At 38.3% G+C, this 72,089-nt stretch overlaps 1 protein-coding gene across 1 annotated transcript; it reads left to right on the top strand.

The window, feature by feature from the left end:
• Positions 1 to 18,794: 18,794 nt before the first annotated feature.
• LOC149156133 (protein SCAR2-like) lies at positions 18,795 to 50,488 on the top strand. The gene is made up of 3 exons (XM_089444654.1): positions 18,795 to 18,911; positions 49,759 to 50,220; positions 50,316 to 50,488. Exons 1-2 carry the CDS (start codon positions 18,795 to 18,797, stop codon positions 50,212 to 50,214), a joined length of 573 nt encoding a protein of 190 aa, XP_089300780.1. The 3' UTR covers positions 50,215 to 50,220; positions 50,316 to 50,488.
• Positions 50,489 to 72,089: the final 21,601 nt, after the last annotated feature.

Raw genomic sequence — 72,089 nt, 5'->3', positions numbered from 1 at the left:
GGGAGTGTCTAGGGGTTTAATGGTAAAAAACTCAGTGAGACCTAGGGTTTGGTTATCTAAGAGGTTAGGATGGTTCCTCGGAGTCCTGTTGCTAGTGTGGAAGGTTTGTATGGTGTGTTTCCATCAATTCCACTTCCTTAAGTTGACTTAGGAGGTTGAATCATATCATAGTAACTTCTCGTCGCATGTTTACCCTGATTGGTTAGTTACTTGGTTAGATGTGGGAGGAGGGTGTTACAGAGTGGTATAAGAGTATGGTTCGCCCCTCATACTAGATGGGTTGTGTGTTGGTCATGCATTCATGTCAGTTTCATGTGTTTCTTATGTTGTAAGACCATGTGCTTATTGCATTTGTATGGTATGGGTTATGTTTACAGTGAGTTCGCAATGGGAAGATGGTGGTGTTCATGTGGAATGTGTCATCATGAGTGTATGGTTGATTATGCATTATTTATGCACGCTATTATTCACATGTGGTCAAGTGTACAATATGTGTAGTTGATATGGTCATGCATTGATGACTAGAATCTAGCTAGAATTATGGTTATATGCTTATGTTTTATAGTGTATATGTTGTCATGATTATGTTATACATGTATTACATTGACTTTTTGATCATGAATACAAGGTGTCCTTCCAAAATTATGCTAAGGTACGTTGGTTTATTATGATTTGGTTTAGCTGACTTGATATACCTTGTAGGAATAATATCAAAGATGATTAGCAAGATGGTAGACTACAGTTCCCAAGACTCTCCATGTGGATTAGATGAGCAACGCGGTGTTGGAAACTCTTATGATTTGGCAGACACACTGAGAAGCTTAAAGGAAGAAATAAGGAGTTGTAAGGAAGACAATAACAGAATCATACAGGCACAAGAGAAACAAGAAGAGGTAAATGCAGTGATACTTCAGAGTTTGTTAGAATTTCAATGACAGGGACCCCTTAGGATCATCCATGGGAAGGATGACATAAATAATGGGGCATATGGTAGTAGGTCACATGGTGAGTACAGGTCATATAGAGATGACATGATCAGAGATGGAAGGTCCTTGGATACTCTAGACAGGAGAGGTGATGAGCGCAGGTGCAATTCTAGTTTTGGTTTCAACATCCATTATGGTCATCTTTGTTATCATCCTTACAGGAGGAGTGATAGGGGATACTTGCCAGATGAATTTAAGAAAGAAAATCCACCTACATTTTATGGAGAGATGAATAAATCACAGAATGTAGAGGCATGGTTTCTTGGTATGAGGAAGTTCTTAAAGTTGCATGATTATTTAGAGAACATGAAAGCCATAATAACTGCATTCAGTCTCAAAAGTAAAGTAGATATTTGGTGGAAATATGTGAAGAATGTTAGAGGTATTCATGAGGAGGACTCGACTTGGAATGAGTTTGAGATACTATTTAATAAGAAGTACCTATCTGAAAGATAATTTGATGACAGTGAAAAATAATTCTATGAGCTCAATATGGGATCAAGGATAGATGAGGAGTACACTAGCAGGTTCTTGGAGCTACTGAGGTATGTGCCTCTAGCTCCTCTAAGACTAAATCAGAAGACTCAAAAATAGATGAAATAACATCTCTTCTTAGAAACCTATCAAATAGGATTTCAAAGATTGAGACCCAACCTAGGACAATACAAAAAATAGTTACAAGACCTCAAAACCAAAATCAAGGTCAATATATGAGAAATCCACCACTACAAATTCTTCAGAGACCTAGCAATGATCAATAGGTTCCTACTCCTCTATTGATAGATGATCAGCAACCTGATGATACTACTATCACAATTACTGAAGATATCAACAGTATGGATTATTCTTCCAATCAAACAGCCATCATTCCTCTCTTACAACAAAATCAGGTTCAAGAAGATTAGGAGGCTTCACAAGTCTCTAAATATCATGCTTTCTCTGAATTTTTAATTGCATAATTAAACAAGAAGTATGATCTTAGGCCTAGGCTTGGTCCTGGGAGACTTGCAAAGGAAACTCCAACAATTGAACCACGTACCAAAACTGTTGAAGCTCAAACAACTCTTATTCAGCCCTTAGATCAGTCAATTGATACTACCCAAACTGGTAAAAACATTTTGACTACATTTAATGTTGAAAAAGAATTAGAGAGGGTTAAGATCCCAATTCCACTGTCAGAACTTTCTAAAAACCCTAGTTACAAAAGCCAAGTCACAAAATGGATACAAAATACCTTGGTTGATGCTGAAGGTGATGTCATAAGTCTGCAAGATGAAAAACCAACAGTAGTTTTTGGTCCTAGTTTAGACATGATAGATGAGATAGTCCCTCCTTTCTACGTAACTCTTAAAACAAATGATTCCATGTTGTATAATTGTATGCTTGGATCAGGAGCATCACACAACCTTATGCCAAAATCTATCATGGACCATTTGAAACTCAACATCACTAAATCCTACCATGACCTATACACCTTTGATTCTAAAAGGGTGCCCTATTTGTGATTGATCAAGGATCTAGTGGTTACCCTTGCCCAAATTCCAGTGAAAAGTGTAGTAATTGACATTGTTGTCACAGTTATCCCTCCCAAATTTGGATTGCTCCTTTCTAGGTCTTGTTGTGCCAAATTAGGAGGAACACTGCAGATGGATATGTCATATGCTACTATTCCTGTTTATGGAGGAGAGCAATTAAGATTATATAGAGAGGTCAGATTTGTACATACTATTAGTAAGACTAACCAACCAAGGAACCATCCAATTTATGCAACATATCAAGACTTTGGTTGTTTTCAACTCACTTCAAACCAATATAAAACTCAAGCTAAAATTGAAGAGGTAGTTGAAAGTCCTGAACCAAACCAAACTGATATTTGGAAACTGTGCTTTGATGGATCTTGCACAAAAGATGGGGCAGGAGTTGGAGTAGTTTTAATATCACCTGAGAAAGAAAATATAATCCAATCATGTAAATTAGATTTTGAAGTTACCAATAATGTTGTTGAATATGAAGCTTTCCTTTTAGGATTGCAATTAGCCAAAAGCTTAAAAGTTCAAAACTTAAGTGTTTTTACTAATTTAGAACTTATTGTTAAGCAAGTAAGAAATGATTGCCAGAGCAAGCACCCTAGACTTAGGTCTTACCGAAATGAAGTATGGGATTCAGTTGAAAACTTCTTTGATGCTTTCAATTTGACTCATATTCCCAGAGATTAGAGTATTCATGCAGATGCCTTAGCTGTCTCTACTAGCTCTTTTAAAATTTCTGATCATACTGATGTACTCTATCAGATACAAGTCAAATATAGGCCATCTATCCCAGATAATCTGAAACATTGGCAAATATTTGAAGATGATGAATAGTTGAAATCATTTTTGCAAGTAATAGATGATTTTTCATTTCTACAAATTGATGAAGATAGAAGTGAAATAAATGAAAATGAAGATGGAAATGATACTTCAGATTTTAAAACCCAGATTGCTAATCATGACATTATTTAATTATCAAATAATTTTATTCCAAAAGAACTCATTCCTTTAAAAAGGTTGTTTGATCAAAATGATGTCCTCCGAAACCCTCAGTCCATTTCTTCAGAAGATGAAATAGAAGAGATTAACATTGGAACTGATGAAAATATCAAAAACATCAAATTATGTGCATCTCTAGACCCTGAGATCAAAGCTCAATATCTTAAGTTACTGCAAAATTATAAGGATGTTTTTGCTTGGACTTATGTTGATCTAAAGACCTATGATACTTCATTAATACAACATAAGATTCCTTTGAAACCAGAAGCAAAACCCTATCAATAGAAGCTTAGAAGGATAAATCCAGCCCTTCTACCAGCTGTAGAAAGGGAGATTAAGAAAATGCTAGATGCTCAAATCATCCTCTCTCTTAGATATTCTAATTGGGTTGCAAATCTAGTTCCTGTTAGAAAGAAAAATGGAGAAATAAGACTCTGTGTGGATTTTAGAAATCTGAATAAAGCATCATTAAAAGATAATTATCCTTTGCAAAAACTGGATCATGTACTTCAAATTGTTTCAGGAGCACAAAGACTTTCTATGCTTGATGGTTTTTCAAGTTATAATCAAGTGAATGTTGATACAACAGACAGAGAAAAGACAGCCTTTACTATGCCCTAGGGTACATTCATGTACGCTAGGATGCCATTTGGCTTAACCAACACTGGAGCAACATTTCAGCAAGCTATGGACATAACCTTTATGGGTTAGGTAAATAAATTTATGGTTATTTATCTTTGACAGGTGTAGAAAATTTGGAATATCATTAAACCCTAAGAAATCCTTGTTTGTTGTCAAAGAAGGAAAACTGTTGGGCCATATTATTTCAAAGGAAGGAGTAGTAATTGATCCCAAACGAGTATTTGCCATTGAATCATTGACCTTACCTAGAAACAAGAAGGAGATTCAAGCTTTTCTAGGCAAGATCAATTTTCTAAGGAGGTTTATTCCAAATTATGTAGAGATTGTAAAAGATATAACTGACATGCTCCGAAAGGACCGTGAAATCAAATGGACTCCCTCTTCTAGGCACGCATTTGAACAAATAAAAAGGGAAATCTCTGAAGCTCCCACCTTGGCCAGCCCTAATTATACTAAGCCATTTAGTATTTTCTCGTTTGCCTCTGAAACAACCTTTGATGTCATTCTGTTACAGAAAAATGAAGATTCCCATGACCAACCCATAGCCTTTTTCAGCAAGGTTATGAGATGTGCTGAGCTTAAGTATGAAATCATTGATAAGCAAGCCTATGCCCTTATTCAAGCCCTGCAGTCATTGAGGATGTATGTCTTACATTCACCTATTACAGCTTATGTCCTTAACAGTGCTGTGAAAATTTTCCTAACCCAACCAGACATTGATGGGAAAAGAGGTAGATGGATCACTCAAATTCTGGAGTTTGATCTAACTATCAAGACTACTAAGCTAGTAAAAGGTCGAGGATTAGCCAAGCTTCTAGCTGCATCCAACTGCAAAGTACTTGGAATCAATTCTGTTTTAGAAATGCAAGGGAAGAATACACAAGAACCTTCTCTCCTTGCACAAGGGAAGAATCCACAAGAACCTTCTATCCATGTAGAAGGGGAGAATCCACAAGAACCTTCCTTTCCTCCTAAAGGGGAGAATCCACAAGAACCTCTACCTTTAGAGCAAATTAGTCATATACACATTGATGAAATATTCTTGTTGTCAAACTGGTATCAAGATATTGTAAATTTCTTGATTCATTTTGAGTGTCCAGCATCATTCTTCAAAACCCAGTGTAAAACCCTTAAGTTCAAATCAGTCAAGTACTACATTATAAATGCAAATTTATACTGGAAAGATCCACTAAATATTTTGTTATTATGTTTAACAGAATCAGAAACTGAAGGAATCATTGATCAGTTTCATACAAGATTTTGTGGGGGACATTATGCTTGGAGAGCAATAGCATACAAGATTATGAGGGGAGGATTTTATTGGCCCACATTGTTCTTACAAGTAGGGGTAAAGGTCAGAGGTTATGTTCCTTGTCAAATGTTTGTTGGTAAACAAAAATTAGCAGCTCCTCCACTTGCTCCATCAATAGTTTCAACGCCTATTTCTCAATGGAGATTATATTTTGTTGGAGAGGTTCACCCCACTTCAAGTAATTAGCATAGATGGATCCTCACTGCAACAGACTACTTTACTAAATGGGTGGAAGCAATTCCATTCAGAAATGTTACTGATTTAGTAGTGAGGAGAATCTCTTGTCTAGATTTGGTTGCCCAACTCAAATTGTCACAAATAATGCAACAACATTTTCTAGTGTTAAATTGATTGACTTTTGCCAAAAATATCAGATTCTATTACATCATTCCACTCCATACTACCCTTAAGGTAATGGCCCTACATAATCATCTAAAAAATCCTGGTAAAGGTAATCAAAAAGACTCTAGTTGATCATAAGAAGAGCCGAGATTCACATTTGATTTATGCAGTATGAGAAAACAGAATTACTCCAAAGAGATCAACTGGCAAATCTCCATTTCAGTTAGTCTATGGGAAAGATGCAATTTTCCCTACCAATTTGGCCTTCCCTATATTAAAATTCTTGCAGGATTCAACAGATGAACCTGATGATTTTTCAAGAAGAATAAATCATATTATTGAACTTAATGAAAACAGAGATGAAGTTCAATACAAATTGATCAGATATCAGAATAAGATGAAGACCCTGTTTGACAGAAGAGCCAGGGAAAGGGACTTTAAGGAAGGTGATCTAGTTCTAAGATGGGATGCCAGGAGAGAAGAGAAAGGAAAGCATGGAAAATTTGACAATCTATGGTTTGGGCCTTTAGCAATTGTTGAAGTCAAGGGTAACAACACTTTTGTGCTGCAAAATCTTGAGGGGCTATATTCCACTTATCCTATAAATGGAAGGTTCTCAAACATTACATTCAATACTGAGAGGTAAATTTATTATAAATACTCCAGTTTTCTTTACTTTTCAAGATGTCAGTGTGATTTTTCTTACAGCAAGGACTCCATAGCCCCGTGGAGAAGGCACATGGATCTGTAGGTTCTCTGCATTCTATAGGAGAAAGCAGTCCCCAATTGGAGCCAATGTTGTAGCGTTTTTTGGTTTTGATAAGATAGAATATTTGAAAAAATGTTAAGTTAGGATATGGACATAACAATAGTGAAAAAAATATATCTTGATGATGATGTCCATATCAAATAAAATGTTAGGTTAGATGTCCTAAAAAATCAAGATAAAAAGAAAATGTTAGGATAGAAAGAAAAGAAAACAAATAAACTCTGAAAGTGAGCAAGTCTAAATGCCACTACTCTTTTTCTTCAAAATAATGGTTGTGTGCAGCTTGTCTTAAATGCTACAACCCATGATAGTCAAACTATTTAATCTTGACTGCTTCATGTTTTAAATTTGATGTTATAGTTAGAGAATAAGGATCTGGCCAAATTGTTTAATCTTGGTAGATCAGTAGTTAGGTAGAGAATAATAAGGTGCTCATCAGTTTAATCTGAGCCCTTGGAGGTTATAAGGGTAGATTTAGATAGTTTGCTTTTGTAAAAATAAGAAGAAAGGAAAAGGGTTTGCTAGCTTAAATGCACCCATTAAGTGAAGAAAAAATGATAGGATAAGCAAAGGGTAAGTAGAAGAAGGTTGCAGAATGTTTGATGGTTCATTGGACAAAGGGTACATTATCATCTTTTACCATATGTTTCTATGTCAATCAGACAATTACACAAAGCAAATGAAGGACTACTTTACTAATTTCATCCCCATTCATTCCTATATTTACTAATTTCCATTTTCCTACCTTCATACATTCATATTCATTCATTTTACACTAAAAACCCCTTTTCCTAAGGTCAAAACCCTTTTTGCCTAGGAAAAGTGAAAATCCCATGTAAATCCCTCTTTACCCAAAAAACCCACAAAAATATGTTTTCCCTTAGTATTGATGCACATATGAAAAGAAAATAACCCACAAAAGCATTATACTTAGTCTATTTTCCCTTTTTCGCTCAAAATTCATATTAACTCTAACCTATAGTATTAAACCCCTAAAATTCCCTTTTCTCGTATATATTAATTCCTTTATTAAAATACCCCGAAAACCATAAGTTTTATAATAAAACAATGTATTTCATAACATATCGCATCGGCAATCGCAAGACTTTCCACATGAATACACTCTCCATGCATTGCGATATACAATTGTGATGGGCCCAGACCCTACGCAATATATAACATAACTCATTGCCATATCGCATCCGCCCCCCATTGCAAATCCCAACTAAACCACACCATCTGTCGTTGTGATCTCCGATTGCGATGCGTGACGGACCCGACACAATATATATCAAACCTCAATATCATTTCACATCAGCACCCATTGCAAGTCCCGCTAAAGCATAAACCCTCTGCCGATGCGATCTCTGATATGCGATGGGAACCCGGACCCGATGCCATTTATCCGCCTGCAGTTCATAAATTTTCAAATCCGCCATATGTGTTTTGCAAAGTTTTTCTTTGTTAAATAATTTTTTATGATTTACACAATGAAATAACTAAACTTCCATTTCACCGCTAATCTGGGTTTTAAGCCATAATAAATCCATTACCACCATATTTAATCGTTCGTACCCTTTATACTTCTCCTTCACTCCACCACCATCCGATCCAATGCGTTCAGATCCAACTTCCCACGACGATTTCGGGTTAGCTCTCTGTACGAGCGTTACCCACCCAAAAAGCGGTATTCCACCGTCATCCATTGCTATGTGTTAGGCTCAAGTTATTTCAAGTGACCCCCTCCTAAAACCGCCCATGCCTTTAAAGTGGTGCGAAGAATCCCAAAACCGCCTCCCGCATAACGACAAAATGGTTACTGTTCACTATTGCGCCATATTTCAAAAGAAAACTGTTTTTCCTGTCTAAACGCCAAAATGACCATTTTGCTCTATTTTTGCCTGTTTTTCACAGTAAACCTTCCATATACCTTTTCGACCAATAAAACCATCATTTGACCTTCTGATACATTCTGGATTCCTTCCAATGTCCTTTCAAGCTCAAAAAGCCATTCATGATCGTCTCTGTCACCTTGTTTTTCTTAATAGTTTCTGTGTTTTGTAGGTAAAGCTTCTGTTCCAGGCTTACAGAAAAAAATCCTGTGTACAGTTGGAAGACAAATACGAAGACCATATCAATTTACTTTACCCTGTAACATGAAATCTAAAGTCATTTACTGTTGAAGAACACAGTAAAAACCTGTATTGTACAGTAAAGGTAAAAAGAAACAGTAAATGTTACACAACAGGGTTAAAGGAGATTTATAGAGTTTAAAGAGTATCAAATGAAAGATCAAACTGAAGGAATCAACCAGCACAAAGGATTCAAACAATAAAGCAGCTTAAAGGGCAAAATATCAACCAACAAAGCCAACATAACCTGAATAAGAGGGACAGCAAGAAGCAGTTCAATAGCTGCCCCTGTCTTCTTGCATGAAGATCCTTTCCTTTCCTAGAATGAATCTCAATCAGTTTTAGGATTTTTTTTAGTTTTATTGTATAAATAACTCTCTTCGCGAGATGTTACAGGTTCGGAGTTCAAGATTCATATTTCATTGCTTGTAAAGTCTTGACTGTTAATTCTACTTTGAACCTAGAAGCCACCTTTGAAGGAAGCTTTTCTAGACACTTGATGTACTCAGTCTTTCTGGAACCTTAATACAAAGCAAAGGATTTTGAATCTAGTTTTACATAGTTTTGTGTTATCCTGTAAGTTTTGCCAGTTATTAATCATTATTTTTTTCTTCATATGCTTATGACTTATAGAGATATCTAGGTAGGAAAAATTGTGTCTCAATTTATTCTTATAAACTCCTGAAGTGATCATCTATTAAGAGAATGGATTAATGAACTGTCTGTTTAGCTAATCCCCTCTAATCAATAAATCATCAACATCTTGTGTAAGCTTAAGTATATTGCCTTGAACTTTTGGAACGTAGTTTAGAAGGTTTTCCAACTTATGATTGTTCTGTTTTACAGTATGGAAACTGCGATAATCATATTTTTTGTTGTCTTCTTCTCACCACTATTTTGACCTATATCATTGTGTAAAGTTTTATAGTAGCCCTGTGTTGAGATATTAATATAACCCAAAGGATTAATTACTTCAATTCTACATCTGTCTTCATTCATTGGTCTTCCAAAATTAAAACCAAAAACCCCAAAACAATTCTTTTAGATGCTCTGGCATTGGTAGCTGACCTACTACTATCTCATAGGTACAATAATATCATAGTTGAAATCAGTATAGAAGAGGAGAATACAAGTTTGTCTTTTGCAGGAGAATTTGAATTTGCAGTATCGTACTTCAGAGCTAGCAGGATGTCATTCTATGGATTGAGACTCGAATATGCCCTTGAGGATAGTTCGAACTATATTTCTTGGAAGGATATGATGGAGGCAGTGTTGGAAGACAACAGGCTTAATGAATTCATAGAAAAAGACATTCCTAAGCTAGTTGATGCTCAGGATCGGGTATAGTGGAGAAAGTGTATGGCAAAGGCGAGAAGGATTATCCCATAAGGAGTTCGAGATCATATTATCTCCAACCTCCATGGTAAGGAAACTACATTTGAAATGTGGAACACCTTGACGGACATGTTTCAAAACACCAGTGACCACACGAAGTTGGCACTGAAGGACAAGCTCAGAAATATCAAGATGGAGATGGGCAACACAATACCGAAGTACTTGATCAATTTCATCCAATGTTGAGATGAGCTTGGAATTGTCCGTGTTATAGTTGTTGCATATGATCTAGTGAGCCTAGAACTTCTAGGACTTCCCAAGCGCCGGCATAGCTACCAGGACTCGGATAATGGGACGAAGAAGCTACCAGAGTGGAGCGGTTGTGGTCCAACTTGGTACAAGAAGAGATTCGATGGAGCACCATAGATGGATCTTCATCCAAGCATGATTATGAGGAGAAATGTGCCTTAGCTAGAAAGGCGAAGAAAGGGAAGGGGACATCATCCCATTCAAAATCAAATTCCAATCATGGTGGCAAGAAGAAGTACATGTCGAAGATCAAATTTTTTCATTGTCTCAAGCTGGGACATTATGCCACAAAGTGTCTGCAAAATAAGGTTGACAAGAAGCCCTTAGGAGGAGTGGAAGGTGAAGCTCTTCCTTCACAATTCGAACTGGATTTCACCTTCACCACTTGCATGGTGACATCGGTGATGGGTAGTGTGTGGTACCTAGATAATGGAGCCTCACTTTGTATGACCAACAATAAAGAGCTCTTCAGTGACTTGGAGGATAAGGACCTTGAGTTTCACATCGAGATGGGAGATGATGGGAGGTATAGCGTGACCAAGGTCGGTATTGTTACCTTTCATAGGGAGTCTGGTTCTCCTCTCTCATTAAAATATGTCATGTATGTTCCGGGTTTGAAGAATAATTTTGTTTTAGTTGGCATGTTGGAGGAACATCGCTATGATGTGATATTTAGCAAGGGAAAGGATTTCCTTTGTCACATAGCCTCAGGAAAAGTGAAGTGAATCAGGGTTCGGGTGAAGAACCTCTTCAAATTAGATGTAGAATAATGTGTTTCTTTGAGCACTAAAGCATAGAAGGTACATATCCAAGACATCGGTGAGTTGTGGCATAGAATATTGGGTCACTTGCACCATGGAGCTTTGAACATCATGCAAAAAATTCCTATAGGACTTCCCAAGGGTACACTAGAGAAGAGAGACACATGCAAAGGGTGTACATTAGGGAAGTACACCAAATATTCCTTTCAAGATAAAGACAGTCGAGTGCAAGCGATCCTTGATTAAGTTCACTCAGATGTGTGTGGACCATTTGCCACAGCACCCATAGCCAAGCAAAAGTATTATGTAATTTTTGTTGATTATTTTTCTCATAAGTGTTGGATTTTCTTCATGCAGAAGAAAGATCAGACATTCGCTAAATTTTTTGAATTTAAAGCACTTGTCTAGAAAGATACTAGCAAGAAAGTTAAAGCTCTCAGAAGCGATAATGGTGGAGAATATGTGTCGAATGAATTTAAGAACTTTTGTGCATCATAAGGCATGTGACGAAAGTTAATGTCACCTCATAACCCACAGCAAAATGGGGTGGTTGAAAGGAAGAACAGAAGTATTATGGGAGCGACACAGAAGATGTTACATGATCAAGGCCTATCGTTGCACTTTTGGGCCGAAGAATGCAACATAATTGTTTATTTACATAATAGAATCCCTGTTGGGCATGGGATCCCCCCAAGGCAATTTTTGGGGCTTAAAGCCCAAATTTTTACTAAGTCTATTGAAAATACTCCGCGAATTGTGGGCGCAGAGCGCGAAGATGGTCAATGAGTCAGAGGGTTGTCCGCCCTCATTTTTGTAATGCAATGTCGGTTTGAGAGATATACCCATGGTCCGCGGACCATGGGATTGTATAAATACAGCAAGGCTCTAAGTGTAAAGATAGATCTATCTAAGAAATTGATGAAGTATTGAGTCGAAGTGTAGAGTTGTGTCTTTGTGTCGTAGAGTAGGAGTAGGTTCTGCAGCTAAGTGCGCAGAGGCCTAGTAGTCCACAGCTGAGTGCGCGGACCCCTGCAGCTATGTGCGTAGGGAAAGTCAAGTCTGTAACTATTGAAAGCATTAATAAAGATAAGTTTTACCATATTTCTATGTATCTTTTCCTGTATTATTGGGTATGAATTGCAAGTTTACTTTTTATTTACTGTGCGAGCTTATATAAATGTGTTGAGTAGGTAAATATAATATAAGGTATTTGTTTACACGAAGATAACTAACTGCTATAGGAAGATAAGTAAGATCCATAGATTGACTTAGGGAAATAGTGTAGATCGTTGCTCTAGCAGCTCGAAAGCCCCACAGCCCCGAGTTAGGGTTGCACGAAGGCAAATATAACAGGGTGCGAAGGCCTCGCAGGCTAGGGAAGGGCCCGAAGTAACCTACGTGAAGGTATTCACAGTTGGAATAAATCAACCCCTCATACATCTCAAGGGTGCGGAAACCTGATTCCATCATCCCCCCATATTGCTTCGGGTGAGACCTCAGTCCGCGCTCCGTGGACTGTTGCTGAAAGGGCTAATAGTACAAGGATTTGTTTGGCTAATTAACTTCGAATCTAGGTCAGGCCCCAACAAGCCAACAAATGGTTCCGTTGTCGGGACGGAATCTGCATAGAGATGTCTGATGTCGTATCATTGGAATCCAACTAAGAAAGAAATTGAAGGTTGGTTGGATAGAACAATTCACGAGTTCGTAGCGCAGGAGAACAGGAATCCATGACTATCAAAAGTGGAGTGGTTAGACTACTACATGTACACAGAAATCCATGAAATTTTCTTCGCATATTTCCCTACTAAGTTGTACGAGTGGATCGTGAAGTTAGCAAATAGCCAAGGAAGGTGCAAGCTCGACAATCCTATTGTGTGGACCCTAGAGTTGGTGCACATATTGGAAGCATCGAAGAGTAAGATCATGCGTGATGTTGATCACTGGCTCGATCGAATTATAGGAGGATTCATTACTTAGTTTGGGATAGATACTTCAGTCAGCTATAGCGAGGAAGAACAAGGCTTCCTCAAAGGACCGTGAGGTAAGTACGTTAGGTATCTAAACACTTGGCTTAAAATTCTACTGTGTGAAAAGCAGATTATGCGAATACATTGATGTTCGGGGCTACGCAAAGTGGGAGAATTTAGAGAAACGAAGGTAGTGCAGAACTAGAAACTAGCCCCTTGATTTCACCTCCACGAGGGGACGAAGAAGAGCTCACGAAGGTCTCACCAAGAAGTGCAATCAATTTGATAAGGCAGAAGATTCCGCACATACCACCCCCACCCACACCACTGCCAGTGTCACCGCCTTCACCCCCATATTTGCACATACCACCTCCGCCACCACCGCGAGTCAATATGGCAAGCGCGATAAAGTTTCTGGTGTTCAAGGGAGTAGGAAACGAAGATCCAGACCAGTTTTGGTTTGTGATAAATGTTGTATGGGAAGCACAGGGAGTCACAGATGACAATATAAAGAAACGCGGCCCTTAACCAGAACACAAGAGTGGTGCAAACTAGATATCAGGTGCGTGGGTGTGGCCAAGGTGGAGGATGACCTGGAAGAGGTCGCAGATAGCTGATATGTTACAATTGCAAAGGGCTAGGACATTATGCCCGTGATTGTATGAATCTAATGTGTCCATGATGTCTATATTGTACCTTGTGTGATCATGAGACGGAGGATTGTCCCACCCTGATCGTGAGGCTGCGTGACAAGGGAGTGCTCCAACCTCCCTTGACTCAGAACCTACAAATGATGAGGTCTGAGCCGCACGAGGAAGACCCTAACATGAACATTGTGCTCCAAAGTGGGATGATGGCAGGCGATGATAAAGGCAAGCAGCCTGAAGATGGTACTTGGGTTCGCAAGGCTCCGACGAAAGAACCAGAGTTTGATTTGGAGTGCGCTAAGGAAACCTTCATGGAAGTTAGGAAGAGCTTCGCTAATGCCTCCACTTCAGGAAGAAAAGACAGTTTGGAGCCAGAAATGGACCCATCAATGCTCACGACGTTCCTAGAAACATGCATGAAGCTACTGCATGACAGCAAGGCTCTAAAGGGATTGCAGGAACTCATAAATAGATGCACTAGGACTGAGCCAAGGGAACCCTGCGTAGTCTGAAAGATTGGAAAGCATGCGACAAGGACAGGAAGAGAAATGAGATTGACCGCGCAGATTGGAGAATATGAGATGGACCAAGTGATTCTAGATTTAGGATCGGACACGAACGTTTTGCCGAAGTAGACATGGGAGCGCATGGGAAGGCCTATGCTGCAATGGTCTCCTATTCAGCTGCGAATGGCGAATAACAAAAGATCATACCTATGGGGAGATTTCAGGGGATCACCGTGGATATTGAAGGAGCAAGCGTGCTGGCAGATTTTGAAGTGATAAAGATTGTTGATGACAGTAATCCCTACCCCACGCTATTAGGAATAGATTGGGCCACTAACATGAACGGGGTGATAAACCTAAAGAAGCACAAGATGATTTTTGAGAAAAAGTCTCTGCGCATAGTCATACCTTTGGACCCTGCAAAAGGATCGCGCTACACAGAGCCAGTGTGCGACTATGAAAGCGACAATGATTTAGACTGCATCTACAAGATAACCGTGTGAGAGCAAGACTGGGTAAATCCCACCGCGGATGGACGAATCTCATGGGAGTGCGAAATCTCCTATACATCGGATTCGAATGAAGAGATAGAGCGATGGCAGAACCGGTTACATGAGGTAACCACATTAAACTGAAACATGATGACAAGAGTGTTGAACTCTGTATCGACAGATGTAAGGGATATGCCTACTTATGATGGGTTAAGTGAGGTAGATGCTTTCTTGAACAAATTTGAAAGGGAGGTGTCGAAACAACAACGTTTCGAGGCCTTGAAATAGGTACTACGCGCTACGCCTGCGAGATGATGGGGCACGCACCAAGGAAGCTTTGAGGACTGGTGTGAATGCAGGAGAATGATTGGAATGTGTTTTGGGAAGCCTCAGATGCGATTAACAGACAAGATTGTTGGATGGAATGATCCCCGTATGCATATGTCTAGGTGGGTACAAGCATATGGTAAAAAACCTAACGGGTGCACATGGACTTCGCGTTCAGGAACACGGTTAATAAGCAAGTGTTGGCAAGGAAATTGCGTGAACAGTCTCTCCAGTTGGGACGACGAAGTGTGGAAGGAACGAGTGCGCAGAAGGCTACCCGTGCAAAAGCCTTTAACGAAGTGTGCAAAGCACTAAACAAGATATAAAATGCACAACGGAGGGATTGGGACTCGTGCATACCACTAGTTCTGTGGGCTTATAGGACAACGTGCAAGAAAATGGTGGGGAAAATGCCTCCAAGACTGAAATATGGAGTGAACGTTGTAGTCCCAGCAAAGGATAATATACCTAGTCCGCGCATAGTAGTGCCACGGACTATGACAACTCACGGAGCTTTGCAAAGAGGGGTAGAGCAGCTAAATGAAGAAGAACACCTAGAAGCAATTCGATAGGGTGATCGTAGGCAACAAGAACTCATGAAAGAAAGAGTGTGCTTAAGGGAGAAAAGCACTCTGGTGGAAGCAGAAGTCAAGAAGCTTGAGAAAGAAATATAGAAGGATTTTCTTGAAAAGAAAATCAGGATGATAAAACAGGGTGCACACTACTACGGTGATAAATTTGGGGACTACCACCGAGATTTGATCAGCTTGATGCCTTGGATTAGACCATATATTACTAAAGGAATCACCCATGGTGGTGCGCTGCAAATGGTAAAGTGTGTGACGCAGACAGTAACAATAAAAGGCAGATTTTGTCTAGGGAAAGTGATGGATGACCAGTTGACACCCTATACAGGTGGCACGGACACTTAACTAACCGTGGGAAGTATAGTATTAGCACTCCCGACAGTTTAAAGGAGGCACAAGACTATAAAATACTCTGACTTAGAGCCACATGATTTCAATGGTGCACACAAAAGCAAAGTGTCACAAGGTCTGCGATTGCGCAAGGGGGCTGCGCTGCCACGTGGGTTGGCTGGAAAGTGACCGTTGTAGTCACTATTCACAATGTGATGCTTGACTTTAGACCAAATGGAGTGGGCGGCAGGCATTTAAGACAAGCTTTATGGGCAAGATTTGGGCAAATCTGCCGCCAAGGGAGCATTAATGGACCGGATTTGGGGGGAACAGTCGAATTCAAATTCAAAAGGAGCTATAAAATACAAAGGGTTTCCAAACAAACAACACTTGGTCATTTGTGAATTGAGTTGTCATATGCCCCGCTTATTCTGATCCAAGACCTGTTTGCCCTATGGAGAGCATGGGTTGAGCACCTGAGTGAACGGTTGAGATATTTCTAGGCAAGCGAGATGGCATCATTCGAAGAATCTAGGGAAATCGCAGAGATGACCGCCAAAGAAACTGCATAGGCCTTGACCATAGAAGATGCCCCTGAAGGCACTAAGATTGTTGCGAAAATCCCTAAATCACCGTGCACGCTGAGACCAAAGAAAGATAAACAACCAAGGATTCATGTGCGTGTGTCCCTGCAAAACCCACTGTGCACTAGATTAACCATGGAGGAAAAAGGGAAAGCATTAACTAGAAACCAACAAGGAGGAATAAGACCTCGAGGATCTCATAATTGAAGAAGATGAGGACGAGGGCATGGAGGAAGAAACCGAGGTTATGCACCCTCCAACAAAGTTGCCCACATATGTCCCCATGTAGAAGGGGAAGGCAAAAGTGCCCAAGGACCTCGACGAGAGCAAGAGCTCACTGCACACTCTGCTCCTCCCGAATGATATCATTTTTTAGGGCACGCACCTGGGATGGGTGCCGAACTTGAAGTTTGAAGATTGGGATCTCACTGACCACGAGAAATTCCCTCACCTAGAGACCGTGCAGCTCATGAAGCTGAAACAAAACACCGCAGTGGGAGTTATAGAATTTGAGCCACGCAAGTGGTTATGTGGAGTTGAAAAGGCAAGGTTATTAAACCTGCTCTGGGTGTCGCACTACCACCGTACCCCAGTAACGATCTTCTTCATCAGGCAGCTGCTCTACCTGGTGCATGGTGGGTGTTTATGGCTGGAGGAGACCATCCCCATCACGGACCACTTAATCCATCACTTTACCCAGATCCCATGTAAAGGAGAGGACCCCGCAGACATTTCGGAGGGAAAGAGTAGTGATTTGGCCATCGCAGAGGCCATGGAAAAGAAATACAAGCTGGAGAAGAAGAAAAGGGGCTGTGGCATATCTAGCATCAACAACAAAGCAGTCAAAGTTGCGACCCAGATACTGGCAGGTAAGCTCATGAGGAAGTGTTGCGCAAATGAGGTACCTATGCCAGTGGTGGCACTTGCTAAACAGTGCGCAGAAGGGGTCTAGTTTAACTAGTCTAAATTCTTGTGCAAAGAGTTCCTAGAGAATTTCCGTGAGGCACGGGAAAAAGGAAAAAGATTCCATTATGCATGACTTCTGCTGTCCATAGTGCTGGTGGTGGGAGAATTGCCGGAGGACAGCTAGTTCCCCGCGATTGCAAGGGATCTTCCGGAGACCGCGAAGTAAGCTTCGCTGTGGGCCATAAAAGACATGAACCGAATCCACAACAACAAGATATTCTGGGTGTTCATGGAGATGAACATCAAAATGGGAATTAACCTCAAGCCATGGTTATCACCCACTGTCTACAACAACCTACGAAGTTTTGCAGAATTTAAAGTGGACTTTCATCACGTCTACCTCAGGGTCCACAAAGACGGGGCCAAGAAGTGGAGCGAATTACCCTTGATAGCCACAGATGATGTGATTTTCGGCGTACTAGAGACGTGGCCGCCGGAATGGCATGCCCCAAACATCGCCGCGGTGGAAAATTCTATTGCACAGAAGAAGAAGGAGGCCAAACTGTGCATGGCACAATTGGCAGAAAAGTGAAGGCAAGAAGCAGCGGCAGCAAAAGTGCAGGAGGTGTGTTACGCTGCGCAGAGAGCAGTAGAACAGAAAAAGGCCGTAGCAGCAACAGCACAGAAGGCAGTAAAGAAGGCGCGCGAGGGCCAAAAATCGCCTTCTTCTGAGCAGGAGAAAGAGATGGAACCATAAGAAGAGGAGGGCGACGTGGACCCACAAATAGCGTCAACACAATTGAAGCGTCAGTTCCCTAGTGAGCGAAAGGGGCAGCACAAGAAGGTGAAAGCATCCAAGTTGTCGATCGACCCGATCACCCTTATTGAGGGTGATATGCATGCTATAGGAGATATGGTGCGCGACGTCACCATAGAGTCCCTCCAAAACTTCACGGCGGAGAATTAGATTGTGTTGGGGGCCCTCTGAGCATAGATTCAGGAGTTGCAAGTGCGCGCTCCTCAGGTTGGTACCCTATCTACCAACCTCGCAATAGGGACAGCCGCAGCCGAGGAAATGTTGCACGCTCATAAAACCAACACAATAGTGCTTCAAGAAGGGGCACTAGTTACAGCTAATGAGGTCGACTGGTCTATGGTTAGTACACTGAAGGGGATAGGGATCAACATGGCTGCGCTCCTACGGGAGACACTCTATGTTCTGCAGGATGGGATTACTACAGAATTGTAACTGAGGGAGAGCCACGTGTTACAAGTGCTAAGTGATCAGAAGATCAACATGGAATAGTTGAGCTTGCAGCGCGACGAGGTCATGTCTCAGAACCAGCAGATGGTGCATATACTTAAAGAAGCCTGCCAGATGGTCCCTGAGCTGGCCATCCCAGCAGAAGCACTGAAAGAGACACGCATCCAAAGATTAGCAGCATGGGTGTGCGATGCACAAGAAGAAATGGCCAAGGTTCAACTAGAGTTGAACCTTCAGATAGCAGAGCTGTGGTTGAAGGCGCAGCCGTCGACTCCTCCATTAATAAGGGACTACACCAGAATGTTGGAAGAATCATTCTAGGTCCTCACCAATCTGCAGGAGGACCCGAAAATCCAGTGCTTAAAGACAGAGGCGCGTGAGCTCCAGCAGTAGTATGACAGCATGAAAGGGACCATGCAGACGGTGGCCCTCACTTAGCGTCTCACGCGAATGCAACATGACAAAGCACTTAAAGAGAAAGTAGACGTAGCGCGACATAGAGAAGCAGTTTTGAAGGCGCGTGTTCATCCTTGGATCGACGAGGCCTTCATCATCACAGCAACAATTGAAGGCAAGCTCACGCAGATGCATGGGACACAGGAATAGATCCATGGGAGCAGTTCCGACACCGCGATCTCGGAACAACGAGTACAGGAGATTCAGCAGGCAGCTGCTCAGTGCGTTGCCGACCTTGCAGCCGTTCGAGTAGAGTTGGGAGGTCTCCGTGCAAAGATCTCTGCACCGAAAGAATGACTCGAGGATGAGTCACGATGTTTGTGTTGGGGACCTGTTGGGCATGGGATCCCCCCAAGGCAAGTTTTGGGGCTTAAAGCCCAAGTTTTGACTAAGTCTATTGAAAAGACTCCGCGAATTGTGGGCGAGGAGCACGAAGATGGTTAATGAGTCAAAGGGTTGTATGCCCTCATTTTTGTATTGTAATGTTAGTTTGAGAGATCTACCCATGGTCTAAAAAGATCGAGGCTCTAAGTGTAAAGAGAGATACATCTAAGAAATTGATGACGTATTGAGTCGAATTGTAGAGTTGTGTCTTTGGGTCATAGAGTAGGAGTAGGATCTGCAACTGAGTGCGCAGAGGCCTAGTAGTCCACAAATGAGTGCATGGACCCCTGTAGTTGAGTGCGCAGGGCAGGTCGAGTCTGTAACTGTTGAAATCACTACTAAAGAGAATTTTTACGATATTTTGTGTATCTTTTCTTGTATTATTGGGTATGAATTATAAGTTTATTATTTATTTACTGCATGAGCTTATATAAATGTGCTGAGTAGGTAAATAAATATAAGGTATCTATTTATGCGAAGATAACTAACTATTATAGGAAGATAAGTAAGATCTGCAGAGTGACTTTGGGAAATAGTGCAGATCGCTGCTCCAGTAGTGCGAAATCCCCACAACCCCGGGTTAGGGCTGCGCGAAGGCCTCACAAGCTAGGGAAGGGCGCGAAGTAACCTACGTGAAGGTATTCATAGTTGGACTAAATCAAACCCTTAGACATCTCAAGGGTGCGGAAACCTGGTTCCAACATCCCCCCATATTGCTTCAGGTGAGACCTCAGTCCACGCTTTGCAGGCTGTTGCCGAAAGGGCCAGTAGTACAGGGATTTGTTTTTCTAATTAACTCCAAACCTAGCTCAGGTCCCAACAAGCCAACAATCCCTCATCGAATTCTCGGGATGAGTACACTAGAAGGAGATTTTTTAGGTAAGAACCCAAATGTGGCACAATTCAGGATATTTGGTTCATCAATCTACTATCATGCTACCAAGGATGCATGGAAAAAGCTAGATCCAACTGTTGAGTTGGGCATATTTGTGGTGTACACTGATACACCTCACAACTACCGGGTGTACCTGCCATCCAATAAGTTGACATTGGTTCATAGAGATGTGAAGTTCGATGAAGAGAAGGCCATGAGATGTTACCTTGAGACGGAGCTTCGGTTACATGCAGAAGAGGAGCTTTTAGTTCCAAAGGAGGAACCTCAGGATGATGTGGAGCAGCCACATGTGGAGGAGCAAAGAGTGGAAGCTCCCACTCATGCAGAGACTTCCAAAGATGGAAGGAAGCACACCAAAGAGGATGACAAATTGATGTGTGATGCTATAGAGAATGTGGGAGCACCCACATCACAACGCAGACAAAGGAGGTCACCAAATTGGTACACTGGCTACATGTCTCTGATAAGCAAGAATGTACAGGTTGAGCCATCCTCATTCAAGGAAGCAGTGCAGCAACAAGTATGGGTTGATGCCATGGTTGAGGAGTATGACTCCATTATCAGAAACATTGTTTGGGAATTGGTCCCAAGATGAACTGACAAGTCAGTGGTGAGTTCTAGATGGATTTACAAGGTAAAGCAAGTAGCAGATGGGAGTGTGGAGAAACACATGGCCATATTTGTGTCCAGAGGGTTCTCTTAGGTGGAGGGAATTTATTACGAGGAGACCTTTGTTCTAGTAGAAAGATACTCTTCAATCAAATCTATTCTAGCATTGTCAGCATAGATGGGATGGAAGATACATCATATGGATGTGAATACAACATTCCTCAATGGTATGATTGAGGAAGAGGTGTATATTGAGCAGTTAGAAGGATTTGATCCTTCAACAGAGAGTCACATGTGTATAGACTCAATTGAGCATTGTACTGATTAAAACAAGCACCCCATTCTTGGTACACCAATATTGGCAGCTATTTCATTGGTTGGGCTTCACTAAAAGTGAAGCAAATGTGAACTTTTACCATATTATGGTTGAAGGTAAATTGTTGATTATAGTATTATATGTCAATGATTTGATTCTAACAGGTGATGAAAAGTCGATAAAATCTTGCAAAGAGGATCTTGCAAGAGAATTCGAGATGAAGGACCTGGGGCTCATGCATTACTTTCTTGGTATGGAAGTATGGGAAGGAGTTGAGGCACTTTTTGTCTCTCGGGGAAAGTATGCCAACAAGATACTGAAGAAGTTCCACATGGAGAGTGGCAAACCCATGGTGATCCTCTAGAAGGTAACTAGAGGAAGGAGGATGCTACTTCAGGTGAAGTAGTAGAGGCTGCTATTTATAGACAGCTCATGGGTTCACTTATGTATTTGGTGAACACACGACTAGATATGTGTTTTGTAGTTAACCAACTTATTCAAGCCATGGTTAAGCCAACCAAACTTTATTGGAAGGCAGCTAAACATGTGTTGAGATACCTTAGAGGCACCACTCAGTTTGGTCGTTTGTACAGACAGACAGAGCGAGTGAAGCTTCAAGGCTTCAAAGATGCAGACTGGGTAGGGATTCCATCCGACAGAAAGAGCACACTAGGGGGAATCTTCAGTATTGGGTCAGAAACAGTTTCTTGGTACAGCAAGAAGTAGAGATCAGTTTCACTTAGTTCAATAGAAGTAGAGTACATGGCTTCTATTCAAGAAACTTGTGAGGCTATCTGGATGAGGAAGATCATTGTTGGGTTATTTGGTTAATAGATGGATCCTACAGTGATTTACTGTGACAACCAGAGTTGTATCAAACTCTCTGAGAATCTATTTTTTCATGATCGGTCCAAGCATATCGACATCTAGTATCACCATCTATGAGATTGTGTGTAGAGGAGAATCATTTTGCTAGAATACATTCTTATAGAGGAGCGAGATGCAGATATTTTGACAAAGGTATTCTCAAGATTCAAATTCGAGTTTCACAGAGGTAGGATCAAGGTAGTAGATAATCCCTTTCTTGTTGGGAGGGAGTGTTGAAAATGCAACAAGAAAATCCTAATTTAATTTTTTCCTTAAATTAAATTGTAATTATAATTCTCATAGAAAATTGTAATAGTTAAATAAGTTAATTTGACTTAGTTGGCTCAGTTGATTTGAGTTGGGAGTCTATCTAGAGTCATGAAGAGTGGTTCCTAAATTTTAGGGGCCTAGGTTGAGTTCTTTTGAGTTGTAATTATTTAATTGAATTAAATTCAGTTAAAATAGTTCGAACTAATGGATGGATTAGTGGGAGATTCAGTAGTGGGGTGTAACCTATAGTAGTGAGGTGTAACCAACACTTCTCAACTAGTAAACTGAAGATTCACTCATAATTAACTCATGCATGTCAAATCAGAGAAAGACCCAGTTGAGATTGGAGTTTAGGGACAATGTACTCATATTTGTATAATCATTTGAATTGTACAAGTGGTGCATGCAATCATAAGAAGGCATATGATGGATTACATAGTTATGAATGAGGAATTTTCCAATTAAATATGGTCTAATTCCCTAGGAAAATGCGCAAGGAAATAGGAGCTTGGAAAACAACATATTTGGCTAAGTATTGTTTGGATCTTGTTTGTGAAGTAGTGAGATATATTGGGGTTGTGCAAAGGTTGCTCGAGCCTAAGAAAATCATTGTAACATTCTCATATTTTCTAATTAATGTAGTATAAAGATAACAGGGGTTTTTAGCTATGGCTTTCCCAAGAAAATTATTGTGTTATGTGTGATTGAATTCTTTCTCTTTTATGCTTCGTGATTTCAGTGATCATTTATTGCTTCCGTTGATGAGTAAAGTAGATTCAAGTCAATTGTTTTAGCATATTACAATATGCATTTTGAATCTACAAGGAAATTATACAGAATGGAAGCGAGCTATGAAATCTTGATTGTAGGAATTTACAAGGTAAGTTCCTCAGACAGAACACCAAAGGACACCGCTCACAAACATATCACAGATCAATACACCAGTTTTCCTGACGTGGTTAAAACCCTCAAAGAGGGAAACAATTCACAGGCTAAGCCAACGCAGCTACTATGGGGAAATTTATTAATAAAAGAATGAAAATTTACATAAGCTTCTCTCATGAATGGTTACCCTACAAATGACCCTCCATGCTCTTTAAATAGAGATCATGGACCAATCGGGTCTTAACCCATGGATCAAGTGTCAGTAATACCGAGGAGAGAATGAACAGTCAGATCACTACATATCGTGACTGTCGAATTGTAAGTTACAAAAGTATGTATTAAATAAACACACTTTACCTAACTCTACACTAGACCAAGTTATACTTAACTATTTCCTATGTGTCGGAATATCCTAACATCCCCCCTTAAGAATAACTTGGGATAGGATTTAAGGATGTACAAATATGACACAATAGGAGAAGGAAGGAGGAATTAGATCCTATCCCCCCTTAGTGACAACTTTCTAAACTCCAACCATAAATCGAAGTTTAGTAAACTTCGCCTCTGTGAGAGCCTTTGTAAAGATGTCTGCAACTTGATCATCTGTTGAACAATATTGCACTTCAAGAACATGGTCGTGAATGAGCTTTTTGATGAAGTGCATGTGCAGTTCAATGTGTTTTTTGCGCTGATGTTGGACTGGATCTTTGCATAGTTGAATGGCACTTTGATTATCACACCAAAGTGTAGTTGGATGTTGTTGTTGAAAGCCAAACTCTAACAGGATCTGATGAATCCACTGGGCTTCCTTACTAGCTTGTATGGCACCACGATACTCTGCTTCTACTGAAGAAAGAGAAATGGCACTTTATTTCTTGCAAGCCCATGTAATAGGCCCTGAACCAAGAGTGAACACATAACCTACAGTGGAATTCAGATCATCAGGGTCACTAGCCCAATCAAAATCAGTGAAACCAACCAATAGTGGAGATGATTCTGCACTATAATGAATCCCAAACTAAAATTTACCTCGAACATAACGAAGTATTCTTTTAGCTGCTTTCCAATGAATTTCATGTGGGTTTTGCATAAACCGAGCAATAAGGCCAACAGAAAAGGAAAGGTCAAGACGAGTATGGGTCAGATACAAAAGTTTTCCTACAAGTTGACAGTATAAGGTAGCATCAACTTCAGGGGAAGTACAAGTGACTAAAAGTTTGGCTCTAGGCTGAAAGGGAGAATGGGATGGCTTACATTCTTCCATGTGAAAATGGCATAGAAGATCACATGCATACTTGGACTGGGAAAGGGAAATACCTTCCTTGGATTGCAAGACTTGAAGACCAAGAAAATAATGCAAGTGTCCTAAGTCTGTCATTTCAAAATTCTTTTTAAGGTTGGACTTCACATGGTTGATAAGGTTGGGATCACTACCAGTAAGGATAAGATCATCAACATAAAGAACAAGAATGATAAGAGACTTTCCCACTTCCTTGGTGTAGATAGTATTGTTAGAATGACACCTAGAAAATCCAATTTCTAAAAGAAAGCTATCCATTTGGCATACCAATCCCGAGGGTCTTGCTTGAGACCATAAAGGGATTTCTTAAGCCAACATACAAGGCTGGAGTCTGTTTGTATAAAGCCAGTAGGTCGTTCCATATAGATTTCTTCATGCAAGTCCCCATGCAAGAAGGTAGATTTAACATCCATCTGATGGAATTCCCATTTGAAAGAGGCAAGAAGGGAAAGAACAAGGTGGATAGAGTTCATTTTGGCAACAGGGGAGAAGGTTTCAGTATAGTCAATGCCTTCAACTTGTGAAAAACCCTTAGCAACAAGACGAGCTTTATGTTTATCAACTTTTCCATTTGTTCCATACTTGGTTCTATAAACCCATTTGCATCTAACAAGTTTTCGTCCCTTTGGAAGGGGAACAAGATCCCATGTATCATTTGCCAATAATGAACGATATTCTTCATTCATAGCTGCATCCCAATCTAGATGGCCTGAAGCTTCTACAAAGGTGTCAGGATCATAATTAGCTGAAGCTTGAGCCAGTAAAGAAGAGGCTCTATCGAACTGAGAACGTGTACGTCATTGATCTGTAGGATAACCGAAAAGAGCACCTATTGCATCCCGAGTAGCACAGACCCATTTTGGAAGCTGAGGAGCTGAAGGAGGATCCTGAGAAGGTGGGGGAGGATTTTCATCCTCGCTTTCATCATTTGAAGAAGAAATATTTTCAGAAGTAGAAGGGATAGAGAGAGGTGGCACATCCGTCGAACTAGGCTCGTAGGCCGATATATTTTTAGCAAACTTTACATCTCTTCTAATGATAACATTTTTGGACTTAGGTGGAATAAGCTTCTATCCTTCGACATCTTCAGAATATCCAAAAAAATACTTTTTTCACTTTTAGGTTCTAAAGTTTATGTTTCTCATCTGGAATATGGGCCCATTATTCATTTCCAAAAACACGAAAGTGACTTACATCTGGTTTAATTGAGCTCCATGCTTCTTCTGGGGTGATATTCTTTAAAACCTTAGTAGGAGTGTGATTTATTATGTAATTTGCATAGTTAATTGCTTCTGCCCAAAAATTAAGACTAAGTCCTTTAGATTGAAGCATACTATTAGCCATTTCCTTTAAGGTTTGATTCTTCCTTTCAGCTACACCATTTTGTTGTGGAGTATATGGAACAATATGTTGCATTTGAATTCCATTCTCAGTGCAAAAGTTGATGAATTTGTTGCTAGCATATTCTTCGCCATTATCATATCTTAGCTTAAGAATTTGATGTCCAGATTATTTTTCAACAAAGGCCTTAAAGGCCAAGAACATTTTAAATAGTTCACTCTTGAATTTTAAGAAGTATACCCAAGTGCGTCTGGAGAAATCATCAATGAAAGTTAAGAAATACTTGTAGCCAGAGAATGAAACAACTAGAAGTGGACCACATAAATCACTATGCACAAGTTGTAAAGGGGTTGAGGCATGCCAAGAGGCACGTTTTTCAAAACTATCCCAAAGATGTTTTCCGGGTACACATCCCGAACAAACACCATCTCTGCAAGATACCATTGGAAGACCTGTCACCATATTTTCTTTACATAGATTCTGAAGGGAGCGATAGTTTAGGTGACCAAATTGCTCATGCCAAAGTTTGCTCACTTCATCATTATGAGCAACAAATACCGAGGGAATATTTGATTATCCAAAGTTGTTAAACTTATACAACCTTTTAGAATCATCAACAATGCCAGTAGCTAAAATCTGTCTAGGATCTCTTAGGTCCTTAATTACAACATCGTGAGGTGAAAATTCAACGATTTTACCTTCACCTGAAAGAGTTATCTGATATAAAGATAGAAGGTTTCAGGATAAGGTTGGAACACATAATACATCAATAAATTGACCATTGTCTATATGAACAATTCCAATCCCTACAACACTAAGAGATCTATCGTCACCAACATATATATTTTTGGTGTTACAATCATTTAAAGAAGAAAACATGGCTTTTTTTTGGCCATGTGATAAGAAGCTCCAGAATCAATGAGACACTCATGAGAATTAGAAGAAGAAGATACATTTAGTGCATATGCAGGCCGAGATGTTTGACAACCACATGCAGAAAGTGTTATTACTGAAGATGAAGTTGAAGTTCAAGAGTGCTCCAAATGGATTTTATACTTCTTCATTGCTGCTTCCAAGGCTTCCATCTTCTTAAAGCATTTGGATTCTAAGTGGCCATATCGATTACAAAATTGGCAATGTCTATTACTATTCTTCCCTTTGTTTTTATTTGCCTTATCATTTTATTGAAATGATTTTTCATTTTGAGACTGAAATTTCTTAGGACCCTTGTTTGGTTTAGGGCCATTCTTTTTAGGATACGTCTTCTCGGGATTCTTTGAATTTGGTTGTTGCTGGGGGGCTAAGGATTTCTTAGAAGAGTTTCCAAGATTAAGAAGAACAAGGTGTAAGATTTTTTCTTGTTCTCTTATTAAAGAATCACAAAACGCATCAAAGGAAGGGGACTTTAATCTTGTCCTTGAGAAATGAATGCTTCTCTTGTAGAATGGAAGGTGGAAACAAGCACAGAGTAGGCTGGTCCCAACTTAGTAATAATGGAATAGATAAGGTTACCATCTTCTTTCTTAACCTTCACACCTTCCAAGAGAAGTCTAAGGGTCTTGAACTTGGACAAAAAATCTTCAATGGAAGAAAAGTTATTGGGGTCCAATGTAAGAAACTCATTTTTGAGTTGGTGGGCTCTAAGTTTATTTTTAATTTCAAAAACTTTAGTGATTTGTTTCATTGTTTCATTAGGAGTATCAAGTTTTGCGATATGGAATCTAAGGTCTATAGAAATAGACATCTCTATCAACCCACGTGCTTGATCTTGCCTATTTTCCCATTTGGCTGCCTTATCTTCATCTTTTGGTTTGGTTTCTTGGTCTGAGGCTATTTTGTAAAGACCTTTCCTTCTAAGTAAATCCACAATGTAGGACCACCATTGGAAGTAGTTGATGCTGTCAAGAATAACTTGGAATGGACTTTCAATTTTAATAGAAACTAAAGCTATATATGCTAAAACTAAGTGTTCCAATGGAAGATCTCGAAAAATTAGGCTGATTCAAAACAACGGCTTTGAAAAAGGCTTTCGAATGAAGAAGTTATGGCTTTTGAAGAAACGTTGTTGAAGATGCCGATGAAGTGCGGGAATGTGCAGAAATGAATGATAATGTCATATTTAAAAAAAATCCACCCCGTTTCCAAACTTAATCTAATTAGCTCACTTTTAAAAAAAAAATATATGACTCACTTTTATAAATAAGTGAAAGTCACTTTTACACTAGTACTTTATGAGCTACCCACTAAATTGTAACTTAAATAAAAGATAAAGAGACTTTAGAATTATAAGTGACTCACTTTTTATAATGGGTGAGAACACTTTTACATAAAGTAACTTTAAAGCGTAAGTTACATGTGCTTTTTGAAAAAATAACTCAACAAAAAGAAAGACTTGAACTCAAGACCTCTATTCTCATAAAGTAACTTCTTCTTTTTTTATAGTCACCGAAGCTTTAGGGTGAGTGCTTACTTGAGAAAGCTCTTTTTTTCCTACAAAACAAAAACCACAAAACCCAAAATGGACATACAAAAAAAAAACAAACCTTATGGTTTAAAGTTAGCTTTACCTGGAAACTAATAATTTTCCTCAATGTTTCTGATTTTCCTAGATCACACTAAAGCGCGGCGGAAAAGAGAATATGCCTGAGAAAAAAGACTTCCTTTCTGTTTCTAATTTGCCCAGATCGCACAGAGTCACAGGGAAAAGAGCATACCTAGAAATGAACTGTGTAGATCCGGTAATAAAAAACAAAGAGATAAATAAACCTAAATAAACAGAGAGAAAATAACTAGAAACTGCAAATAAACACGGTATACCTCCAGATCTTAAAACTGACGTAGCTAGGGCTACCGGAAACCTTTTCGTGTGAAACGAAAGGGGTTCCTCACTAGAACATATGCTCCTAAACAAAATATAGTAGTCCTCTCGGCCGAAAGCAATCAGAAACAGTAGATCTAGGAAACGGCAGTCGGATGCAGTTCTACCAGCTTCAGATTTGGATCACCAACGGATGCGGCCCTCAACTTGGCTTTGATACCATGTAGGAATTTACAGGGTAAGTTCCTCAGATAGTGTTGGAAATAATACTGAGAGGGGGGGTGAATCAGTATTATCTAATTCTTTTAATAAATCTTCCTTATTTGTTCTTTGAAATAGTTTTGCATGTCAGTACCATAAAATAATGAGCATGAACAAAGAAAACAGATAGTCACACCAAAGAACACAAGATGTAAGGTGGAAACCCAATGTGGGTGAAAACCACCTGCTGCAATATGTCTCTATCTTCTTTCAAATTAGAAACTCCTTTTACAATGGTTTTGTACTGGTGCAGTCCTTTACCAGTACGCAGGCTGCAACCTGCAGAGAGCTACAACTCTCTCTCGTTTTCCAGTCTCTCCTGGAAGGGAGCTACAACCCCCTACTTCTTTTCTTACAAGGACCACTTTTCATAAATTTTCAAACTGGATCCATAAGCATCAAATGATCATCAAGTATAAGAGAATCACCCAATCAACTGTAGTAACCAGATCAACAATAATAGGACCAAACCCAGAACACAGCAATGATAAACAAAGATTTTCAGAGAAGTAAGCACCCTGTTCAACTGCTCGCCTGCTTACGTAAGCACCCTGCTCAACTGCTTTCCTGCTTACAGTACGCACCCTGCTCAACTGCTTGCCTGCTTACAGTACGCACCCTGCTCAACTGTTCGCCTGCGTACCTCGCTCTGAGTCCATTGAACTGCCTGCGGACCTCCGCACCTACAACCCTTCTGTGCCTGCGTACCGGCGCACCTGCAACCCTTCGGTGCCTGCGTACCGGCGCACCTGAAACCCTTCTGTGCCTGCGTACCGGCGCACCTGAAACCCTTCTATGCCTGCATACCGGCGCACCTGAAACCCTTTTGTGCCTGCGTACCGGTGCACCTGAAACGCTTCGTTCCTGCGTATGCACGCACTTTTCTTTCACTGTACCTGCGTACCTTCGGGCATAGATGATTTCAAGATTTCAGAAATAACCCAGACAGTCAGATCTACAGATCTGAACATGCGCCGAAGAGATCTCAGTCCATCAATAGATTCGCCTTATTTAGATCTAGACCAGATCTAGCCCTCATAAGATATTCAACCCAAAACATACTCAAGCCAAATGATCTCCTTTGCTTTATATAGGAAAGCTCTTCCTTAAAACATGGATCAATACCATGAGCCGACACCATAATAACCCAATACCGTCGGCTAAATACCAAGAGTAAAACATAAGAAAACCCCACATGTGAATTTCTTTGCCTTGAAATGTGTGCACTGGGGGTACGCACCTCCTGAACGGGATAACTGCGGGTATGTACGCACTTTATGTAACACTGACCTGCGTGTACGCACCTTATGTAAGGTGTACCTGCGTACCCCTTATTTTCTTCAATATTTGATAGTTGATCATCAATCGCTGCTGCTGACTTGAAGTACTGTGATCTATCACCTGAATGGGTTTCCATCAAGGACAACACTTTAGCCATAATGCCAACAATCTCCCCCTTTGGACTTGATGGCAACCTCAAAACTTCAGCTTCATTCTCCCCCTTTGACATCAAGGGCAAAGGGTTATGCTCCCCCTAAGAACATGCTCCCCCTGAATATGAACCAGATCTGCAACGAAGAACCATAATCCACCATGAAAGAGATAGAGACATATTGAAGCTACTTCCAAGATCTCCTTTTGCACATCCTCCATAATTCCAACAATGCATTATATGCTCCCCCTAAACCTGTGCCATCAATCAGAAGAGGTTCAGCAATAAGATGATGCATCAACAACCCCCATCTTTTGCCTGAGGTATTCAAAAGTGTCCCTGGGCAATGGTTTGGTGAGAATATCAGCAACTTGTTCCTTAGAAGGAACATACTCCAACTTGACCTTCTGTTCAAGCACTTGTTCCCGGAGAAAATGGTACTTGATTGGTATGTGCTTGGTTTTTGAATGCATAACAGGATTCTTTGAGATGCTGATTGCACTTGTGTTATCACATAAGATGGGGATTGGTGGTGTACAAGTGATTTGAAAATCCTGCAAAGTCTGCATCATCCAAAGGAGTTGGGTGCAACAAGATGCAGCAACAACATATTCCGCTTCAGCTGTAGACAAGGCAATTGAACTTTGTTTCTTGCTGAACCAAGATACCAGTCTGGAACCCATAAAGAACGCACCACCACTTGTGCTTTTCTTGTCATCCACGCTTCTGGCCCAATCTGCATCTGTATAAGCATGAAGTGTAAGATCTGTATCTCTAGGATACCATAAGCCATAATTTTGAGTCCCTTGAAGATATTTGAAAATTCTCTTCATTGCCTGAAGATGAGTCTCCTTCGGATTTGCCTGAAATCTTCCAACTATTCCAACTGCATGCATGATGTCCGGTCGGGTACCTGTCAAATAAAGTAAACTTCCAATCATAGATCTGTAGGTTGGTTGATGTACTGCTGCAGATTCATCATTTGCACTGAGGCTACATCCTGTGACCATGGGTGTACATACTGGTTTTTCATCTTCCATACCATATTTCTTCAAAATCTGTTTGAGATACTTGGTTTGAGATAAAAAGATTCCTCCTTCTTTTTGTTGGATTTGCAAACCAAGGAAATATGTCAGTTCTCCTAGCAAGGACATTTCAAATTCTTTCTGCATGACCAAGGCAAAACTTTGACTCATAGCTTCTTCATTGCTCCCAAAAATAATGTCATCTACATACACAACAAGTATTAGCAATTTGTCATTTTCAACTTTTATATAAAGATTGCTATCTGCTGATCCTTTTGAAAAGCCTTGTTGATGAAGATATTTGTCCAAATGGTAGTACCAAGCCCTTGGAGCTTGTTTGAGACCATAGAGAGCCTTTTTCAATCTGCATACAAGATTTGGATCATTTCCAAGAATGAACCCATCTGGTTGTTCAATGTACACTTCTTCTTCCAAGTCTCCATTCAGAAAGGCTGATTTCACGTCCATTTGAAATACTTTGAAGTTTTGAAAACTTGAGAGAGCAAGGAACATTCGGATGGCCTCAAGTCTTGCAACAGGAGCAAAGGTTTCTTCAAAGTCTATTCCTTCTTGCTGCGCATACCCTTTACAAACAAGTCTGGCTTTGTTTCTAATTACTTCTCCATTTTCATTCAATTTATTTTTGAAGACCCATTTTGTTCCGATAACATTCTTATCTTTTGGTCTAGGAACCAGCTCCCAAGTTTGTTCTTTTCGATCTGCTCAAGTTCTTCATCCATTGCTTTCACCCAACATTCATCTTTGCATGCCTCTTTCACATTTTGTGGTTCAGTAGAGGAGAGTAATGCCAAATAGCTTGAAGCTTCTGCAACTGTTCTTCTTGTTTGTACACCTGCTTCTTTCTGCCCCATAATCTGAGATTCTGGATGATTCTTCTGAACATATCTGGATGGAGTCTTTTCTTCTATTCTTGTTTGCTCCTCTGGTTCTTCTTGAGGTTCTTCTTCTTCATCATTCTGTCGTTGGGGGTAGCCTTCATCTTCTTCGATGTCTTCATGATGTACTTGCCTAGGAATGTATCCCTTCTCATCAACCACTACATCAATGCTGTCAACAATTCTGCCAAGTCTTTTATTGTAGCATTTGTATGCTTTGCTATGTGGAGAGTAACCAAGAAGAATGCCTTCATCTGCTCTAGGTTCAAGTTTGCCAAGCTGCTCATCAGTATTCTTGATATAGCATTTGCTCCCAAAGATTTTGAAGTGCTTTACCGAAGGAGTCCTACCACTCCAGAGCTCATGAGGAGTTTGAGTGTTGTTCACCCGGACATTTGTTTTGTTGAGAATAACAACCGCAGCATGTGCAGCTTCACCCCAGAAAGTTGCGGGAGTTCCTGACTCATCAAGCATAGCACGAGCCATTTGTTGGACTGTTCTGTTCATTCTTTCCACAACTCCATTTTGCTGAGGGGTTCTTGCTGTAGAGAATTCTCTTCTTATCCCATGTTCTTCACAGAAATCGAAAAATTCATTTGAAGTAAATTCCCCACCTCTGTCGGATCTGAGGCACTTAATTTTGTGACCTGATTCATTTTCAACCAAGGCTTTGAAGGATTTGAATTTTTCGAATGCTTCATCTTTGTGCTTCATAAGTCCTAACCAAACAAACCTGGAGAAATCGTCAATGAATAATATCAAGTATTCTTCTCCTCGAGGTGTTCTTTTCCTGAAAGGACCGCATGTATCTGTATGTACTAGCTCAAGAGGCATGCTAGCTGATCCTTCTTTCTCTGGAAAGTTAGTTCTGGTTTGTTTTCCAAACTGACATGATTTGCATATGGTGTTGTCAGGAATTTTGATATCTGGAAGATCGCGAACTGCCTGATATTTGCATGCTTTCCTTATTTGTGAAAAGCTTAGATGTCCCAACCTCCGATGCCATAACCAGTGCTCATCATCCTTGCTTAGATAGCATTGTTGTTGTCCTTCTTCAAATATGTACAGATTATTTGGAGTTCTTTTGCCTTTGATCACTGTTTTACCTGTATCAAGATCACGAACAAGACATCCATTTGATCTGAATATAACCTCGGTTCTTTGATCACACATCTGGCTGACACTTAGAAGATTATGCTTCAATCCATCAACATACAAAACATTTCCAGCCTTGACCTTTTCTTTTAACTGAGCAATGCCTTTTCCTTTTATAGTTGCAGGAGTATCATTTCCAAAAGAGACTTTCTTTCCTTTTTCTAGAGCAGAATATGACTCAAGTTTTTCTTTATCACCTGTCATATGCTTCGAACATCCACTGTCAATGTACCATAGATTTTCCTGTCCCTCTGCATAAAATGCTATCCCACATCTTTCTGTTTGTGGTTCCTTTATTCTCCATGTTTTGGTGCTTGAGGCTTGTTCCTTTTTCTGCTGAAACCTGCTCCTGCATTCAGAGTCTTCATGACCAAAGTTATTGCAAATAGAACATTCAACTTCATTTTCAAGAACCGAAAAGTTGTTATAGGTCCTTTTTGTAATCCCGGTCATACTTCTTTGTTTTTGAGCTTCCCTAGTCATGATTGTTTTATATGCAACACATTGAGCTGCTTTGTGACCAAAGTTATGGCAAGAAAAGCATTGTCCATTGAAGAAACTTCTGCGGTTATCGAATCTACCAGCCAATTGATTGTAATTTCTATTGTCATCTATTCTTGAACCAAATTGAGAAGATTTTACCTGTGGCTGGTTGTAGCTTTTGTTCACCCTTAAGATGGATTGCCCCTGATAGTTTCTGTTTGTAATTCGTCCCTGCTTTACCTGATGATCTTCATTGTGCTTTTGCTCATTTCTTCTTGCTGCATCAAGATAACTTTTTGAGGTGGATGCTTGAGAAGTTTCTCCATTATAGCCCAGACCTGTCTTGTTTAGTGGAGACCGCTGCACATTGATAATCTCATCCAAAGTTTCAGATCCTTTGACAAACTTGAGATTAATAGCTTTTGTTTTCTCAATCTCTTTTCTAAGACCAACAATTTCACCTTCTAATTTTTCAAGATGTTTTTCCTTTTCATCAATTTGAAATTGTAGAGTATCAATGATCATGTTCTTTTCTTCTATACATCTCTTGAGTCTAGTAATTTCATCATAAAGGTTATCCACATCTATAGCATCCATATAATCATCATCTTCAAATGCCATTAACAACTTATATTCATTACCTTGTTCATCTTCATCACTGTTTGATAGACCATCACTATCTTCATGAGTGTAGTAGCTTTTCTTATTTGCGTTCTGTTTCTTGTTCCATCTAGCAGGTTCCTTTCCTTTATCCTTATAAGGACATTTTGCAGCATAATGACCTACTCTTCCACAAGCAAAGCATTTAAAAGGTAACTTACCTCTGAACCTTCCAGAACCCCTTTGAAGATTTCTGACAAAATTTGATTCTTCTTCCTCTTCTTCTGGGATGTGGCTTGCTTCATAATAATCTCCTTTGCCTGATGCCTTGAAAGCAGCTTCTCTTCTGTCTGATGGACCTCCCTTTCTCATTTCATAAGCAGTTAGAATTCCATGTAGCTGAGACATAGTAAGAATTCGTAGATTTTCCTTTTCTTCTATTGCAGATACTTTAGATTCAAACTTGGGGGACAATGATCTTAGAACCTTTTCAACCACAATAGCCTCTTTTATTTCTTCACCCAAATTTTTCATACAATTAACAACCTCATCTACCCGAAGAAAATAGTTAGCCACACTTTCATCATTATACATTTTGAGAGTCTCATACTGAATTCTGAGAGTTTGAAGTTTAGCACGCTTTACCTGTTCATCTCCTTCATAGCTCGTGACAATTTTGTCCCATATCTCTTTTGCGGATTTATAGTGCATTACCTTCATGAATTTTGATTGAGATATACATCCTAATAGAGTACTGACTGCTTTCACATTTGTTTCATACTTCTTTTTCTCGGCTGCATCTGTAGGAGTAGCTGAAGGAAAAGCGTAGCCTGTTTCTACGATGTCCCAAACTTCTGTACCAAGAGATTGAAGATAGGCAGTAACTCTTACCTTCCAATAATTGAAGTTTGTCCCATCAAAAAATGGTGGCCTGATTGATGCTTCTCTCTCGTAGTTGCTCATGATGAACGATCTACCTTCAAGCGATCAAGCTTCTCTGAAGGACCTGCTCTGATACCAATTGTTGGAAATAATACTGAGAGGGGGGGTGAATCAGTATTATCTAATTCTTTTAATAAATATTCCTTATTTGTTCTTTGAATTAGTTTTGCATGTCAGTACCATAAAATAATGATTATGAACAAAGAAAACAGATAGTCACACCAAAGAACACAAGATGTAAGGTGGAAACCCAATGTGGGTGAAAACCACCTGCTGCAATATGTCTCTATCTTCTTTCAAATTAGAAACTCCTTTTACAATGGTTTTGTACTGGTGCAGTCCTTTACCAGTACGCAGGCTGCAACCTGCAGAGAGCTACAACTCTCTCTCGTTTTCCAGTCTCTCCTGGAAGGGAGCTACAACCCCCTACTTCTTTTCTTACAAGGACCACTTTTCATAAATTTTCAAACTGGATCCATAAGCATCAAATGATCATCAAGTATAAGAGAATCACCCAATCAACTGTAGTAACCAGATCAACAATAATAGGACCAAACCCAGAACACAACAATGATAAACAAAGATTTTAAGAGAAGTAAGCACCCTGTTCAACTGCTCGCCTGCTTACGTAAGCACCCTGCTCAACTGCTTGCCTGCTTACAGTACGCACCCTGCTCAACTGCTTGCCTGCTTACAGTACGCACCCTGCTCAACTATTCGCCTGCGTACCTCGCTATGAGTCCATTGAACTGCCTGCGGACCTCCGCACCTGCAACCCTTTTGTGCCTGCGTACCGGCGCACCTGCAACCCTTTTGTGCTTGCGTACCGGTGCACCTGAAACCCTTCTGTGCCTGCGTACCGATGAACCTGAAACCCTTCTGTGCCTGTGTACCGGCGCACCTGAAACCCTTCTGTGCCTGCGTACCGGTGCACCTGAAACGCTTCGTTCCTGCGTATGCATGCACTTTTCTTTCACTATACCTGCGTACCTTCGGGCATAGATGATTTCAAGACTTTAGAAATAACTCAGACAGTCAGATCTACAGATCTGAACATGCGCCGAAGAGATCTCAGTCCATCAATAGATTCGCCTTATTTAGATCTAGACCAGATCTAGCCCTCATAAGATATTCAACCCAAAACATACTCAAGCCAAATGATCTCCTTTGCTTTATATAGGAAAGCTCTTCCTTAAAACATGGATCAATACCACGAGCCGACACCATAATAACCCAATACCGTCGGCTAAATACCAAGAGTAAAACATAAGAAAACCCCACATGTGAATTTCTTTGCCTTGAAATGTGTGCACTGGGGGTACGCACCTCCTAAACGGGATAACTGCGGGTATGTACGCACTTTATGTAACACTGACCTGCGTGTACGCACCTTATGTAAGGTGTACCTGCATACCCCTTATTTTCTTCAATATTTGATAGCTGATCATCAATCTCTGCTGCTGACTTGAAGTACTGTGATCTATCACCTGAATGGGTTGCCATCAAGGACAACACTTTAGCCATAATGCCAACAGATAGAACACCAAAGGACACCGTTGTAAACAGATCACAGATCAATACACCAGTATTCTTGACGTGGTTAAAACCCTCAAAGAGGGAAACAGTCCATGGCCTGAGCCAACTTGACCACTTCAGACAATTCATTAATAAAATAATGAAATTTTACATAAGCTTCTCTCATGAATAGTTACCCTACAAATGACCCTCCATGCTCTTTAAATAGAGATCATGGACCAATCGGGTGTTAAGCCACAGATCAAGTGTTGGTAATACCGAGGAGAGAATGAACCATCAGATCACTACATATCGTGACCATCGGATTTTAAGTTACAAAATTACATAGTAAAGAAACACACTTTACCTAACTCTACACTAGACCAAGTTATACTTAACTATTTCCTATGTGTTGGAATACCCTAACATTGATGTCAAGATGATGTGGATCGGTGAGCTTCACCTTGAGCACACAATACAGTGGATTGAAGTCGTTGGGTCTTAGACTTCATACCTCAACATTTTTAGCTAAGGTGGAATGGTGGGAAGCCAAGAAACCTTGATGGTGAGGCACTGAGGTGTCATGGATTGATGCGGTATTGGACCTCATACCTCGACACTTTTAATTGAGGTTGGAGCAGAGTGAGGTGAGGAAATAATTCCAACATCGATACATCGAGATGAAATGGAGGTGTTGGACCTTAGTTGTTGGTATCAACATGGAACCCTGTCATTTCCCACCACTCACTACCAACAATGTGTTAAGTTTTTTATGGGTGTGTTAATGAGATCAGGCAGATCCAACCGTGGTTCCAACGTGAAACCTTGTCATTGCCCATCACTCATTGCCAATGTTGTGTTAACCTTTTAAAGATTGTCAAATGGAGGATGGGTTGCTCTAGCTATGGTTCTAGTTGTGGAACCTTGCCACCAAGAGACCACCACTACTAGATTTGATAACTTGCTAACTTGTAGTGGAGATCACTTAAGTAGTGACTACTCTGGTGTGATGTGGACCTGAATCTCCAATGTGTAAGTTCCTAATGGACCCTGTTGTTATGGAATAATAGTGCCTCCAAGGCCTAGCAGAGGAATTGTGGGTGCCACGTGGTTCCCAATGATGGCATGGCCTCTTTTAATAGGTTAAACTTTAAATGAGCATAACGTTTTATCCAAAAATCAAATTGAGATAAATTTTATATTGTAAGAAATTGCTCAGTGAGCTGATCATAATTGTAGTGTTAGAATTTTTGCAAACTTGCAAAAATGAACTTTTTTCTAATATCGTCTTCATAACAAACCTTGGATATAGGTCCAATTGGTAACACCTTCCTCATCCCAAGAATATTTAAGGGGGTGGAAGGGAGGTGTTACACATGTAAAGAGAAATACCAAGAATTGTTATTCTATTACATCACAATATGAACATACACTCCAAGATCCATTCTTTTCAAATGGAAAAGTCACTATTATTTATAAATAAAGTTTCTTTCAAAACAAGATAAAAAATAACTAATTCAAATACACAAATCTCTCTTATGGTTACAACAATTTAGTAATAAGTAGAAACCAAAAATCAACTAGCAAATAATTACAAGATCCCTGCAAATAATTAAAAACTAATCAAACTTATATTACGTATGGTCCAAGGTTCTTTCCACATCAAAGATAGTTAAAGATTATCCAAATTAATGACAAATATTTAATGGTTGATGAAATTCAAATTTGAGACTAGGTGGTGAAAATGTGAATTATTGGAATCTCTAAATATACCTATAATCATTACCAAACTTATCTAACTTTCAAGGATAAGTGAAAACATGTTATTTTTCTAAGATTTAATCATAAAGTTAAAATATTTAAATAAATGCATTAGAAAATATGGATCCTAATTCCACATATAAATATTTAAATGGTCTTAATTCAAGCTTACAAATAAGTGGAAAATATTGAAATGTTAAGAAAAGGGATGTGAAATAATGCTTGAGGACTCAATAGATACTATGATAGAGTCTCTGTGTTTGAGAGGAGCAGAGCCTGGCTGAAATTCAGGATGGAGACAACCCAACATAACTAAACAAAGGGATATAAAGTAGCCAAGCCATTGTGTTAGGTCTTGTCACCAACTGATACCTCATGTAGGAATGATAGGTAGTACACCCCCATTAGCTCCTAGATCAATGAAAATATCCCACCTTAGCTTCAAGAGGAGCATGGGAACTTATTAAAAGGTATGCTAAATGATATGAGGGCAGTGAATTTATTATGGTGAAGCGTTAATTGAATGTGATGCAATCACTTTCACACTGCCATGGGACTTGGGTGCGATAATTTCATGATTAGAAGGTGCATGTGATTAATTAGAGGGGGGTTTTCATGGAATGTGCAAAGTGGAACCCTAGTCATTAACACTGAGGTCCCCCATTTTTCCATAGATTACTAGGTTAGCTTTGAAATATCTTGGAGAATGATTGATTTTGAGTACGTGACAGTAAGAGATAGAGGGGAATTCAGAAAGGAAAGAGGAGGTGCATAGAAATATTGAAAACAATTTGGTGTCCATAGGAATGGAGCATAGCTAAATATGTCTAATAGTGTTCTTATAATCGCTAATGATGATAGGGTATAGATAAGGGAGAGGTCATCTTGAGAGTTAGATACAAGGCATAATATTTTGCTTGGTTGTTGGTGTTGTTTTTATCCTCTAAGCAAAGAATAGGACCACCATGTTTCTTCCTAGGTTAAAGAGCACCCATCAAACACCAACTACCCTAACAAAGTGATTTATATTTAAAATTGAAAAACATTATATTTTTCCTAATTTAATATATATTTTTAGTAAATTTATTTATATACATTTAATTTTGAATCAATAAACATTTCCTAAATTTTGTACAATTTTATCAACTTTATAGCATCGGGCAAAATCAATTACACTATGAATCACAATCTTGAACAATTTTTCCACTTTTTATCATTTTTTTGGAGTAACGGGGGTAAAGCCTCTTACACTAAACAATTTTAAATATTTTTGTCAATTTATGTGCTAACAGGATATAGCCCTTCATAGTATCAACCATGCCTTATTAGTAAAATCTAAAGTTGAATTTCTAATACCATCTTAGTAACCTTGGTATTTGATTTACGTGAACATAAACTTGAGGGGGTGAATGTTTTAGTGTTTAGTGTAAGTCAAAGAATTAAAGTTAGCCATATAGTTGACATGATAATGTTCTTCAACCATGATTGAGTACAAAGTGTCACACATCCCCTAACAAATTGTAATAGAGATAAAATTATGAAAAAAAACAAAAATAATAAATAAAAATCTTAATTATTTCAAAGGCATCATGTAAGGGGATGATTCCCCACTGACCTTCGTTGTTATTCAAAAGCCAATTACAACCTACCAAGTGTTTTTTCTTTATATCCTATTATAGACTGCCACACATATTTTCTTTTAAACTTTGTCGCATGTCAGCTATTGAGAATTCCATCCTCGAGAAGGGAGCTAGAATAGGGGATGTCTAAATGCATTAATGCCACTCTAATTCAGCTAAAGGAGAGCTCCTCCAATGCTATTAATATATCATTAATGACCTTCTGCATACATATTCCAACAAGGTGGAGATGTGGTTATAGATAAAAGAATATAAATGGGCATTAGATGACGCCAATGACACCCTTCGGATCGATCCAGCTTGAGAATAGGTGAGATATTGTGAAATCTTTCATATACCATCATATATGTTGTCTATTTTCAGATCCAATGAAGTCATGCCCTCTACAAATTTATCCAGCAAGGAATGTAAACAAATTCTACCAACATCTTCTCTCACATCAAACAAAAAACATGATCCACAGTAATCTAAGCACTTACGATTAAAGAATTATTTTGTGAGGGTGGTATTTCCTACTCTACCAAGACCCATAATCCCCACAACCTTACATCCCTCTTTGTTGTGTTGTTGTTTCTGCAAGATTAATATTGTTTTCCCAAATTCCTCTACCTTCTCATCCAAACCAATTAGAATGTGACCACATGCAATGGTGTTTTTCTAATCATTTTCTATATTCGTTGTATGACCTAATCAACGCACTCTCCTTTCACTTCTTATTCACAACCCCCACCCAAATACAAACTAATCAAACAAGGATGTGAATACGCAAAGATCATTAATATGAACAATAAGGATAATAATAGATTTATTGATTTTGTAATGTTGGAACAATAGAGTTTGAATGTATTTTAGATATGATGGTCAATCTAGTAGGAGATTCATTGACCATCATATCTAAAATACATTCAGACAAAAATATATTGTTCCAACATTATACACATACATATAGCATCAATGAATCTCCTACTCGATTTACCATCATATCTAAAATACATTCAGACACAACTCTATTGTTCCAACATTACAGTATCAATAAATATATTCTTTATTATTCATATTAATGATCTTTTTGTATTGACATTCTTTTTTTATTTGTTTGTATTTGGGTGGGGGTTGTGAATAATTGGTGACAAAGGTGAGCTCATTGATTAGGTCATACAATCACTGTAGAAAATGATTAGAAAAACACCATTGCATATAGCCACATATCCAACTAGTTTGGATGAGAAGGGAGAGGAACTTGGGAAAACAATATTAATGTTGCAGCAACAACAACACAACACACACATATTCAAATTTAACTCTACATATCTACTGTTAATAATGAATTGTGTTAGATATTTATTGATGGTGCGGTTTCTCCATTTGGATTTGGTTATCTTGGAATTTTGATTTTCAGAATATTCTAGTAGATTTAAAGTAAACCATAACTCCTAAGATCAAGGTTCTAAATCACATGGAACTTTGTGTAATTCAGACTCGCTTTTTACATTAAAAACTGTTATACATATTACAAGTTGACCACCCAACAACAGATTCATTTGGGATATGTAAGATATTTAAATGTACTTTACGCATACTCATGAGTATCGTATATATTGGTATGTAAATGCATTTTAAATCAAATGATACATGCAATTTTTTTCCATAAAGTGATGACTCCTATGAGGGTTGAAGTGTTACAAAGTTATTTATAAAATTTAAATTAGTAATTGTTTTTGAAGGTATAAAAAGTAAGTTAACAAAAGGGTTATGCAATATCATGTGTATTAGTTTTGAATGTGTATCACAGCTAAGGAAATATTTCATTCAATGTGTATCATACCTGTTAAGATGTCGGTGTAACTAGTAGCCAAAGCAGAAAATGTTTGGTGCCACGTTATTTGTTATAGAAAAATAGATTTTTTTGTGATGCGATGTATCGCAGGAAATCTATATTTTGCTGTTACATGATAGATCTAAAATTATTTCTTTTCCTATGTATCACAATGATTTTCATTTTCCTATAATGCATTATGGAGAATATTGAAGGCAAAACAATTGTCTTGAAGGGTGATCATTTGCATGAAATAAATGTTCTTTTTTGAAGCAATGTATCACACTAAAAGGATCTAAGTCACATTTCCATGCATATCACCTCATTTTATTTTTATTTTGTTGTGACATAACCCATCCTCACAAAACTTTGTCTCGTGTGATACAACACATCATTGTAAATCAAATGATATATTGTATTTTCATTTGGGTTGGATCTACTCAATTCAAAAGTATAATTTTTGCATCTTCTAAAATTTGGTTTCTTGCACCAAATCAAATGTAAACTTACTTTGATGATGTCATTTTGTATCACTCCACAATTTCATTCTAGTGACATATTGTATAACATCGAAGTTTATTTACATAAGACACATCACAACAAAAATTTTATCATCACAAAACATTGCATATCACACCTAAAACACCTTTGATCATGAAATCACATCATTGCAAACATATCAAATCACATCAAAGATTTTTTACATGTGAGATATAATAATTTCTCAAACTTTCCTTCATTGTGACATACCATCACACATAAATTGTTGTCCATCACAACATATCACATTGCTCCAAAATTTCTTTTGTCACAACACATTGCATCATAAATACATTCATTTATGTGCGACATAACATACTTTCTAGAACTTTCCTTGTGAAATATTGCATCACTACAAACTTTCCGTTATTGCGACATATTGGAATGTGTTGAACTTCATTTACATTTGACATCTCACATTTTCACAAACTTTCCTTCATTGTGAGACAATGTGTGTCCTTCAAGAACATGGAAAGTTTTCCTTGGTAAAAGAATAAAACAGTTCATTTGGTAGTTTACATTTATTGTGATAAATGAAATATTACCACCACGTGATGTGTAATAATTAAAAAAATTGATGTGTGATAAGCATTGTGTTGCAAGGAAAAAAAAATATTTCACTTGGAAGTTTCCCTTTATTTTGATGAATGAAAGTTTATAACCATGCATTGCGATTATTAGGAGTTGCAACACACACTATGTCACAAAAGGAAATTCATTTTGAATGCAACACTCATTATGTCATGATAAATGTATAAATATATATGTAATGTATGATAAATGTATAAAGAAAACATAAAAAATGAGTCGTTGGAGTGGGTGCAATTGTTTCAACCATCTCTCCAACACACAAATACTCACGAAGAAGGAATATGAACTCGGTTGGTTAACCTTTCCACAAATACTTCTTGAGTATCATGTGTGTTCTTGATGTTCTTGTTGAAATTTAGGTCTCTTCTTGAATGCATGCATTTTATCCTCTTAATTACAACATGCATGATACAACATAGGAAACTCAATTTTCTATAGGATGCAAAAGGAGAGTGTTAGACAAACTTTTGAAAGATTTATAATCAAAAAATTGCTTCTCAAGCAAGATGAAAGATCAATGCACATATTTCATAAACTTTGAGGGAAATAGCCCCAACAAATTTCATCAGAGGGTTCATAGTAAATAAAATTGACACTCAACAAAGTTTATGTAACATCATTTCTATGGAAATTCTCATACTTGGGAGAGCTAGAATTCCAGGGTATTTGAAATGTATTTTATAGATCCACTTACCTTTATGGAGATTAGTGTGCTCACACTGGAGGAGGAACTATTTAATATGAATATTATAATGACCAACCCCTTTTGGTGTGATTGGGAGGGGAGATTTTGATGTCCCTTGACCCAGTATGATTCTTATAAGTTAGTCCATTTTGTATAAGTAGCATGATTTAGGTCCAATTCTCATTGCAGGGTGGATTTCTGTAGATGTGAAGAGCCACTATATTTGGTAATTTCACAATGAATATTTTTCTAGGGGAAAGCATGGAGAATTAACTCATGCGTGAAATTTAGACACTAAAATTTTCATGATGTCCTTTTTTAGTAGACAACTAGCCTCAACCATCATCTCCTAGACATAGGTGCACCATTTCAATATGCATATACACTTTGTCCAATATCTCTTCAACATAGCCATGTTAGTTTTATTCTATCATTATAGTAGGTCCATTGTTTAGTACATATCCTAATTCTTTATTGATTTCCATGCTTATTTCTAGTTTTTGTTCTCAATCTTTGAAGGCACTTTAACAGTAGCAAGTGCTTGGAGTCTTCTTTTCTTCTATGTTTGTAGGATTTTTTGGTAATGTATTTGATGTCTTCAACCTTTCTAGTCACTAAAATATCTACTCTTCCTTACCTTTCCTTCTTCTCCAACTTATCCAACCTCTACATCAATTTGACCATATTAAATAATGCAACTCTCTCTACCGATTTTTGGATTATATAGAACATTGAAACATACCTTATTCATATACCTCTTTTAGCTATATGTAATAGTTCACTTATATTTAAAAAAATAAATTGTGCACCCATTCTGAAATAATATATAGGCCCTCAATTCTTCTTCCAAGTCCACATATCTACATTTTGAATGGATCTATAAACCTGCAAAAGTAGTGACAATGTATAGAGAAATCAAACAATTTGAGAAAACAAATCAACAAGGGATGGGGAGTATGGTTCATCATCCTCACAAACTAGCATTAATGGCTCTACCATGTAGAAAAAATTATAGATTGGTTGAATTGTGTCTTTGCTAGTATATTTGAATGATCCCCATCGTGCACATTCCCGAATTGAATTCATTATAGAGAAGGTTCAATTCAAGTGATTATTTTCTAGAGGTATTTTAATTTCCTCTCACTTTTGATTGACTTCTACCATCATTATTCTTCAATATGCCATTTTCACTATGTTTTGAATGTTCCAACAGAATTTATATTTGATAAATACAACCAAAGTTGTTGTAATTTATGTTTTTGATTTCTGGTAAGGAGCTCAAGGTGAGAAAAAGGTAGAAAACGACATAATGATCAAATATGGGACTCTGCGATCAAACTGAAACACTTAAGGTTTCATACATTTTTAACATATAATATATGCCAAAAGAATCACATAAAATGTATAGATACACACACTGCAGAAAGTTAAGGCATATAAGCAATGGAAATCTCATAGCATATGTTGGGAAATTTAATTGCTTAAATTGCTTTCATTAAATTATCAACCAGGGAAACTCGTAAGCTTGTGATGGTGCCAACAAAATATATGCAGGAGTAGGCAACTAACTCTATGTCTAACTAAATTATTTACAATTCAATATAATATGCAAGGGAAGAGGCTCCTAATTAAGGAGGTCCTGGTTGTCCTTCCCTACAGTATCATAGATTGAAAAGAAATCATTGATTACATAAAACTAGAAACTTGAAATAAAGACAAGAGAATGAACTTTAATTGTTGTTCAGATTCAAATAGAGAGAAAGACTAACTTAGTCCCTTGATTGTCCCCTCATATACTAATCCAAACTAAACTAAGATTCATTCATAAGCATAAGAAATGAAATACTTGAAACATAAAAGCAAAAGAATGAATTTCAATTATCATGCAAATCAAATGGAGAGAGAGCCTAACTTAGACCCTTGGTTATCCCCTCATATGCTGATAAGATTTTAATTTAAAACTCATTCATCAATCACAAACAAATCCTCAAACATCTAAGCAATTAAATGAAATAAGATCTATTATGAAATAAAATGTTTCTTTCATCCTTTTAGAGTGAGCTCAATTCTATTAAGAACAAAGTGACAAATTATTCCATTTACTACACTAAGACAACTTATATCTAAAACTATATAATGGAAATTTATGTAAAATGAACCTTTATTCTATTCCATCATAAGTTGGATACATGCTCCAAGAGTCCTCCCCTTTGGAATGGAGGAGGTACTCCTATTTATACAATGGGATGAGATAACAAACTCATAATGATGATCCACTAATCTCTCTTTAGTTCCATACATTTCTCAACCATCTAGACACATAACCCCCTTTTGTCCTTGATCTTCTCCATGAGATCATGATCTTCTCCATGAGGTTTATCTTCTCAAATTCGAATTTGATCCTTCAAGGCCACATAAAGGTGTCTTGGAAGCTTCCTTGGAACCTACACATGTCACAAAAACAACCCACTTTCCATATATAAAGTAAAATATATTATTTTCTAATATTTAATCAAGAATTTCTCTCAAAAATGCTTAAAAATAAACAATATTCGGAAAATATAAATGAGACCCATTAATGGTGAATAGTAGGGAAAATGGAGTGACAAGGTGGTGAATAGTGAGTGATATAATGGAAGCATAGGTGAAAAATGTATGGTAATGAGTGATATTTGTATGACATTTTTGGAGCCCAACATACTCCCCAACTGAAGCTCTTGCATGTCCTCATGCAAGCTACTACAATGACTTATTTGATTTGATTCTTAAATGAGCTTCCTTTTACAAGATGTTTGGTTCTTGTGTAACAAACATCTTTCAATCATGGACTTCCTTTTAACTTTTCACATCTTTGGATAACTTTTATTTGTTTGCAAAGCATTTACATATTTTAATGATTGGTTCTTGTGTTACAATCATTATTTACTTTGTTGAGATCTCTTTTTAATGATTGGTTCTTGTGTTTACAATCATTATTTACTTTGTTGAGATCAATCATATGCTCATCATTTTGTAGTAGTTTTTATTGTGGGAAGACTATGTGGGTTAAGATGTAATATGAATGAGGAAAAAAATGAAGTGTGAAATTCCCCCCTCCCCAACTGATGGTTTTTGGCAATTTTTAATGAGAAAGGAAATAGTGAAATAGTGGAATATTTTCCAAATATCATCATTTTAGCATCTAAAAAGAATTTCAAGATTAAAGGTTAGAAAACATCATACCTTACTTACCTAAGGAAGTGGATGAATCATGCATGTTCAGCTGCCACAATTCTGATCTGAAGCTTCTTCTTCAAGTTGTGGATGAAAGATGGATCTGTATTATCGTATTGGTTGTTGGATCCTCTGCTACTAGATGATGAACCTAAGGAGTCTACTAAACATGGCTGAAAGTCATATCTGTTGTTGGATCCTCTGCTGCTGGATGATGAATCTGATGAGTCTGCTGAATATGGCTGAAAATCTATAAGGCTTGGAAGGTATACAAAATATATATAAGTTACATTTCCCCCCCAACCTTATTTATTGACTTGTCCTCAAGTGATGACAAACTGAAAAACAATGAAAGGAAACTTGGCTTCATCTGCTACAAAATATGGGTCTTCAAGTCTTCAACGCTCGATGGCACAAATCTTACTATGTGATTAAATGTGTCGATGTCATAGCAAGAAGTTATTGACTTAGTGGCCGTTAATGAATGTCCCTAGCCAACACAAGATCTCCCACCATTGATTGCAATGGGAGTCAGGATGCCTAACACATCTTTGTAGGTAGGAATAAATTTGGCGTGGTCGAGTCACCTACAAGATCCAACGAACAAGGGATATTAATGTACTCCCATTGTTCATTGGCAAGAGTACTTGCCATTAAGGCATGCAAGCCTCTAGGTGTTTTTACAAAGTTAATTGGACTCTAGGACTTTGACTCAATGATATCCATAGAAGTAGGGTTTTATTTGCGGAAATGAAGGGAAATGGTAATGACATGGAAAATGACAATAATCTTGTAAGGAATGGATGTAAGGAAATGCATGGTGTGAATAAGAACTCTTGCTGTGAAAAATGGATATGGAAAGGTCATGCTTTATGGTTTGACAATTGGTGGAATTCAAAATCTTTTGCAAAAAGGGAGTTGCAAAGAAGTGGTTGTAGAGTTGGATTTGTCTTTAAAAATTTCCATGACTTTAGTCTTTGGAAGACCAATTGTCGTCACAATGTAATCTCCTTATGATCACTTGATTATCCTGTAGCCTGTAAAAAACTTGGTACAAAGAAAACATAAGTGTGCTCTAGAAGAAATGTCCAGTTTCTTCATGATTCTTATGCAAAAATTTCATACCAAATAAAACAAATTAAGGATAGACAAAGTGTTAAAGTTGACTTAATCATGATATTAATATCAATCCATTTTTTAAAATAACCATGAAAATTAATACTCCATGTTTGTGTCAGATGACTTTTGTGCATGGCGAAAAGTTTGGCATTATAGATTTGTTGTGTCCTACAGAATAGTACGTTATAAAAGCATACAACAATATCAAATTGCCAACTCTAAGCAAGTTAATCATCATTTAAATAATCCACCAAATGTTCTTTTAAATTATTCTTCCAAATGTTCCATTATTTATTTTCAAACCTGTGTGAATTTTGTGGAAATTTTTTTTAATTTTTTTTTAATTTTGCACTTGTACCAACTCTTGCACTTTCAATCAATTCCTGTAATTTTCATGATTCTCTCAATTTGCATATCATAAATTGCCAATATCCTTCATATGCCAATGTTTACTTTTTAAATCCTTCAAAACAACAATTATCACAAAACACAACAATTTTTTATTTCTTTTATTTTTTGTTTGTTTGTATTTTTTTTTTGTTGGAAACTTGATAACAAACATAATATAGCAATAACAATCATGTGTATTATAAAACAATATATCAAACATAACAATCATAAAAATAATAATAATAATAATAATATAAATTTAGTACCATATTAATATAATTATAACATATTAATATATTAATATAATTAATATATTAATGCAATCATAACATATATTAATACAAATCAAACATGGACTAAAAACATATAAATATAAATCAAAACAAATCAATCCTTAAAAAAAATTATAACTAAAAATATACAAAAGAAATCGAACATTAACTAAAATTATATAAATATAAATCAAAACAAATAAAAATAAATATAATTTATAACAATAAATACAAAACAGATTTAAACTAAAAATGGAAAAGAAAAACCCAAACAAAACGTAATGCAAAATGGCATATGGAGGGTTGATGGCCTTCCAGATGCAAAGCCTTTGTAATTGCGAATTTTGTGATATGAATACGATGAAACAATCAACTCAATTCGATCGTCTGCTCTTTGGTACTTTTGGCATGAATTCAGAAGAAATTGTGGATTCTGTTTCAATTTGAACTTTTCGCATATCTTTCTCAGAGTCGCGTTTCCCAGATGTTGAAGCAATCCACCAAGTGAGGAGATATTAACAATTCTGGATCCGGAGGAAGATGGCTTTGACAGAGGAAGCAGGGCTTTCACCATTCTCTTGGTCGGTGCCCCATTGAAGCAGTTGAGCCTCCAATTCCTCTGGCACTTCCTCCCCTGTCAAGTGCTGAGAGTTCTATGCAGGAAGCAACAACTCCACGTTTGGTGCATGTCATACGAAAAGGCCCCATTGAACGAAGGGATTCACTCATTGAAGCCATTGCTTCACATAACAAAAACATGCTTAAGAAAGTTCCAAAAGAGATCCGTTCGATAAGTGCCAAGCCCTTAGATGAAAGAGAAGTTCTGCTTGAGCAAATAAGGACCCGGTCATTCAACTTGAGACGCACTTCTGTGGTAAAGCAGAATATTCCTAGGCCTCAAACAAACATTAATGTGGCTGCTATTTTGGAAAAAGCAAATGCAATACGGCAGGTTTTTGCTGGAAGTGATGAAGATTATGAAGATGACGATGATTGGAATGATACTTAATCATTGGTAATCTTCATAGTGTGTTTAATATGAAACTACTAACTGTACATACAACCATGCATCTTGTTTACAGTTCTGATGATTCATCACTCGAATTACAGATGATATGGAGCTCTTATGTTGTATGCATATGAGTAAATTGTTCTGCAGAAAGGTGATGGAACGCTTTATGGCTGGCTTCATTTTCTAGTCGTTGCCAATAAGATCATCCCAGGACGTAACAAAGCTGATTACCATATCACATCTTCATCATATGTAAGTGAAATAAGGCATACCAAGTGCATGGTGGACTCCCTGTCTTTACTTCTTTTGCACAAGGTGAAATGAAGTCACTCATGAATATCATGCACCCACATAGGTTTTCAACCAGAGCTAATGTACAATAATACAAAATGCTTTGCAACATTTTCTATCTTTTTCTCAGAAGTTCGACATTTTGTTGTGGAGCACTATTTACTCTGGTATGTACTATCCTTTGCCATATTAACAACAGTTGCGCTACATTCAAGAGACACACACTGAACATCTCTAGCGGAAGAACTCCGTCCAGAACCAGGTGAAAGTTTATTCTGGTGCAGTGTCCAGCACCATCCCTTTGCCAGATGATTCACTTCAGTACGAGAGATTTTGTTGATGACAAACGCAAAAATTCGTTTGGTTGTGTTTTTTTATTTTTTAATTGTTTTGTCTTTTTTTTTTAAATTATTTTGTTTTGTTTTTAATGTTTTTTTTATTTAATGTTTTGCATTTTTTTAAAAATATCTAAGAAAAATGGTTAGTTTTTTTTTTTTTTTTTTTAATAATAATATGTATATATATGATATATATATATTATTATTATTTTGTGGAAATTTTTATTTTTTAAATCTAAAATTAAAAAAAAAAAAAAACTAAATTTCATCTAAAAATTTTAAGATGTTTTTTTCTCTCATTCACAAAATTCTTTATTGTCATATTGCATATCAATTTTCCAGCGAGAGTATTTTTATTTGAAATAAATCAATAGATTTTATGATCTTCCCGATCGCACGAAGCGCATGAAGAGAGCATACTAATTGTTTGATTTGTTTTTATTTATGCAGGGGGGTTTTTAAAAAAAACTGAATTTAAAACTAGCTAAATACTAAAACATCAGAAAACTCAAACTTGAACTCCTTTACGAAGATCCTGTTGTCACCAGGTTTCACAAGTTAGTTTTTCTAAAGAAAAATACAAGTACTGAATTAAATTCCTAATGCCTGATCCCTTAGCACCATCCCCGGCAACGGCGCCAAAATGTTGGGCAATTTAATTGCTTAAATTGCTTTCATTAAATTATCAACCAGGGAAACTCGTAAGCTTGTGATGGTGCCAGCAAAATATATGCATGAGTAGGCAACTAACTCTATGTCTAACTAAATTATTTACGATTCAATATAATATGCAAGGGAAGAGGCTCCTAATTAAGGAGGTCCTGGTTGTCCTTCCCTATAGTATCATAGATTGAAAACAAATCATTGATTACATAAAACCAGAAACTTGAAATAAAGACAAGAGAATGAACTTTAATTGTTGTTCAGATTCAAATAGAGAGAAAGACTAACTTAGTCCCTTGATTGTCCCCTCATATACTAATCCAAAATAAACTAAGATTCATTCATAAGCATAAGAAATGAAATACTTGAAACATAAAAGCAAAAGAATGAATTTCAATTATCATGCAAATCAAATGGAGAGAGAGTCTAACTAAGACCCTTGGTTATCCCCTCATATGCTGATAAGATTTTAATTTAAAACTCATTCATCAATCACAAACAAATCCTCAAACATCTAAGCAATTAAATGAAATAAGATCTATTATGAAATAAAATGTTTCTTTCATCCTTTTAGAGTGAGCTCAATTCTCTTAAGAACAAAGTGACAAATTATTCCATTTACTACACTAAGACAACTTATATCTAAAACTATATAACGGAAATTTATGTAAAATGAATCTTTATTCTATTCCATCATAAGTTGGATACATGCTCCAAGAGTCCTCCCCTTTGGAATGGAGGAGGTACTCCTATTTATACAATGGGATGAGATAACAAACTCATAATGATGATCCACTAATCTCTCTTTAGTTCCATACATTTCTCAACCATCTAGACACATAACCCCCTTTTGTCCTTGATCTTCTCCATGAGATCATGATCTTCTCCATGAGGTTTATCTTCTCAAATTCGAATTTGATCCTTCAAGGCCACATAAAGGTGTCTTGGAAGCTTCCTTGGAATCTACACATGTCACAAAAACAACCCACTTTCCATATATAAAGTAAAATATATTATTTTCTAATATTTAATCAAGAATTTCTCTCAAAAATGCTTAAAAATAAACAATATTTGGGAAATATAAATGAGACCCATTAATGGTGAATAGTAGGTAAAATGGAGTGACAAGGTGGTGAATAGTGAGTGATATAATGGAAGCATAGGTGAAAAATGTATGGTAATGAGTGATATTTGTATGACATTTTTGGAGCCCAACAACATAAACACATCTACAAGGAAAAATGAAACCAGTGTATAATGGAAAGGTAAACCCCGTTGTCATAAATGAAATTTAGAAATGAAAGATTTGAACCTGAACTCTTATTCATAAAAGAAGTCAAGAAATTATCGTTATAGACAAATAAGAGCTATAAATAAACCAAACTTCATTTGATATAGAAATTGCATCTTCTTCCTTGCAAAGGACAAAACCAATGCATCCCTCTTGCTACTATGTGAGCTACTAGTATATAACCTAAGCTTGAACCCCAAATCTACTTTATCTATCTTGGAAGATAGTCCATCCCTACCCTCTTGCCAATAAAATTCCATGCCAAAGTGCATCCCAAATGATCAAGGATTTGGTTGACTACAATATATTCCCTCACAACTAAAAACACATCCTTCGTCAACTTCCAATGACCTTACATCATTTCTTCTTCCAATGAACCCAAAACCTTCCTTAGAGGCCAAGAAAACCACATGTTCCTTCTACACTCTTTCAACATCACCTTCTATCATCAAGTATAGAGGGTTTAAGCACAAAGGAGGGTGTTTTTTTTCTAAACATTAACTCTCGCAGAATCAGTTGGAGACAATACAACCATAGCCATGGCCTATATAGGAGGGCCCTTATAATTGTCCAAAACTTGGCAGTAGTAATCATTTGTACCACCAATCTTGTCACTACTCATGCCATTTGACCAACTCAAAAAACCCTTATCCTCACATTGTCTAAAAGTATGTAGAAGTGTTGACCCCCTTCCTTTAATACATGTTTGATTTCCAAAAACACTTAGAGACTTTTTAAAGATTATTTATCAACAATACTATTTTTAATTAAACCATTAAGAATCTTCTTTCATCTTTATCAAGTTATGTAGTTTACCTCTTTAGATGTTTTTATAGATACTATGGTTTTCCCTTAAAGTGTGCTTCAACTGTCAAGTTTCCATTCTTTACAAGTCTACTCATGTTGGTGTATACCCTTTCTATGAGGCTTTCTTATGCTTTTCATTTTGTGCTCCATATAATGAAATGTCATACAATTTCTACATGGATAAACATGATCCAGGTTTAAACAGAAATGCAACAAATTAGAGATATAACCATAAATACAAAGATGCAGTAGAAATAACACTTCATTTCATTAATATCAAATACTGAAATATGCTTACAAACAGAATGGAAATAAGACTAGCTCGGGCGATGGTAGCTTATCTCTGAGAAGAGATGTGGCGGCTACATGCCTCGGAACTGTGTTACAATGACGCCCAAGGCTTATTTATTATTGAGAAATAATGGAAAACCCTAAACATCCAAAAACCTAACCCTAGGAGATGAAGCGCCAAAACTGTGGGCCCTGTTTGGGTAAATTGGTACATCAACTTCTCGAGGTCGTAACTTTGGCATACGATCTTTGTTTGTCTATCATAATACCTCGTTTCGAAGATCTCAAAGAGAAGGACGAAAACAAGGAAGCAAGTTGGTTTTAGATATTTCTAGACTCTCCATTTTCCCTAAAAATGCCATTTAGGGACTCAAAACAGCTCTGAAAGTTCAGGACCTGAAAAACTGCCAAAAATAGTAAACTGTGCTACAATTAAGGAAATCGAAAAAACTGAAAGAGATAGTGTTGGGAGTCCAAGTGGAATAGGAAGGTGGCCACCAATATCCACCTGGATCATTCCTCCCCCCTTAGGAAGCAATGGTTCCCATTGCGTTAAGTTCTCCATGAGATGAGGAAACTTTTGTTGAACTTGGTCCTTGGTGAGCCACTTGCCCTGGTGAAGGAGTTGGCCTACTTTGACAACTCGATATAGTTGGATCCTTTGTTGTTGGGTTTTCTTGATCTGCGTGTCCATGATCCAATCAATTGTGGCTTGTTCCATGCAATCTGGATTTAACTTTGTAGGTATGAGTTGTTCTGTAATGTCTCATGTGTCTAGCAATGGTGGGAAGTATGGTCGAAGGAGGTCCACATTGAACACTGGGTGCAAGCCAAGGAATGGGGGAATGTTGAGCTCAAATGCATTGTCTCCCACCACCTTGATAATGGTGTAAGGACCATATCGGAGTGGTTTGAGTTTCCGATAGGCTCCAGTAAGGCATTCCTTTTGCAGATGCAACCAGACTTTGTCACCCACCTGAAACTTGTGTGGCACCCAATGTTGATCACGTCGTTGCTTGTACTTGGAATTTGATTTCTCCAAAATGTCGTGGACCTGCTGGCGGATATGTTGGATGTGCTTAATGAATCTATTTGCCTTATCGATTTCGGACTTGACATGAGCCGAATCTGCATGAGTAGCTGCAAGTGGCATGGCCACATCAATGGGACATAGTGGCTGGAATCCCAAGCCCACCTGAAAAGGGATGTGGCCAGTCGAGTTGTGGAGAGCCTGGTTATAGCTATGCTAGACATAGGGGAGGCTCTCATCCCATGTGTGTGGATGCTTTGAGTTGTACATGCACAGAATGTGTACGATCATCCTGTTGACAACCTTTGTCTAGCCATCAGTTTGGGGATGGAAAGTTGTGGACTTAGTGAGCTTGGTGTTCAGCATCGACCAGAGACTGGACCAAAATGTACTTAGGTACCTACTATCTCGATCTGAGATGATAGATTGTGGGATCCCAAAGTGTACCCACACTCGTTCAAAGAAGAGTTTAGCAGTGGCTTCCATTATGATATTCTTCTTGCAGGCCACAAGAGTTGAGCACAGTGGTTAATGCCATGATCGGTGGTCGACTGAAGCAATCTGCAACATTATTGGTGTTTCCCTTCTTTTACTTGATATTCAAATGGAACTGTTATAGGTATGTGGACCACTTCTGATAACAATCATTCTGAAACTTCCCTTGCGTCTGTATGAACTGCTAGGGCCGATGGTTTGTGTGGATGATCGTTTCCTTCCCAAAAATGTAACGCTTCCATTGTCGACAGGCATGCACAATGGAATACATTCTTTGTCATAATTGGGATACTTTCGAACTATGTTTGAAAGTGTCTCACTGTGATATGCCATTGGATGCCCTTGTTAAGTAAGGACTACCCCAATAGCATAGTCCGAGGCATTTGTCTCGATCTCAAATGGTTGTTGCAAGTCTGGTAATATGAGCACTCGTGTAGAGCAGAGGTGATGTTTCAACTCTGTGAAACCTTCAGTTGAGATTCATACGAAAAGAATTTTGCTTTCGCTCCTCCATTGGTGACTTGACTCAAGGGCCAAGTGATATGAGAGAATCCCAACACGAACCTATAGTAGAAATTTGCAAGACCCAGAAATTTGCGGAGCTCTGTCAAAGTGGTTGGATCTGGCCAATCCCAGATGACTTGGACCTTGGTTGTATCCACATGCACCCCCCGTTCATCAATAATGTATCCCAGATACTAAACCTGGGTCATGCCAAAAGTTAATTTCTCCAAATTGGCACATAGCTTATGTTGCCACAGTGTTTGGAGAACCTATCGAATGTGGTGGAGGTGCTCTTCCCAAATCTGGCTAAAGATCAGGATGCCATCCAAGTATACCACTACAAATGAGTTGGTGAATGGCCGCAAGATGTCATCCATCAGCCTCATGAAGGTTGCAAGAGCGTTTATCAACCCAAAAGGCATAACCAACCATTTGAAAAGGCCCTCCTTGGCTTTGAAGTGAATCTTCCACACATCGGAGGGTTCGATTGGTACCTGGTGATATCCTATCTTCAAGTCGATCTTGTTGAAATATTTTTCCCCCTTCAGTTGGTCTAGAAGGTCATCAATCCATGGGATCGGGTACCTATTCCGAACATTGATCTTGTTTAGCGCCTGACAATCAATACAGAGTCTCCAAGTCCCATCCTTCTTCTGTACCAACATGATCGGGCTCCCATAGGGTGATGAACTCAGCTGGATGTGATTTTTTGCAGAAACTCCTAAATCTGCCTCTTGATTTCGTCGTTCTCCATAACAGAGCGCCAATAGATTGGTCCATTGGGCAGCGGTGCACCTGGGGTCAGATCGATGGAGTGATTGACCTGACAATGTAGAGGCACCCCTGCGGGGGAGGTGAAGATGTCCTCGTACCCCTACACAACCTTTTCCATCTATTGTTGTCGTGCAAAGGGAACTTGTCTGGAGGTCATGGCCACCGTCTTCTTATTTCCCTGAGGGCATATCATCAGGAAAACAAATTTCCCGATTTTGGAAATGAGCTTACTGCATTGTTTTGCAATAACTAAAGAGATGGCAGTAGGTGGTGCTACCTTTGGTATCCTATACAACTTATTTCCCAGAGTAATAATAATAGCACGAGGCCTTGAATCATACACAACATGTCACTTCCATAAGTATGGTTGGCCTAATAATACATCACAAACATCAAGGGGAGCAACGTCACATAATACCTCATCTGTGAAGGGCTTGATGTTGTATGGAAGGTGGCACTGTTGGCTCACGCGAAGATCTCATCCTTGGTGAAGCCACCTAATGGTGTACAATTGCGGATGTGTTGTGGTCGGTAAGCCCAACCACTTCATGACCTCTACTGAAATGAGGTTCTTTTGGCTCCCGCTTTCGACAATGAATTGTAGTGGGGAACCCTTTACCCACGTCTATGAGTGGAAGAGGCACTCCTCCTCCTATCGATCTTTGGGTTCCTACTTTTGGATTCTCGTGGTGGAAATGGTGGCATTGGGCTTCGCATCGATAATCTACTTCCCTTTGTCATTCTCCTTGTCGGGTTCTGACTCAGGTTCGGAACATGCATCTGATTCTGAAGCCTTTAGCTCGGCCACCAGGGACTGCTTGGCCCAACACTCACTTGTGTTGTGAGTGGAGATCTTATGGAACTCACACCACTTTCATGTGTCCTTCTTTAGCTTCGTAGTGTTGTTCTTTTCTTGTGGCTTTGACGGGTTTTCCTAGGCCACCTCACCTTGGATTTGTCCTTTATTCTGCAGTTTGGGGGTACCTTTCCCTTGCTTCGGATTCGTAGATCCAAAGTCTCGCTTCTTCTGTTTAAACTTTTTCTCGATCTTGACGGCATATCGATCTGTTGTGCCAAGCAAGGAGATGTTCAGGGACTCTGTACGAATTTACAGGGTAAGTTCCTCAGAAAGAACACCAAAAGGACACCGCTCACAACCAGATCACAGATCAATACACCAGTATTTTTGACGCGGTTCAAACCCTCAAAGAGGGAAACAGTCCACGGCCTGAGCCAACGCGGCCACTTCAGGTAATTTATTAATCAAAGAATGAAAATTTACATAAGCTTCTCTCATGCACGGATTACCCTACAAATGACCCTCCATGCGCTTTAAATAGAATTCATGGACCAATCGGGTGTCAAGCCATGGATCAAGTGTCGGTAACACCGAGGAGAGAATGAACCGTCGGATCACTACATATCGTGACCGTCGGATTGTAAGTTACAAAATGTACAACGGTAAAGAAACACACTTTACCTAACTCTATACCTAACTCTATACTAGACCAAGTTGTACTTAACTATTTCCTATGTGTCGGAATATCCTAACATCCCCCCTTAAGAACAACTTGGGAAAGGATTGAAGGATTTACAAATATGACACAATAGGAGAAGGAAGGAGGCACTAGAGCCTATCCCCCCTTAGTGACAACTTCCTGAACTCCAACCATAAATTGTTTAGTGAACTTCGCCTCTGTGAGAGCCTTTGTGAAGATGCCTGCAAATTGATCATCTGTTGAACAATATTGCACTTCAAGAACATGGTCGTGAATGAGCTTTCTGATGAAGTGCATGTGCAGTTCAATGTGTTTGCTGCACTGATGTTGAACTGGATCTTTGCATAGCTGAATGGCACTTTGATTATCACACCAAAGTGTAGTCGGATGCTGCTGTTGAAATCCAAATTCTGACAAGATTTGACAAAGCCACAAGGCTTCCTTACTAGCTTCTACGGCACCACGATACTCTGATTCTGCTGATGAAAGAGAAATGGAAGCTTGTTTCTTACAAGCCCATGTAATAGGTCCCGAATCAAGAGTGAACACATAACCGGCAGTAGACTTCCGATCATCAGGGTCACCAGCCCAATCAAAATCAGTGAAACCAACCAATAGAGGAGCTGCTTCGGCACTGTAATGAATCCCAAACTGAACTGTACCTCGAACATAACGAAGTATTCTTTTAGTTGCTTTCCAATGACTTTCACGGGGGTTTTGCATGAACCGAGCAACAAGGCCAACAACAAAGGAAAGATCAGGACGAGTATGGGTTAGATACAAAATTTTTCCTACAAGTTGACGGTATAAGGTAGCATCAACTTCAGGAGAAGTACAAGTGACTGAGAGTTTGACTCCAGACTGAAAGGGAGAAGGGGTTGGCTTACAGTCTTCCATGTGAAAATGACGTAGAATATCACAAGCATACTTGGACTAGGAAAGGGAAATACCCTCCTTGGATTGCAAGACTTGAAGACCGAGAAAATAGTGTAAGTGTCCTAAGTCTGTCATTTCAAATTTCCTTTTGAGGCTAGAATTCACATGGTTTATAAGGTTGGGATCACTACCAGTAAGGATAAGATCATCAACATAAAAAACAAGGATGATAAGATAGTTGCCCACTTTCTTGGTGTAGACAGTATTGTCAGAATGACACCTAGAAAAGCCAGATTCTAAAAGAAAGCTATCCATTTTGGCATACCAAGCCCGAGGAGCTTGCTTGAGACCATAAAGGGATTTCTTAAGTCGACAAACAAGGCTGGAGTCTGTTTGTATGAAGCCAATGGGTTGTTCCATATAGATTTCTTCATGCAAGTCCCCATGCAAGAAGGCAGATTTAACATCCATCTGATGGACTTCCCATTTGAAAGAGGCAGCAAGGGAAAGAACAAGGCGGATAGAGTTCATTTTGGCAACAGGGGAGAAGGTTTCAGTGTAGTCAATGCCTTCAACCTGTGAAAATCCCTTAACAACAAGACGAGATTTATGTTTATCAACTTTCCCATCTGGTCCATATTTGGTTTTGTAAACCCATTTGCATCTAACAAGTTTTCGTCCCTTTGGTAAAGGAACAAGATCCCATGTATCATTTGCCAATAATGAATGATATTCTTCATTCATAGCTGCTTCCCAATCTGGATGGCCTGAAGCTTCTGCAAAGGTGTCAGGATCATAATTTACTGGAGCTTGAGCCAGTAAAGAAGAGGTTCTCTCGAACTGAGAACGTGTGCGTCGCTGATCTGTAGGATCACCAGCAAGATCACCTGCTGCATCTCGAGTAGCACGAACCCATTTTGGAAGCTCAAGAGCTGAAGGAGGATCCTGAGATGGTGGGGGAGGATTGTCATCCTCAATTTCATCATCTGAAGAAGAAATGTTTTCAAAAGTAGAAGAGATAGAGAGACGTGGCACATCCGCCGGACTAGGCTCGCAGGCCGATATATTTTCATCAAATTTTACATCTCTTCTAATGATAACATTTTTGGACTTAAATGGAATAAGTCTATAGCCTTTTACATCTTCAGAATATCCAACAAAAGTACATTTTTCACTCTTAGGTTCTAAAGCTTTATGCTTTTTATCTGGAATATGGGCCCATGCTTCACTTCCAAAAACACGAAAGTGACTTAAATCTGGTTTAATTGAACTTCATGCTTCTTCTGGAGTGATATTCTTTAGAACCTTAGTAGGAGTGCGATTTATTATGTAATTTGCACAGTTAATTGCTTCTGCCCAAAAACTAAGACCAAGTCCTTTAGATTGTAGCATACAATTAGCCATTTCCTTTAAGGTGCGATTCTTCCTTTCAGCTACACCATTTTGTTGTGGAGTATATGGAACAGTATGTTGCATTTGAATTCCATTCTCAGTGCAATAGTTGATGAATGTGTTTTTAACATATTCTTCGCCATTATCAGATCTTAACTTAAGAATTTGATGTCCAGATTGTTTTTCAACAAAGGCCTTGAAGGCCAAAAATGTGTTAAATACTTCACTCTTGAGTTTTAAGAAGTATACCCAAGTGCGTCTGGAGAAATCATCAATGAAAGTTAAGAAATACTTGCAGCCAGAGAATGAAGCAACAGGAAGTGGACCACATAAATCACTATGCACAAGCTGTAAAGGGGCTGAGGCATGCCAAGAGGCACATTTTTTAAAACTGTCCCGATGATGTTTTCCGAGTACACATCCGGAACAAACACCATCTCTGCAAGATACCATAGGAAGACCTGTCACCATATTTTCTTTACATAGATGCTGAAGGGAGCGATAGTTTAAGTGACCAAATCGCTCATGCCAAAGTTTGCTCACTTCATCGTTATGAGCAACAAATACTGAGGGAAGATTTGATGACCCAAAGTTGTGAAACTTATACAACCTTGTAGAATCATCAGCAATGCCAGTAGCCAAAATCTGTTTAGGATCTTTTAAGTCCTTGATTACAACATCATGAGGTGAAAATTCAACGATTTTACCTTCACCTGAATGAGTTATCTGATATACAGATAGAAGGTTGCAGGATAAGGTTGGAACACATAATACATCATTAAACTGACCATTGTCTAGATGAACAGTTCCAGTCCCTACAACATTAAGAGATCTATCATCACCAACATATATATTTTTGGTGTTACAATCATTTAAAGAAGAAAACATGGCTTTGTTTTTGGCCATGTGATAAGAAGCTCCAGAATCAATGAGCCACTCATGAGAATGAGAAGAAGAAGATACATTTAATGCATAACCAGACCGAGATGCTTGACAACCAAATGCAGAAAGTGCCATTCCTGAAGATGAAGTTGAAGTTGAAGATTGCCCCAAATGGATGTTATGCTTCTTCATTGCTGCTTCCAAGGCTTCCATCTTTTTAAAGCATTTTGATTCTAAGTGGCCATCTCGATTACAAAAGTTGCAATGTCTGTCAGTCTTCTTCCATTTGTTTTTATTGGTCTTATCATTTTGCTGAAATGATCTTTCATTTTGAGGCTGACTTTGCTTAGGACCCTTGTTTGGTTTAGGACCATTCTTTTTAGGATATGACTTCTTAGGATTCTTTGAATTTGGTTGCTGCTAGGCGACTAACGCTTTCTTGGAAGAGTTTCCAAGATTAAGAAGACCAAGGTGTAAGAGTTTTTCTTGTTCTCTTATTAAAGAATCACAAAAAGAGTCAAAGGAAGGGGCTTATAGTCTTTTCCTTGAGAAATGAAGGCTTCCCTTGTAGAATGGAAGGTGGAAACAAATACAGAGTAGGCTGGTCCCAACTTAGTAAGGATGGAATAAATAAGGTTACTATCTTCTTTCTTAACCTTAACACCTTCCAAAAGATATCTAAGGGTCTTGAACTTAGACAAGAAATCTTCAATGCAAGAAAAATTATTAGGGTCCAATGTAAGCAACTCATTTTCAAGTTGATGGGCTCTAATTTCATTTTTAATCCCAAAAACTTTATTGATTTGTTCCATTGTTTCATGAGGAGTTTCAAGTTCTGCAATATGGAATCTAAGATCTGGAGAAATAGACATCCCTATCAAACCACGTGCTTGATCTTGTCTATTTTCCCATTTAGCAGCCTTGTCTTCATCTTTCGGTTTCTTTTCTTGGCCTGTGGCTATTCGGTAAAGACCTTTACTTCTAAGTAAATCCTCCGTGTAGGACAACCATTGGAAGTAGTTGGTGTTGTCAAGGGTAACTTGGTATTGACTTTCCATTTCAACAGAAAACTGAAGCTGAAGATGCTGAAAGTAAGTGTTCCAATGGATAGATCTCGAAAAATTAGGCTGGTTTAAAAAACACGGCTTTGAAAAAGGCTTCCGGATGAAGAAGTTATGGCTTTTTGAAAAAAAGTTGTTGAAATTGCCGACGAAGTGCGGAAATGAAAAAGTACGCCCCCACAAAATGGAGACTTGAACCCAAGACCTCTACTCTCTTAAAATAGCTTTGAACCAATTGATCTATACAAAAAATTTGAGAGAGAGAGAGAGAGAGAGAGGTCTTGGGTTGCGTGCTTTCTTTGAGAAAACTCTTTTTCCCTACAAAACAAAAAACACAAAACCCAACACGGACATGCAAAGAAAACGAACCTTATGGCTCAAAGTTAGCTTTACCCATAAAACTAAATATTTTAAAAAATTGAACCTTGCGGCTCAAAGTTAGCTTTAGCCGAAAAACTAAATATTTTTCTCAATGTTTCTGATTTTCTGAGATCACACTAAGGTGCAAGGAAAAGAGCATACGCATGAGAAAAATCCTTCCTTTCTGTTTCTGATTTGCCCAGATCGCACAGAGTCGCAGGGCAAAGAGCATATGCAGAAATGAAAGGTGTAGATCTGGTTAAAAAAAAAGCTAAATAAACCGAAACCGAAATAAGCAGAGAGAAAATAACAGTAAACTGCAAATAAAGACTGTATACCTCCAGATCTTAAAAATGACACAGCTAGGGCTACCGGAAACCTTTTCGCGTGAAACGAAAGGGGTTCCTCACTGGAACAGATGCTCTGAACACAACAGAGCAGTCCTCTCGGCCCGAAAGCAGTCAGAAACAGCAGATCTAGGAAACGGCAGTCGGATGCAGTTCTACCGGCTTCAGATTTGGATCACCAACGGACGCGGCCCTCAAATAGCTCTGATACCATGTACGAATTTACAGGGTAAGTTCCTCAGAAAGAACACCAAAAGGACACCGCTCACAACCAGATCACAGATCAATACACCAGTATTTTTGACGTGGTTAAAACCCTCAAAGAGGGAAACAGTCCACGGCCTGAGCCAACGCGGCCACTTCAGGCAATTTATTAATCAAAGAATGAAAATTTACATAAGCTTCTCTCATGCACGGATTACCCTACAAATGACCCTCCATGCGCTTTAAATAGAATTCATGGACCAATCGGGTGTCAAGCCATGGATCAAGTGTCGGTAATACCGAGGAGAGAATGAACCGTCGGATCACTACATATCGTGACCGTCGGATTGTAAGTTACAAAATGTACAACAGTAAAGAAACACACTTTACCTAACTCTATACTAGACCAAGTTGTACTTAACTATTTCCTATGTGTCGGAATATCCTAACAGACTCCATATTGTCCTGGATATACCTATGTAGGCAACTGCAGTACTTAAACCAAATGGTTCTTAGAATCCTTGATACCCAACTTTGTGTGAAGGGTATGAAAAACATTGGTAAACTTCAGTACATCTTGGTCCCTTCCTTGTTGTAGCGTTGTCCACATTATGTATTTATCCTCATAGCTCCGGACAGGGTAGTACAACTCCTTGATGGCACCCCGGAACGAGTTCCAAGTGGGTGTGGCTGAAAGAAATGAGTTCATACTTTCATCCTTCTGCTCACAGTAGGTTTCCTACTAGTCCTTGATGTGGGGGGCTACTCTGAGAAGTGCAAAAGTGATCTTTTCTCGGCTGGAAAAATCATGAACGGAAAAGTATCCTTCTAGAAAATTTAACCATTTATCTACAATGTCTACATCTATCTGACCCTCAAATATGGGAATGTCAAAGGTAACTTGTACTTTAAAGGGTGTGGCGCTTCCAGAGTAGCTGCTGCAAGTAAATGCATCACCCTTGGCTAGCCGCTGAAGGATCTGGACAAAGTTGTCCATCACCGCATTCCTTTGTCATTCAAGGTATTCTTCGAGCAAGATTTTGATAGGATCTCCTGCCCCCTCATCTTTCTTTTCATCCGCCATGGGAGGCCATCGGGATTTGCGAGGCTAGTCTTGCAAAGGTTCAACCAGTTCAAGCCCTAACTCCTTATATCCCAACCTCGTTGGGGACATGCAAAGAAAAACAGAGAAAGCGCAGACCGCTCTGATACCACTGATCTGTATTTTAAATAGGTACACAACAAATTATAAATATAAACATAAATACAAATATGCAGTAGAAATAACACTTCATTTCATTAATATCAAATACTTAAATATGCTTACAAACAGAATGGAAATAAGACTAGCTCGGGCGATGGTAGATTATCTCTGAGAAGAGATGTGGCAGCTACATGCCTCAGGACTATGTTACAATGAGGCTCAAAGGCCTATTTATTATTGAGAAATAATGGAAAACCCTAAACATCCAAAAATCTAACCCTAGGAGATGAAGCGCCAAAACTGTGGACCCTGTTTGGGTAAATTGGTACATCAACTTCCCGGGGTTGTAACTTTGGCATACAATCTCCATTTGGCTATCATAATAACTCGTTTCAAAGATCTCAAAGAGAAGGCCGAAAGCAAGCATGAGAGATAGCTTGAAATGTTTTCAGTCTCTCCATTTTCCCTCAAAACGCCGTCTAGGGCCTCAAAATAGCTCCAGAAGTTTAGGACCCGAAAAATTGCAAAAAATAGTAAACTGTGCTACAATTAAGGATACCAAAAAAATGAAAGAGATAGTGTTGGGGGTCCAAGTGGAATAGGCAGGTGGCTACCAATATCCACCTCGATCAAAAAAACTATAACTTTTATGGTATGGTTGGATCCTTATATTTCCTCAAGATCTAGACTAAAATGAGATGGTATGCGAAGTGAGGAATGTTGTACATTGTTAAGGTAGGATCAATTTTTGTGGAGAGTTGTAAGGCTCAAAACCTCCAAGAAGTATTTGTGTGTGTATAAATGACTTGTTATTTGTACATTGTTCAAATTTGCACATGAAACAATATCAAGGAAAACAATAACGAAGGCAATTAAAAACAACAAGGCTATTTTGGCATAGTGTGTTTTTAGATGCAACACAATGAGTAAATAATAAATACTACTATGTACTCAAGTTGAAATGAAATTCCAGTTATACACAGATGTTTTTATTTAAATTATACCAAGTTGTTTTTATATAATCACAATATTCCATCATTATGAGATAAATGGAGTTTGTGTTAGACTCGATTTTTATTCATTTCTTTGTTTTTAGATAATTCTACTTTTCTAGCAACCATGTTTTACATATTCCTTTCACGCATGTATATACTAATTACTTATGATTGTGACAAACTGCAGTTGACACATTCTTGGCCTTATTTATGCTATGATCAAGTGATCATGTCCTAAGTGGAAAAAATGCTCAAATTTTGAATTGCTTAGAATTGGTTGAAACTAGAACGATAGCATAGGCCTCGTCAATATGATCATGTAGCCATGAACGGCACTCAAATCTGACACTGTATGTGAAAGTTATTCAAGTTTGAAAATTCACAATTTCATGCAAAAATCCAGTTTGACTTGGGTTGACTTTGAATAAAAAATATTAAAAAAGAATATTCTAGGAATATTCCTCGAAATATTTTGGGAATATTCCCTTCTGACCAATTGATGGATGCCACGTGGCCTACCGGGAGGCCGCCACATGACCCCAAGACTGCAGGTTTATTGGGCAAAATTTTTGTGTGTCTGCAGGATTCGATCATGGGTCTCCGCGCTACCAGCCTACAGGCCCGACTGGCTCGCCCACGCAGTAGTTCTTAACCACAAAGGGTCAGAACTTATATTTATGTGTTGGCAAATGTATGGGTGGTGGCGAAGGGGGCCAGCCCCCAAATGATATGACCAGAACGCGATGACCACAAACCTAGCCATGGCGGTTAATCGAACCCGACGGTTAAGGTTGGCGATTAGCTATTCACATGTCTCAGCGGTGGTTTCGCTAACGATTAATGCCACAGTCTCATAACCGTTGGCTCCACGGTTCCACCAGCGGGGGGTCTAGCCGGCCCATGTGACCACGACACCAAGCAGTTAATGCTACAGCTAACGGTTCCGAAAAAATTGGTAGAGCACGCCATTCTGGGCGAATTTTTCCAATTTTAGCGGGCCTAACTATAGTTAATCCACTTTTAGTGGAGTTTCTTTAGGTCAGACTGAAGAAAACTTCTCGAGGTAAAAACTTTCATTAGGGAGAACCTTTTTGAGCAATTTTTTTTCTTTATTTTGGGTATTCTAAGCATTCTAGAGCCAATCGTACATGTTTCAGAGCCAACAGAGCTCATCTTCAGGTACTTTTTCAGCAGAGAAGCTTGGAGAGCCATCAGGGCCGAGGGAGTGTTGGAGCTGTATTAGGCTATGGTTAACCATTGGAGGTGAAACAAAAGCCATTCTTTACTGTTCTCTATGTTCTGAACTCATTTCCACAGCTTATTTTGCCTGTTTAGGCTTTCTCATCACTATATAACCAATTTGAGCATCTAATAAGAGCAAGGACATGCCCATTTGGGGGCCTTGGACCCAGTAGATGTAGCCCAGGAGGGTGAACTGCCTTATCAGCTGCTGTGTTATATTATGTGATTTTATCTTGTTGTGTTTTTCATATTTGATATGCTAAACAGTAAAATGAAATAATACTCCACACATAAGACTAAAAAATTTACCAAAAACACTTTGTTTCAATTGCAAGACATGAATAATAGTTTGCACATATAATTTAATGGAAACGAATACCTTGAACAACAAATACAAGTAGTTTCATTTTCAGATCAGTTGGTATCAAATCTCAAGTTTTGAGTATTAGTTTTGTGCAAAGATATTTTTCATTGTTTTGCAAGTTTTAATGCTTACTAGGCTTAACCTTCAAAGAGGGAAAGGACAATTGGTTAGAGCACAAGATAAACCTCAACCAAGGAGGGCCAGGGTGCCATTATCTCCACCTTCTAATTCATCCTCAATAGCCTTTGAAGAAGATTCAAGTATGTCTGAAAGGGAAGGAGAAGTTCCTGAAGATATGGATCCAAAAGAAGAAGAACTGGTATTCAGAAAATCTTTTTTAGACATGACTGAGATGGTAAGAATATTATACGAGGAAAGGAATGATAGGTTGGTTGGAGAAGGGTCTAAACATCAGAAAGAAGGAGAGGGCTCTTCAGGAGGAAAGAAGGTGATGATAATTCAAAGAAAGGACATGGAGGAAATGGTGATCCACCATCTCCATTGTCATCCTCTTCCTCTACATCGTCATCCTCTACCTCAGTAAATCAACCTCATAAGCTTAAATCTTTTGGAAAAAGTCCATTTTTAAAGCTAGATGTTAAATTTTAATTACCCATGTTTAACGGTGAAGTCAATGCAAAGAAACTTGACAACTGGATAAGACAGTTGGAAGTTTATTTAAGGATTTAGAACTTACATGATGACGACACCAAGATTCAGTTAGCTTCATTAAGGATGGAAGGAGCAGCATTGGTATGGTGGTAAGCCAAGACCAAGGATGAAATTAAGAAACATGGTAAGATTAGTTTAACATGGGCTGACTTTATTTCCTCAATTACGAAGCAATTTTATCCTCTTGCTCATTTAAAAAATGCTATAATGAACTAGCAAAACTTTAGACAACTAAAGGGACAAAATGTTCAAGACTACACCCAAGAATTTAGGAGAAGAGCACTCTTATTAGGGGTAGACTTACAAAGTCAAGACACTTTTCTGAAATATATAGGTGGTTTGCACAACTACCTTAAACATACTATCCTTATGTTCAATCCTACTAGTCTAGACAAAGTTTGTGTACAAGATATGAATTTAGAGGCTAGAGGGAAAAATGCTTTTGATGGAAATGAGGATAGTGATTTTAAAGGAAAAGGAAGAAAAAGTATTGCAAACTCTAGAAAGGAAAAAGGGAAATTCTTTTGCAAGAACTGTTCAAAAACAAGCCACGATGAAGACCACTGTTGGAAGCTTCATCCGGAGCTGAAACCAGAGAAATATAAAACCAAAGACAAAACCAAAGAAAAGGGAAAAACTGTAGCAACTGTTGAATAAGACTTAGGGTATGAATCAGGTGATGAGACAAAAAGTATCACCATGGTATTAAAGAACATAAAGGTGAAAGAGGTTGTACCAGAAACAAATCCCATTTCTAGCACATTAAACTGTCACAAAGAAACTCAAAATGAAAAGAGGAGGACAGAGCTATTTCATGTGAGGATAATCTCAAACCACACAAAGATAGACACACTTTTTGACAGTGGGTCTCAAGCTAATCTCATCTCAGAAGACTTGGTCAAACAGCTGAAACTTGAGACAATTCCACATCCAAAGCCTTATCCACTTGGGTGGATATGCAAGGATGCAAACTTACAAGTCTCAAAGAAGTGCATCTTGTGCTTCGCCATAACAACCCATCATTGTGATTGGGTTGAACTAGATGTAGTACCGCTTGACATTACAGGTTTTTTGTTGGGTATTCCATATTTATTTGACAGAAAGGCAATCTTCCATTGCCATGAGAATAAGTATCACTTGTTCAAGGATGGAAAAGAGTACATTGTGAGAGCACATAAGAAGAAGCTAGAATCTTCTTTAGTCCATGCAGGGAAATTGAAAAGGCTAGTTAATGAAAGTCAAAATATAAATTTGTTGATGGTTAAACAACAAGATTTTGTACAATTTCCTTTTCATATTATTTCTAATATAAATGATGATATGTTTCAATCTAATAACAGTTCATCTTTGAAAGAAGATGACAAAAGGTTGCACAAGTTACCTTTGGTGTCGATCGGTGCAGAGAACGAAGTGTCAGTGTAAAGAGTTGCAAGATTCCATGAGAAGGAAAGGCATGCAAGCAAAGAGGGCACACATTTTAGCATGGGTCAATGTTGGTTTCAGAATGGTAGATTGGTATGGTGAGAAAACTTGGTCGGGATTCGGCACAAGTACAGGGCTTATTCAGCAAAAATCTTCCATGTGAACAGTTGGCAAGGTGAACTTTATTTTAATTCTTCTGTGAAGTTTGACCATTGTAGAAACAGTATGATTTCTACAAAATATAGTTATTGTTCTACAAATTTCAAGAATTTGCATCATGACTCAGTCAATTTTAGCAACAGTCGGTCAGTGAATTCAAGGGAAAATTTATCTTTTTATGAGAAGCTCAATTTGATGAAGTCGGGAAGATTTTAGTTATTCAAGGTTGGAAGAGTGGAGAATCAGTCTCCTCGTCTTCATTTTCGGTAATCAGAGAGCTTTTGGGGTCCAAAAGCTTCCCATTTGGGAGGTGTGATCAGGTGATCATGTCCTAAGTGGAAAAAATGCTCAAATTTTGAATTGCTTAGAATTGGTTGAAACCAGAACGATAAGATAGGCCTCGTCGATACGATCCTGTAGCCATGAACGGCACTCAAATCCGACATTGTATGTGAAAGTTATTCAAGTTTGAAAATTCACAATTTCATGCAAAAATCCAGTTTGACTTGGGTTGACTTTGAATAAAAAATATTAAAAACAATATTCTGGGAATATTCCTTACAATATTCCATAGAATATTCCCTGCTGACCAATTGATGGACACCATGTGTCCTGCTTGGAGGCCGCCACGTGACCCCAAGACTGTAGGTTTATTGGGCAAATTTTTTGTGTGTCTGCAGGATTCGATCACGGGTCTTTGCGCTACCAGCCCACAAGCCCAACCAGCCCGCCCACGCAGCAGTTCTTAACCACAAAGGGTCATAACTTATATTTATGTGTTGGCAAATGTATGGGCGGCGGCAAAGGGTGCCAGTCCCCAAATGATATGACCAGAACGCGGTGACCACAGACCTAGCCCTGGCGGTTAATCGAACCCGATAGTTAAGGTTGGCGGTTAGCTATTCACATGTCTCGGCTGTGGTTTCGCTAATGATTAATGCAACGATCTCATAACCATTGGCTCCACAGTTCTGCCGGCAGGGGGTCTAGCTGGCCCATGTGACCATGACACCAAGCAGTTAATGCTATAGCTAACAGTTCCGACAAAATTGGCGGAGTGCGCCATTCTGGGAGGAGTTTGCCAATTTTAGTGGGCCTAACTGCAGTTAATCCACTTTTAGTGGAGTTTCTTTAGGTCAGACTGGAGAAAACTTCTGGAGGTCAAAACTTTCACTAGGGAGAACCTTTTTGAGCAAATTTTTTTATTTTTTTATTTTGGGTATTCTGAGCATTCCAAAGCCAATGGTACAGGTTTCAGAGCCAACAAATCTCATCTTCAAGTACGTTTTCAGCAGAGAAGCTTGGAGAGCCATTAGGGCCTAGGGAGTGTTGGAGTTGTATTGGGATATGGTTAACCATTGGAGGTGAAACAAAAGCCATTATTTCCTGTTCTCTATGTTTTGAACTCATTTCCACAGCTTATTTTTCCTGTTTAGGTTTTCTTATCACTATATAACCAATTTGAGCATCTAATAAGAGCAAGGACATGCCCATTTGGGGGCCTTGGACCTGACAGATGTAGCCCAGGAGGGGTGAACTGCCTTATCAACTATTGTGTTATATTATGCTATTTTATCTTGCAGTGTTTTTCATATTTGATATGCTAAACAGTAAAATGAAATAATACTCCTTCACACATAAGACTAAGAAATTTACCAAAAACACTTTGTTTCAATTGCAAGAAATGAGTAACAGTTTGCACATATAATTTAATGGAAATGAATAACTTGAACAATGAATACAAGTAGTTTCATTTTCAGATCATGTTACGTTGTACCAATGAATGCAATATTCTTTTTCATTAAGATATTGAATTACCTTGTTATACGCCCACGGGGCATTGGATTGACGGTGAATGGGTGCACTGTTAAGGCACTCCTTGTGATAGGTCACTGGTCAAATCCCTCGTGGGTGCTTACCTACAAAAAAAAAGAATTTAGGATTTAAGACCTCTGTGGTTTGTTATTTCATTATTCATCGGAGAATCCACAGTAAGAACGATTTTCTGCCAATGTTTCGAATCCCAACCGGGATCCATCATCAGGACAACATGAATGCTTTGATAGAAGAAGAGCAGACTGTTAGGGCTTAAATAGAGATGAGGAGGGAAAAGAAGGGGAGGTCGGCTGTCAATTTTTTAGATGTCGGCTCCTCCATAATTAATTAATTTTTATTATATTTATTTATTTATTTATTTAATTAATTAATTTATTTTTTTTTTTTTTTTTATAACTTAAGATATTATCTAAATAACAATTATTAATAAGAACTATTAATTATATATTTATTGAAATTAATTAAATTGAATATAATTATTTTTATTTATTCTTATTAATATATAAATAAATTATTAATACTTCAACCATTATTATTGTAATATCAAATAAGGTATATAGTTTTCCAATTTATTTATTTATTATTTTTTTTTTTTTTAATTAATATAATAATTAATAATATTAATTTTTATTAATATAATAAATAATTAATAGTATAATGATTAATATAAAGTTTTTATTAATATAGTGATTAATTAAATTAATTGTTTATTATTATTAATTATATTAATTATTATTAGCTATTATTAGTTAATATGATTGATTAACATTACTTAATATAATTAATTATTATTAATTAATATAATTAATTACTAAATTAATATAATTTATTATGATATTAATTAATATGATTATAATTGAAATAATTATAATT

The sequence above is a fragment of the Pinus tabuliformis genome, chromosome 9, assembly GCF_031772625.1.
Source record: "Pinus tabuliformis cultivar Carrire ecotype Pingquan chromosome 9, CPIR1, whole genome shotgun sequence".
Classification (NCBI taxonomy): Eukaryota; Viridiplantae; Streptophyta; class Pinopsida; order Pinales; family Pinaceae; genus Pinus; species Pinus tabuliformis.
The sequence above is the reverse complement of the archived record's forward strand: the minus strand, read 5'-3'. Positions and strand labels throughout refer to the sequence as shown.

Excerpts from the sequence above, each read along its gene's own strand:
- LOC149156133 (XM_089444654.1), top strand. The coding sequence starts at position 18,795 with ATGTCTCAGAACCAGCAGATGGTGCATATACTTAAAGAAGCCTGCCAG. Across the intron at positions 18,912-49,758 it reads TCCAAAGATTAGCAGCATGG|AGGAAGCAGGGCTTTCACCA; the intron begins GTGTGCGATGCA and ends TGGCTTTGACAG.